Source organism: Coptis chinensis, chromosome 9, assembly GCF_015680905.1.
Source record: "Coptis chinensis isolate HL-2020 chromosome 9, ASM1568090v1, whole genome shotgun sequence".
NCBI lineage: Eukaryota > Viridiplantae > Streptophyta > Magnoliopsida > Ranunculales > Ranunculaceae > Coptis > Coptis chinensis.
This window is the reverse complement of record NC_141464.1, coordinates 20,861,904-20,933,992: the sequence shown is the minus strand read 5'-3', so window position 1 is coordinate 20,933,992 and position 72,089 is coordinate 20,861,904. Positions and strand designations below refer to the sequence as shown.

The window sequence follows — 72,089 nt, the reverse complement described above, 5'->3', positions numbered from 1 at the left end:
CAGATGTTCAACACTAGAACCCAGTAATTTGTTTCTTCATATTTGAATTTTCAGAAACCGCAACAGTTTCCATGCCATGAATTACCTCTTCCATACCCTCTCCAATTGATTTTTTTCGCAGTTTCCTAGCATTGGATTGATTGCTTGATCGCGTTGATCGATTCCTCTTAGCATTAGTTGATGGGACTTGAACATTGTTCATCACCTTTTGCCTTCGTTCTAAATAAAAGACATATTTACTTAATCGATCAGTTGATAACCTTAATACCTGACAGTAGTACGACATAGAAAATGACGCCAACAATACATGTGTTTACCAAGTTACCAACTAAGTCTGTATAGTTCATTTATCCTATTCATAATCCATAAACCAAAATGACAACTGAAAAGGGGACTTGACCATTTTGATCCTTACCATGGCCCAAAGCAGCCTAATTCTTCATCTACTAAGTTGATCATGATGATTTGCATTTGGGGAGGAGTCAAGGTGCCTCTGCTTTCATTTCGGGCCGCTCTTCTTGCCTCTATCGATATATTGATTCAAGAAGAACCGCGCCCTGCATCTAGACTGCCTAGAACGACGATGATACGCACGATCACGTTGATTTCTTTCTTGAAAGTTCGGACCATTTCCGCCGATTTGTCTGAGCCATATGAAACCTGAAATAAAAAGTTTTTATAACTCTCTGAGGTACCAATCAACCACCCTACCTCTGCTAAAGCCTGTACAGTTAAATCGCTACTCGCTTGAAGAGCGAGTAGTGAGTAGGTGTAATCGGTCGGGGATTAATTGGATGATTTTTCATAACACTACATTTCTTTACAAATAATTATTAAATATATTTAACTTTGAAATACCAACATAATGAAGCCAATTAAGAACCCAATCAATCAATAAACAATTAAAACACTCAATCAACTAAAATAAATATGATTAAAGTGTAGAACTTTACAGAATCGAGGGTTGGTCGAATCAGCAAAATGTTGAGTTCAATGTTTAACATTGAAATAGTGAACACAATTACTCGGCTAATCGAGCCATTAGCCTAATCGGCCGAGTACTTGGGGAGTTTTTGAGCCCGATTGTGATCGGGGATTAAATTGTTAGTCGGGTCGGCTAAGCAGCGAGTAGCGAAGTACTCATTGATTACTCGGGGAGTACTCAACGATTTAATAGCCCAGACTAAAGCTCTATAAAGATGTACAAATGCTCCAAAATAAAATGATTTCCAAAATGATATATTACTTAAGTTTGGTGATGTGGTGGAGACTGGTGAGAGAGGAGTGAAATTTCAGTGATTTCAGGGGAATGAAATTTTTTGAAATTCATTTTGTCGGAGGGTCAGTGGGGAAATCTGCGTTGGTTAATGGAAGACCATTTACCTGGAATTTTTTGATTCTTGATTTAATCCCAGGAGTTCGGAAGATCTAAAATTATTCTGAATATACCTGCTGGTTCCTCCTCGTAGGATGAGGACTTGCCTGATTAGTACCAATGGCAAAGGCGATGAAGCCTCACCTCCACTACTTAACCCTAACATCTTCATCACTCAAAGTTCTCTCAATCCACTGATCAACATAAACTTCCCCACTCAAACTATCACTGGTCATTGACATTGCAAAATAAAAAGAAGAAGAAAGATCAATTTTTTATTAAAAGCACGCACCTGATAGCAAAGGATGGAAAAAATTTCTTTCTTTCTAGCGCTCTGCCTTTCCTTTGATTGAAGAATGAAGGGACGAAAACCTTTCACAAACCGAAAAGGCAAAAACCCTTACCTGCACAAACCTCGAAAACTGACAAAACCTTTCGCATTCCCATGACAGCAAATGATAACTCGCCCACAAACCTGTCCAACACGTGTTCCAAAACTTTATTTTGGCTTTCTAAGTCCAAATCCCAAACAACATGGCCACATCGTTTTGGACTCAGTCCAGATGGTATGGCCATGTCGTTTGGGATTTGAACTTTGAAAAAAATTTAAAGTTCTGTTTTTTGGGTTCTTGACCGGTGTGGCCGGGTCGTTTGGGCTAAGTCCCAAACGGTGTGGCCAAGTCGTTTGTACTAAGTCCCAAACGACCTATCCGGGTCGTTTAAGTTTGGGGTTTTCGAATTCAACTTTTTTGGGACCAATGGCATACTTGTAATAATTGTTTTTTTTAAGATTTTTTGAGACCAATGGCACACTTGTAATAATAGTTTTTTTGTGGGAGTCTGCCCAACACAAATTGGGGTCCGTAAGTAACAAATACTTTAGATTTTAGAATGTGGGGACAAGAGTGATGATCCATTTTGTCCATGTTGCTGAAAATGTCAATTTTGTTAAGGATAATTTCATGAGGATTTGATTACTCATTAGGTGCTTTGGTTTTTATGACTATGTAATTATTGGGTCATGACTTAATGAAGTTAGAATTTATTTTGGATTTGGTACTTCTTGTTGTTATGTTCTCTCTCAAAAAACCTCAAAGAAACCATCTAAAAGTTTTCTCTAACTCTCTCACAAAGGAAAGAAAATGTCATATCTAACTCTCTCACAACGAAAAAGTCATTTTTTCACTCTCTCTCTCTCTTAAATTAGATGCCATTACATGAGATTTCATTGCTTCTCTTTTTCGGATTCCACTCTTTTCTTCGAATTTCCTAAGAATCATATGAAACGAAAATTTGAACCAACTAACAAAATCCATATTCAACCAAATACTATATTTTGGAATTATTTATAGTTATTTATAAGTTCCGAAGTTACACACTTATCCTAAAAAGCTAGGTGCCTAAGTATCATCCAAAATAGATCATCATATTTATCCATCACTATCCAAAATGCTATTGTGTTAGCTATTGTATTGGACTCCACCCTACTAGAAAATTTTCCTAACTCGTACCATTCATTGACGCGTGCAACATTCATTCCTCCAAGGCTCCAAGGGAGCATAAAATCTCAAAACTCACAAAGCATTATCGTAGTAAAGTATGTGATTAAAATTCACTAAAAATTAGTATAGACAAATGTATATATATCATTCTTGTTTGACATACATGATAGTATGTCATCCGAATAGTCATCCAAGAAAGTATGTCATAAGTAACACCTTTCGAAGGTACTATGTTTCAAAACGTTATATGTGATTATAAAGAACATACATAGTATCTACATACCCAACGCTGCATTTAATGTATTATGTAAAAATAATTAATGGGCGATAATTAAGAGGATAATTAATTGTTAGATCTTAATTGTCTGTAGTTTATATGGGCCTATAAATAAGAGTAATACTTTCGTCACACTCGAACTATGATCAATCAGCGTTGATAGTCCAATTGTGATATGAACAAAGAATGTTCATAGCTCATAATATGATTAACTCTTAATATCACTGTTCATAGTCCAATTGTGGTAACTCTTAATATGATTAACTCAAAACCAAAACTGAAAACTCTAATACGGACTACCAGCCTTTATATAGGCGAAATACCGATTACCACAAAACTTGAAAAATTTTCAAAATGGAAAGTTTTGGGATAACCACATATTAAGAAACTACTAATCAAAATATAACTAAACACGGTGGCCAAATAAAAACGGACTCTCCTATCAAAAGATATAGCAAAAACAAAACTTTCCTAAAAGCGGCAAAAGCGTGATTTATGAGAATTTCTAAACGATGGATTTAAGGCCGAGAGGGTGGTGCCCACGGCAAGCAAAGCAATGGGTTATGCTTATTTTGACGTTTCGATCAAATATGGCGGCGTCCATGTCTTTCCGACTTTGTTGCCCGCTTTTTCCAGTTCATTGACATATGCCAAGTTCATTGACATATGCATTGGCAACCTTTACTGCATCACATATGCCAAGTTCAATGACATATGCATTGGCTAATGCATCATCAATGGTTGTTCACATGAACAATGAGTGTTCATAGGTCATGTTAAGATATGAACAATGAGTGTTCATAGCTCATATTGGGGTTTGAACAGTGATTGTTCATACCCCAAATAGGTATGAACAACCCAAAGATAATCACTTTCATATATCAAGTAGAGGGTGAGGAAAAATACCAAAATGCACAAAGCATGTGCACCCTTCTAACACATATCATAGATTATGTATTAACCTACAAACCAAGCAACCTAGCAACCAAAAATACTTACATTTCACAAATTACGTCTTATTTTTCTCTTGGACAATTTCTCGAGTCTTATTTTCCACAGTTTCTACACATTCTTCCCGGATTGTTTAGGGCTATTTCTCGGGGATTTTCCATCTCTCGCTTTCTTCTTCCTCCCTTTTGTTTGAGAAATGTTGGGATTCAAAATCAATATCTGAAATAAAGATTTGGAAGTCAAAATATATATTATATATATATTTTTATCAAATTAAACATTATAATAAATCAAATAACATTAAACACTAAACTTATATCAAATTAAACATTAATATCACAATCATAACTGTCATAAGCTGAGGTATCAAAGAAAGACTCTTCAACTTCATTATCTTCGCCCGTCTCCTTCGTTCGAAGCTATATTCAACGTTGAGACACGCTTAGCCATTTCATCCATCTTTTCTATAAAATATGAATAAGCCTCAACACTACTCCCCGCGATCGTAAGCCACTTGAGAAGCAACCTTGATACAATGAGCCCTCTCAAAAGTTCATGGTTTTCATGGCGACGGGCCACTAATCCAAATTATGAAACTCCGCTCTTATACGTGTGTGCCTTTTGCATCCACCGCGGCTCAAAAGAAAATGCCTTGGAATCTCTTCGATTTCGTAACGCTGAAAAATCTTTAACATGTGACCACAAAGTAACCCCATAAACTGAAAATACTTACATTCACAGTCTCCCTCTAAGGTTCCTCTATTGAAACTCACTTTCCAAACGGACTTCTTCTGCGGGTTTCTGAATTTCACCATGTAGCTTCCGGTTCCATTGTTGACAATCTCGTCCCCATCAATTTTGTACTCCATCTTTGCCTTCTCTAATTGCTCCTTAAATATATTGAATGCATTAATCGTATAGACCTTCGCAGCATGCATAAGGAGGAAAGCATCTTTAGCCACAATTTGTGAACTATGCTCAGTGCGGTAATCAGCATCTCTTTCATTCCTAGCAATCAAAGCCAAAGATCTCTCATTACCATGTACAAACTCCATCAGCATAGTGCTTTCGAATTCTGAATTGGTAAAACGAGAATTCATCGATTCACTCCTCCCGGTCATTATGCATACCAAAAAAAATGTGTCACCGAGATAACAAGGAACCCATTTCTCCCAAGATATTATACATTTCGTCAACCAAGGATTTGCAGACAACTCATTCTTCTCTATTATTGTACACCGTCTTCTTTCAAAACCAGCAATCTTATACGAGGAGAGACCCTAGCAAAAGGCTAGAAGCAATGGTGGGAGAATAGACCCAATTTTGTTTATAGGTTAGAGAATCAACACTCTACTTATTTCAGATTTATTTCTTAAAAATTTAGGAAATGTATGTTGGAGTGGTCTACCAGGGCCCCTCACAAAATGTATCTTTGTTTTTTCTTTGCTATCTAATACATACAATTACCCTTTAGAAAAAAAAAAATACGAGGAGAGAAATAGTGTTATTCAGGTCAGTTACCAGTGTCTCAATTTTAGTAAAGGATAGCTTCTCTTGAAATTTCTGCATAATATGCCAAAAGCGATGCGATGACAGTATCGGGGGGAACACTTTTGCAATGGCTGCAGTCATCGCTCTATCCCGGTAAGTGATGATTGCGGTTGACGACCTGACCACCCATGGCTGCAAGCCGGGCCTTAAACAACCATATGAATGTATCTTACGTCTCATCAAGTAACGGTAGCGCAACCAAATAACTGAATCGACCGCGCATCTTTGATTGACTCGGGGAAAAGGGGCAAAAGGCATAGAGTATGCATTAAATGCGTTATGTGGTATCAAAAGAGACAACATCCCCCGAAATACTCATATCGCACTTTCGAGACCTCCCATCAACCCAGAAAAAGTTTACTGCAGTTCCATTTTGATCTAGATCAATAGCGTAGTAAAACTGGGGATTCTCGGCACTCTTTTGCATAAAATATTTAAGCACGGCAGTTGCATCACCTTCTTTAGGCATCTTTCTAGTCAAACCATAATGATGGTTCCAGCAATCCTTATTTGTAATGCTAACCCAACTTCTTCCCCACTAAAAACAGCTGCAACTTTACCGACAGGTAAACCGTGTTCACCAAAAATCCTAGCTCATACGTAGTAAAGTATGTCATTAAAAACGCTTCACTAAAAATTAGTATAAACAAATAATTGTCTATATCATTATGTTGATGATAGTATGTCATCCGAATAGTCCATAGCCAAGAAAGTATGTCATAAGTAACACCTTACGAAGGTACTATGTAAAAATAACGATGTATGTTATTATAAATAACATACATAGTATAGTATGTCATGGAAAATATCATAGCATACCGTCATACATAACAAAGTACATACCCAACGCGGTACGAATGTATTATGTAAAAATAATTGTAAATATGCTTTTAATTAACATACATAGTATAGTATGTTATGCAAAATTTCATAGAGTACAGAGTCACGTGGTCTACTACCCGGTACATAAGAATTAAGGATAGTTTTATAAACAGAAAGTATATCATACTTTATGCCAAATATATGCAACTAGAAATGGCATTGTGGAAGCATGCGACATATGCAGTGAGATGTCAATGATTGGAGTTTTTACCTTGCGAAAGTATGTCACTTAAAGTAAGTGACATACCGACCCGTCAGTTTTGTAAGAAGTGACATAACATATAAGTATGACAGTTATAGTGTCATATCTACTCGCAGAGCTTATATACGACATTATATGGACGACACTGAATAAGCTATGCACAACACTATATAACAAAGAAAGTTTATATACGACAATGTATAAGCTGTCCAACAAGAGTATGAACATTCGTTGTTCATAGTCCGACAAGAGTATGAACATTCATTGTTCATAGTCCAACAAGAGTATGAACATTCACTGTTCATAATTCAATGGTATGAACACTGAATGTTCATGGGTCAATTTGAGATACCCCCCTGTTTGAGCCACTAGGAGTATGAACACTTAAAGTCCACTATGTAGTATGGAGGACAATAGAGTAGCATTGAAGATAAGATAAGAGAGTGAAGATAAGATAAGGGTATAAAATATATTTCGACCAGTTATAAAATTTTGGCAGAGAACAACAAATTCTAAGAACATTCAACTAGTATACTGCATGGCGGTGGGGGGAGTGAACTGGGAGAGAGAGAGTTGGGTGAAGGAGAAAGGGTATTGGGGGCGAAGAAAAAATGAGAGAGAAGTTGAGGACAGAGACAGAAACCAACCAACTTTGTTTTTGTCCATACCCCCCCTTCTGCCAAGATCGTTCGCTCCGCTCACTCGACAAGCATGAAAAATGTCATAACTAAATCAAAATGAAAGAGAGATGAACCTACTCTAAGCCTACGATGGTTGGCAATGAAATTTCTAGTGGAGGAGTTGTCAACAATGGGAATTTGTGGCACTTCGTTACATTTTCTTTTTCGGGTTTGGGTGCTTGATCCTCCTCGTGTTCGTGGAGGCATGTTTAAAATGACGGTTTAGAACATTGATAGTTAGGGTTTAATGATAATTGTAATCTCCATGAAGTCATTGCTACATATGATATCCCAAACTTTATAAAAAATGTTTGAAAAACAAAAGTTTGTGCAAAACGTGATTAAGAAACATTTGTCAGAGATTAAGATGTGTATTGGACTCTGGGTTGCTCGTTCCATTGCCAATTCACTAAATTAATGCAAGTTCAAACAAGTGCCAAAATTAGTTATAAAAACAGGATTCAGAGTACACTGCAGAGCATCATAAACATACTCTGACTTGTGTTTACAAGAGAAAAAAAAATCTCTTTGCATTTACTGTATGACAGGAATATCCTTGCTAGTTCGCCAGTCCTGAATTCTTATTACGAATTAAGATAGCTTGTTCTAGAACCCATCGGGTCCCTCGTTCACTTTGTCTTTGTAAAGGCAGCTGGTGTTCTTTTGTGACAACACAAGTGATAAAGCTCACCGGCCTGAAGCTCGATACGCCTTTGGTTCCTACCTTAAACCGACAAAGCACTTACCATATTCTTGCATTTTAATGCTATTTACAGAGCACTTAACAAAAACTAGTTAATACCATTTCTGACATATTCTAATACATTCTGCAATTTATGACAGTATATATACTATATACACATACACAAAATAGATATTAATGCCAAAAAACCCTGTCAGTACAAGGATAGTTACGAAAGGTCTAAATCCATAACATTTTTTGGAACCCTTTTATACCACTTCACGATCCTTGGTTCCATTATAGTTGCCCAATCCCAAGCTTCTGTCCATGCAAATGACTCCCACCCTGGAGCAAGTGGCGGAATAGGACTATCATCTTCAAGCACGAGTTTCACAAAATGTGTGCCTCCTCCAATGTGGCCTATTGCGCTTATCCGGACACGAAGTTGGATCGGGGAGCGATCCACAAAGGAAAGTATGACATACATTCTTTCTCTCCCAATGGCGACAAGGACTTTGAAAAGTATTAGCGGCTAAAAATCCCATTGAAGGAAGTTCAAACCATTCTTTGGGGTTCATCGTATATGGAACTGTACATCGTAGATTTTCTTGATCGCTTCTTTTCGTTCTTCTCCACCCATCATTGAAGTATAATCTGCCTCATGGGAAATCAACTCTGTCAACATAAGAGCCCTCACAGTAATCCATGCATCACCTCCATTAGACCCTAAGCATCGTGCAATCGCGCTAAATCCACAATGTCCATTCGGTTCAACATCTTGCCAATCCACAATGAAGTCTCGTATCAATGGATTTAAGTCACGTAGCCCATCATCCCATTTAGACCCAATTTTAGGTAAATCTACAAACACTTGAAGATGAGTTCTTCTTGGTTTTCTTTTGCATGGTACCAACTTCTTGGCTTTACTATTCTTGCTTTCTTGAGTTACAATTTGTTCCTCAACTGTTTGTGTATACTCGAAAGCTGAAGGCTCTCTCTTTGTGTCCCTTTTATCTTTACAAGTCTTCACACCAATTTTTATTCCAAGTGGCCTACCCCTCACATTGGTGTTGACCCGAGGCTCTCGCCTGAAAGTTGCCTTTGGATCACCTAGTTCTACAGACTTTTTCAGCATCAAAACCTTTTGTTCATCTGAGAGCGACTGAAACTTCTTCTGAATCTGAGCAATCTCGGGCTGAATATCAAAGTTAGGAAGATCAATCGGAGTGCTACTAAGCTGTCTCCACCTAGGGTGTATCAAAGATAAGGGGATGCTTCCCCTACCAATTAGAACAATTTCACATAACTCATGCGCACAAGGAAGCCCATACATACTCTTGTAAACTGGCGACAACGAATTTCATCTGTCCCAACTCTAATGGACCTTATTAGCTCTTTTGCTATCAAATCCAATGCATCTCTAGAAATGTACCCTCTAAGTTGCACATATGTGTTTTGTTTGTAACGATGATCAAAGAGATTCAAGCTCCTATTAAAAGAACTTTCAATTTCTGTCACTTGGTTTGTCGAGATTATTAATCAAATTAAAGTTTCGCGAAGTTACCATTATTGCTAGAACGCCAAATGCCTCTTCAAAGAGGAATGCATACTTTCAATTCGGTTGCTTTCGAAGTACCAAAATGCATATGGAGATCTATCAAGCCGAGACAAACCTTTCTTTGTACTTGAAAGCCATCGGGTCTTCTATGTATTCCACAACACCATAATGATCTCCGTTACTCAAGTTTAAAACAACGTAGGTGTTCCAAGTACTTAACTTCAGTACGAGCTATTATCACTGTTTCGAACATAAACATAAATTGTTCATACTCAACAAATTTCTCAAATGTTTTTTTGGCCTTTGTCTCGATGTTCCTCGATGTGAACTTCGACACAAGAAGTGTGCAGCTTTAGGAAACACTATAGCTATCGCATCCATAAGTGCCAACTCACAATCAGTCGTAATTATCTTTACAGAAGTAGCTTTGTAGTCCAGAATATCACGCAACCTCTTCAAAACCCATAGGTAAGAACCTTCTTTCTCACTCTCCAAATACCCAAAAAAGCAATACGAATGTCTTCATCGTGGATGTGAACCCAACAACTTCAAACAATGGCATCTTGAAGACATTCGTCTTGTATGCGTGCAATCCATGACAATGACCTCGGGGAAAACACTTTGCCAAATGAATTGATTGGGGATGTGCAAACAACAAATCTCTACATTCACATTCTTTGGATTATCCCCTATGAAACTCGTGGTACCCAAATTCTTCTAAATTTCTTAGAAATTCTTGCATTTGGTTTCTTCCACTCAACCGAACCAACTGATTCTTGTGACGATAATTGTATAAAGTGCTTTTGTTTGACAAATTATTGTCATCTCTGTTTCAAGAGGGGTAAAATTTCACGCGGTTTAACACCACTCAAAGACAAATCTGAACAATCAATTTTTCTTGACTTTTAACCTTCCGGCCGAATGCACGACCAATAAGATGCTCCCCAATAGTATGATTATGAGTTCCACACATAACACTTTCAAGATCCATCCACCTTCGTTTAAGTAATTCCCCTTTCAACACAAATGGATGACCACATTTCTTGAATTGGATTGCCTATATTCTTTGGTTTTTTGTTCAATATTTTCGGCTTTATGGATGGTCTAAATTTTCCCTCCTTTCGCAACTCAAGAAAACTCTAGGTCTTTAGCCCAAGTCCCGAATTATCGGACCTTTGATATCACAACCACAACTCCAACAGTCATACCATTTGTCGAACACCATCGGATCAACGAGTGGCGATCTTGAAGACCTGCGTAAACCCTTGATCTTAGATACTATTGACGAAAATTGTTTTTGCTAAGTTATTGATAAAATAAATAAAAATACAAGCTTTCAAATTACATTATTACCTCAATTGTTGTAAATGATTGGTCATATCGGGATAGCTAATTTCAACATTGTTGTAAAGTTCATCATCGAATAATAATTTGATTGCAGTAGTGTTAAAGCTGACTCCATGTCACTTTTAACACTAATCAAAGTTATCATTTTGATTTTGAAGGGAGAATTTATCTTGAGCGTTGCTTCCAACACATGAGTCCATTCTTAAAGTGAAAATTTGGTGGGAATAACAACAATTTTGTGGGTGACTCAAGACTAACCTAAGAGAACAACGAGGAGGGAGGGGAGAAATTTCAGAGAGCATGAGTGGTAGGAGTGTTAGGTGGAGTAGTAAAAATGCGGTGAAGAGCTCGTTTGAATTACAATGGGGTGTGGAGAGAGTTTTTTAAGGTTATAATGGTCATATTAATAAAAATGGGGTGTGGAGAGAGTTATTTAAGGTTATAATTGTCATATTAACAATGGGGTGTGGAGAGAGCACCAGTTTTTTTTGGAATAAACGTGCCGTGTGTAGAGAGACAATCGGGGGGTGTGACGAGTTTTACAAATGTTAAGAGTAACATAGAGTACGTGACCTACTACCCGGTATTGCATTGTAAAAGCATGGATATATGTTATAAAAAATGTCATATAGGATGTAGTATAGCATACTTTATGGTATATCATACTCATGTTCTATAAACAGAAAGTATATCATACTTTATGGGTGGTCCAATTGTTTAATTCAATATAAGAGTTTTACGTTTGGTAGTATGTCATAAATTTACAATCAATCGATATGACTATACTCATAAATGTCATACTTTCGAATGTTATTTCACTTTTTATTTGATATGTCAATAAGAGTTTTATATGTTGGGTCTAATCACGGATAGATATGACACTATATATATCATACTTTCGAATATTATGTTACTAATATATGATATTATAATATATGCTACTAAGAGTTTTATATGATAGATATGACACTATATATGTATCTGAGAAACATACCGGAAAGTAGAATTGTTCATAGTTAGGTAGCTATGAATAATGAGATGTTCATAGTCCCTTTCTCCCCATGCATTACAATCAAGAATTGGTTTCTTAATCTCATTTTGTAATTAGTACTAATCGGGCAAGTCCTCATCATACGAGGAGGAGTATATTCACAATAATAATTTTAGATCTTCCGACCTCCTAGGAGTTATGTCGGATAATTTTAGATACTCATCGATAGATATGACACTATATATGTCATACTCAATTTTATGTCACTATTTATAATATATGCTAATAAGAGTTTTATACTTTTGGTAGTATTAATAGCTAGAATTGATAGATATGACACTATATATGTCATACTTTCGAATGTTATGTGAGTTTTTATAATATATTAGTTCGGGTAGTATATCATAAGAATCACAGATAGATATAGCACTATATTTGTTGTCATACTAGAATGTTATGTGTTATTAACATATGACATATTCCTCTGCAAAGCGCTCAACCTTACGGTATGTTCATAGTCCAATTGTGGTATGAACAAAGAATGTTCATAGCTCATGACTATGAACAATCATTGTCATAGTCAATTGTGGTATGAACACTCATTGTTCTTAGCTCAACACTCATTGTTCATAGCATTGAGTGTTCATAGCTACCGAACTATGAACAATCATTGTTCATAGTCGAATTGTGGTATGAACAAAGAATATTCATAGCTCATGACTTCCACATTGATTGTTAAGTAGTATGCGCGTCGATTATCTAAAACATACCGGAAAGTAGAATTGTTCATAGTTAGGTAGCTATGAATAATGAGATGTTCATAGTCCCTTTCTCCCCCGCATTACAATCAAGAATTGGTTTCTTAATCTCATTCTTGTAATTAGTACTAATCGGGCAAGTCCTCATCATACGAGGAGGAACCCAGCAGGTATATTCACAATAATAATTTTAGATCTTCCGACCTCCTAGGAGTTATGTCAGATAATTTTAGATACTCACTGATAGATATGACACTATATATGTCATACCAGAATGTTATGTTACTGTTTATGGCATATTCCTCTGTTCGGCGTTGTAAGAACGAACAGATCCATTTATGAACATATCAATGTCACACTAACTGACATATGTCTGCTGATGAGGGACAACCCCAACATCCCAACAATAAGAAACAACAGAATATACAAACAATGCTTGTCAATATAGCGTATAGAATATTGTGCTATTTCATTGATTAAACCAAAGAAAATAAGAAAATAACACCATAGATACCGCTACAAAATAATTTAGAAGCCAATCTTGAAATCTTCACCATTGTGCGATATTACAAAAATGCTTACAAAAATCTTGTTAGAAGATTAGCAACAACTGCTCTTAAAGCTTAGCGCCATTGTACTCCTCTTTCCTAACGTCAACCATCTGTAATACGGAAAAAGACTCTCCCGTCGTCACTATAAAACTTTCCAACATTGAATTTCTCCGAAACCTTCCTCCCAACCTCATCCACGGGAAACGCTATAAGTTCAACAGGAGAAAAATAGTCACTCTAATGGTACACTCTAAGTTTAGTTTACTCCTACTAGAAAAATTACGTCGGTAAAAAATTGTGTCATACCTTCCAAATCGGGACACCTACACTTTGTGTGCTCGTGTAGATCGACACTTGCTACATTGCTTGGTCTTTTCGAGATCCTCCGCTTCATTACCAACTTCCACTCGCCCACCAAACAAGCAACATTACTTTGAACCCCATGAAAATAACAAACAAGAAACATTTTCTTGCGTTTATAAAAAGAAGATAACGCGCGAAAAATTATCACTTACATCCAAGTATCTCTATTTAACTTTGTCATCATCATCCTCACTCACATCGGCAACTCCTGCAAAGCATTTCGACATAGTTGCGCTTTAGCACTTGGACACGTAAAGCGGTGCACCACAAGAAAGATATTGCGAATACAAATCAGAATCAACAAACTTTTGTAACTATTTAATGTTAACGGGACAAGTGAAATATGGCAACGGTATAAGAAACTTACCCCCATCGTTTGGATGCAAAAGTGGACATGTGGGCCTTGTGTGCCCGACGATACCCACGTGGCCACACTTCTTTTTTTCTTGTCTCATTTCGACCTTTCAATCTACTACGTTTATGCGGCCTACCCTTCGATTTTCGTGTGGTGGATCATTAACAAATGGACGATGGGTGGTTTTAGGTGGGGTGAAAGGCATCTCTACCTCGGTGCGGTGCCTTTAGAAGGCGGAATGCCATCCATTGTACCACTTTACGGTGGAATATAAGGCATTTCAAAGGGAACTTGTGGACTGCCTTGAAGCTCTAGAAAAAGATGATAACATGGATTTAAAAGCTTTCTTGTTTTGTGGCTGTTTGAGAGGCCCACAAACATATCTTCTTGCATTTCCCTATAAGCTCACTGTGACGAATAATGGAAGCAGCCTGCGAAGAAAAACTTGGATTGTTATTTGGAATGACAGATTTAGCAACTCGTGTCCATCTCCTTAAAAAACAGCTCTGGGGTATTTCACGAAGGTCCTCGTGTTTGTAAACTGAAATGATATGTCTACATGGAAATCCAAACGACTGAAATAGCCCACATGAACATCTAGCATCCTGCTCTAAAAGGTTGTATTCCACACTCGTCTTTTTTTGCCTGTTCAGATGACGGCTGATGGTGTATACACGAATATTGTCACCCACATCACGTTTATCTTCTGCGGTGTACATCGATTCCTCCCCAGAATCTGCTTCTAAAAGCAAGAAAAAAGCATTTCGAGTATAGATGGATTACGCGCTTTGCATATTCAATCAAGTGGCTACCAATGAAAGGCTTCGTCGTTGCGGTCCTTACCTCTTCGCCGTTTCTCGGTGGCGGATATTTGCAACCGCCAATTCCATTTTCCCAAATAGCTCAAATAGCGCATCCGGGCTTAACATGATGTCTTATAACGAGTTAATAGACTCATGGCGTTGGTTTATACGCAACCGCCAAAGAACTCACCATGAAGATACGATTTCGCCCTTTCGCCCTTTTCTTACGTACCTTCATCACCCATGTGTTATGACTAACTTTGTATTTTTCCACTAGTTGTCTCCACCTTTCTTGAACTCTCCCCGAGAACATTTCATAAACATAATAGAGTGAACTCATTTGCAAAATCAGGGATTTTGACATTGGTGATGCAATTTTTCAATACGTGCCAAGAGCAGCGGCCCGGTGTTCGAACGGAAGAATAGATTTCAAAGCTTTACGAATCATTTGCGTCACCATCGGTAATGGCCCGATTTAGGGTGTTCACCACACATTGCGTCAATAAATGATTTCAATACCCACTTATAAGTGTAAATTCGCACTCACTTATGATCAAAGCAAAACCAAAAACTATAGTCTGTAGGTGGTTGTTGATTCCAGCAAACACAACGATCGGCATCTGGTACCGATTGCTCCTGTACGTTGAATCAAACAACAACACATCACCAAAGCTACAGTAATCCAGGCGGGAGGTGGAATCCGCCTAAAAAACAGCCCAAACCTAACTGCCCACTCGCATTTAACTCATAGTTGTAATGAAATAAAGGATCTAACTTCACCTTGTCCTCTAAGTTGGCAAGCAGTGTGTTGGCGTCGCCATCAATACAACGACTTCTCCTCTCTTTTCCCATTTTGTTATACAAGTCTTTTTTCGTAAAACCAACATTAAGGAAACCTCCAGCTATATGTGCATAGTGACCCATCACTTGGCATTTACGAACACCGACATCATTTAGGCATGTAGCAAATTCCAACGCTTCTCGACTCACATTTCTATGTGACCGAAGAAACATTGAACTCGGATACGGTACAAGTGGATGTGTGTGTTCCCCAATAAACTCTTTCACAGTCCACAACTTTGCTTCAGAATCAAAAACAACAACAATGCAGGCTTTACAATTGAACCTAGTGACCTGTCTGGGTGTTCTTTTGGGTGTCATCGATTGGAGTTTATCTGCATGTCGTTGACCTTCGGATGAACACACAAATCTCCGCTTAATAGCAACTCCATTTGGATGAATTCTATAAACATCCTTACGAACACCGAAGCCAACTGATTTGGCATACTCATTATAAATAGTGTAGGCCTCGTCCGATGTCTTGAACTGCATAGATAAAAATGTTGCTTTGTCTTCTATATAAGCCCTATATGTATCGGACTCTTCAAAGATCGCTATCACTATCATCAATATTTTCATTCTCCATCAGGGGAAACAAGGTTGATTCCACATCCGGAGAATCACTTTCATCATCATGCTAAAACTTTGAAACATAGACTTCTAAGAAACTCTTCGTCATCATCGAGCCTTATTCGATTCGGTCATAGGAGCCTACCTAAATAAAGAAAACTTTTTTTAGTACAAAGCGACCTAAATATGAAAAATTCTAATGTACCTTAAAGAGAAGAGGAAAGATTAAATCGACTTCAGTGATTGGATGATAAACTAACCTCAATGTTCGAACGTATTCAAGCCGTGTAGTGTTGTTGGTTGCTGTCACTCTTTTTTGCTCTACTTCCTTGCTGTAAACTTTAGAGAGTGAAAGAAATAAATGATTGACCATGAATTTAAGAAGAGGTGAAAGGGGTGAGAAGATTTGGGCGCGCAATCTAATTGAGAAGAATAGAAAATACGATTAATTGGGGATGAATGAAAATATGTGAAATGCCAACGCTACCCTTAGGTGGGCACTTCGGCTACCGGTTACGGGTTGGAAAATATGTGGTCAGGAATTGTGCGTAGCCATACATCACGCGCACTGAAGACTAGCTCATATTAAAAAGTCCGCACACACTTAGACAAAAAAAAACGGGTCCCTTTGTCTCTAACTCACGGACTAACTTTTATATATTCACCTTATCTCTTTCTTTTCTGATTTCTTAAAAAAACGACTCCACAACATTATTCATCTCTCTCGCATCTCATGGATTCCAACCACCAACCCCCGTCAAGTAATTCTTCTCTTAAAACTTTTATGCTTATTTTAATCCTTTTTTCCTTAAATATATTATCTTTCTGTTCCATTGTCTTCTTCATACATTTTCCATTTCAGATCATCACGACCTTTGATTTTTTTTTGACTTAATAGTGACCTGATTTAAAGGATAAAGCTACAAAAAAATTTTAAAAAAAAACAGACATTGTAATTTAGAAAATAATAATTTTCATAATAACTATAATAATACTAATTATTATAACAATAACAAATCAGATGACTTATTTGTTCCAGTCGTTTAATGTAATATCTTTTATGACATTCTGAAATCATCGTAATTAATATATTGAAACATTTTAACAACACAATATATATTATTTTTTAATATATATTTAAATAAATTTGATTTTCTATACATTCTTTCCAATACTATTTGGGTTTTTTTTTTAAAAGATAACCATATGTAGTTGAAATATGTACAACTTCTTCTAATATATATCATGACAAAGTTATATATATTTGTACTGGTCAAGAAAAAAAATAGTAAATCTTCGATTAAAAAAGCAATTTTAAAATTTTTTTAAAAAAAAAAATAAAACCTTCAATATATCTACCAATTTATTATGACTCACGGGGCTCAAATTTACGTACCAATGGGAAATATGTTGAATTTGTTCCAACCACTTAATGTAATTCATTTTCTTACAATTCAAACTGCTTATTATACAATATTATTTGCTGATTCTTTTATTTGTTATACTTCATAATTGTTCGTATTGTCATCAGACTGACATATGATTAATTTATTTAAACTTTTGGTATATTTTTTATCTTTAACAACAATTACAACCATGAGCAATACATTTGACATTGATGAAAGCGAGATTAGAGATGCAATAAAAGTTATGATGTTAGCAGTAATTATTTGTGTTTTACTACTACTATGGAAAGCGGCTTTAGGAGTCTAGACCTAACCATATATGTTAATTGTTTAACGTATAAATGTTTTAAATTCAATAAAAACATTTAACCATATCATTATATTTTTTAGTCAATATGTTTTGTTATTGAAATAATTACTTCTTTCATAAGACCCCTTTTTGTAATTTCCATATTAAATGCATTAATGGGACACATGTAAGTAATAATTACTGCTATTAGGGAATCCAAAGCATTTGTTATCATAAAAAAACGGTCTTCTTAAGTTTTAAATAATGAACTATATATGATCACATTTCCTTTAGAAAGTTTTTTTTAACATCCACATGCTCTGCACTAAATGCTAGTTTTAAATAAAGATGCTAGTTTTTTTAACATCCACATCCTACAGTGTTTTTTTTTTTTTTTTTTTTTTTTTTTTTTTTTTTTTCCAATTTTTCCCTCACCAAATACTATTATTACAATTCATGTCATCCAAAATTTTGACAATACCATCCGAAATTTCGACAATTTAATCAGAAATTCCAGACAAATTTTCAAAAATTATTTTTATTTTATTTTTTTTATCCCAACAAATTTAACATATTTAGTCTAAATTAGTGGGTTAGTGGCATAGTTAGCAATTCGTAATACGACAAAAATTCGATACAAAAAATATCTCTCCTTTAAAGAACACGCGCCCCCACCTACAGTTTTTTCATATGTCGTTTTTTGTTTTTCCGATTTTGCTCTCGCCAAATACTATTATTACAATCCATGCCACAACCCATGCCATCTGAAATTTTGACAATACCAACCGAAATTTCGACAATTTTATTGGAAATTCCGAATAAATTTTCACACTATTATTACAACCCATGCCACAACCTATACCATCCGAAATTTCGACAATACCACCCAAAATTTCGACAATTTCATCAGAAATTCTGGACAAATTTTTAGAATTTTTTTTTTTATTTTTTTTTATCCCGACAAATTTAACATATTTAGTCTAAATTAGTGAGTTAGTGACATAGTTAGCAATTCGTAATACGACAAAAATTCGATACGGAAAATATTCGAATAAAATTCGAACTTCGATAAGAATTCGTTTTTTCAATTCGGATTAAAAAAAACGGCAAAAGTTCGAATTCGTAAGTAATTTGAGTATAATACGAAGCTAAAAATAAAAAAAATACGGTAAAATTTGACAACATACTCAGCAAACTTATAGTGAAAATACGCATAATTCGCGAATTAATGATTTATTGCCGAATTAACGAATTATTTCGTATCATTGATAAATACAACATTTTTAAAAGTTTTCCGAATTAAACGAATAATTCGCCGAATTGCTAACTATGGTTAGTGAGACCTCTTTACATCTAGATCAACAAATCGGGTCGGAAATTTAAATTTTTAATGATCGATTCAAATTTGAATTTTAGAATCGAGGTTTTTTATTAACCCGATAATAGGTTTCACGCTCATCAATTGTGCCCAGAATACTAGTCGATGTAATACATCAAATACGAGATAGACCGCACAGGCGTTTGTGTATGTGTAAAGGAGAATCCATCGATTTGGATGTTGAAGCTCAACCAAGAAATCCATGCACACTAATTGATACAAAGCTCCAATGGACGCAACAGTGCCGTGGCATTTGGACTATCGAGAAAAAAATAAAAGCTGAGCAGAAGTAACTCTTTAATACCTACTACAGGGGCAAGCAGCCAGGAATAAGTGTTTAACAGGAATTGTCAGAAACTACCACATTGGAAGATCAGTCAGCCAAAATAACCACAAGCAGCTGAGGTATTATAATTTTCTTCCTCTACGCCTAATCTGAACTTCTGCAAGGTGTGCACCCTCACCTCCAGTGATTGTCCAGCTTTTCAAATTGGAAAATCAATTAGCCAAAAGAAGCAAGAGCAGCTACAATGCTATGAGTTTGTTCTCTACAACTAATCTATAAGCTTTATTAGAAGATACATTTTGAGTGCCTTTCGATAACTTATCTCGTGTTAACTTAATCTTTTCCACCTTTAATATAATGTCATAACCTAACTGTACTAACACATTCTAAGTGAAAAATGGGATACTCATCTAAGGTTGGGCAATTCCCTTCCTTGTGAGTATATCATATACTTTATCTACTTTAGTTGAGTCAACTTTGAAAAAGCGGTGGGCATCAGATTTCTTGGTGATAATGCCTTCAAATATCTTTATTGAAATGACTTCCTGTATCTTAAGATACTGCGAAGGGAGCATCCTTGACTCGCTGCATAGCTGTTGTTCCTGCAAAACACCATATTGAATGTGTCAACAGTTTAGGACAGATTTTAACCATAAGTAAACAATCACTATGCTGCATATATAAACCGTTAACTGAATCCTTCCAAAATAAACATTAAAGGGGAGATCTGGGCAGTTCATTACGAGTGTAATTGGTTAATTAACAACTGCACATAAAAACGCCAAGCCTTTATAAACAAAACCAACTTTGACATAAGCATTTGAAAGGTAAACATAATCTATGCATAGCAACTATTGAGTGCCATTTCCAAGCTTGAAGTTGCCTTCTCAAGTTATAACTACCCGTTACAAAAAAAAAGTAACATGGGGTTTATACTTTATACATAATAAAAAATTAAAAACAAAAAAATAAAATACAGAATTCTCACCATTGTTGAAAGTAGATCCGATCCTGGAAGTCCAGTCATATCCCAATCATCCAGGGGATTTGCAATGGTATGACCAGCAGTTGTTGAAAAAGTATCTCTAACACTTAACTCCATGCCCGTGGATCCTTTCACGCTTCCACGAGGACTGTTATCAGGTTCTCCTTTGGTGCGATTCATCTTTTGTTGTAATTTACCACCTGGACCAGGTAGAACATTTTCCTTTGCTTTACGTGCATTTTCTTCAGCTTCCTTTTTCCTCTTCTGATCAAGATATCTCTCTGACTCGGTAGTCGTCTGACAGCCAGCATCTCGGGCTTCCTGCACAATGAACCAAGTTAGAAAGCTTGAACAAGATTCATAGAGTTAATATAAACCCGAAGAAAGTTGAAGTGATAATAACTTCCAAGAATTTGCTTCCCTACGTTGTTAACTAAAACTCAACCCGATTTATAGATGAATGTCTACTGTTTTACAATATGCCCAGATGTATTCTAAACTCTCAAGCATGGGTGTGGCAAAAAACAATAAAACATGTAAACGAACTCAAACCCCTTCCTCTTATTTGGTGTGGTTTAACAATCATGTAAATGGGTCAGGCATTTATAGGAAACAGCCCAAATGTATTTTGAAATCTCAAGCATGGGCCATGGGTCTAGGAAAAAACAAAATAACATGTAAACAAACTCAGACCCCTTCCTCTTATTTAGTTTGGTTTAAAATCCATGTAAATGGGTAAAACACTTACATAAAACAGCGCCAACGGCCAAATTTTAGTTAGAACTAAGTTCTTTGATCATTCTGAGGGTATTTTTGTCATTTTACTGAAGCTATACATAGAGACGCATTCAGGGAAGTTGGATAAGTATCTAGGCCAGACTAAGTGATTTTATGCAACTTTAGATCAGGTGCTTCCACATGGCAAAGTCAAAATGAGGAGCGCCTCAACAAGAAACTACACTGAAGTGTAGACTCTGGAGCGGAAGTTTTTGACTTTGAACCGAAAAATTCTACCTTTTAATGAAGCTACTAACAGTTTGATGTAACTAACAGTTTAATAAAGTTGCATAACTAACAGTTTGATGTAAAATGACAGAAAATCAGACTGCAAAGTCATCTTTTCAATAAAATTTTACAGTAAAGTCACGGGAGAACGAAGGTTGTAGTAGCAGGTGATGGTGGCTTTTTCTCTCCAACTCTTCTTGGTGGTTGCTCTAATACCAAGAAGTTGTTGACAAAAAAAATTGGGTAACCTTTCAAGTCATAGAGAAACCCTATTGACATGAAGATTAAAAAACTAATAATCATAAAGACTAATTGAACATTAAGAATTGAGATTTTGTGACGAAGTGCTTAATATTACATAAAGAGTTAATAACTTATTACTACCCTAAACTTAGTGAAAGTTTCCTAATTAGTACATAACCTTTTGTTTTCGGCCTGATTGTATCTGAAACAATTGACTGTGTCAAGAGTTAGCTTTTTATATAATCTGACAATGACGGCCATCTGTTTTATTCTAAATTGCCATTATGTTATGGTCCATTACACAAAAGTTAGGGACATATTTCGTTAGTTCCCATGTCCCAATAGAGTGAATCCAACGGCTGTTGCTTATCTTCTTCCTCAATCCCATCCCATCACCTCCATCCACGAAGTAGAGTTAACATAACAATCCCAATTCATGTCAGTGTTTATTCACTATTAGCCTTTTCAATATTAGCTTTTTCACCCAAACGTTTTTAAATTTTTTTGTAACTCATCAACAATGGGATGTTCTTTAAAACAAGGAGCAATGGGTATGTATTGTTCAAGTTCAGTTACTATTGGGACGGGTTTGATGACAACACGTGTCCACTAACTTAAGTGTGATGGACCAGAACTCAGTGGAACAGAAATGAAATTGACATGGGCATTTTGGTCAGATCATGTAAAAAGTAACTCTTTACTCGGTCAGCCGTTAATTAACAAGACGGAGATGTCCAAATGTATTAAATTGGAAGTTCATGATACACCTAGGCCAAAAAAGAAATTCATGTACCAATTAGGAAACGTTCACTATGTTCGGGGTACCAAAAAGTTACTAACTCTTACGTAAGGCAAAGTATGCAAGTATTTGCCTTCATTTTAAAAGGAAAAGTTTCTTAAAACTTTGATACATTAGGAAAAAATTTACATGGAGTGGTCCACTCCACAAGTATGCAAGTACGCATAAAACAACTGACTCTTAAAAGTTTCGCAAAAAGACATTTTCCTTTCATTTCCGAGCAAAAAAACTAGCCATTAAGCCAGCCTACACACAACCACTGTTGCCATTGGGAATTTGGGATTATAATATAACCAGTGTAGTAAAGGCGTTAAAGCGCACCTAAGGCGCAACACCCTCTTGTGCCTTAGGCGCAAGGCGCGAGGCGTGGCGCACGCCTGATCGAAGTGAGGCGTGTAGTAATAAAAAAATAGATATATCAAATAAAAAATAAAATAAATATTAAATATGACATGAATTATCACTGATTTGCTTAGCCAAATTTTAAAATTAATTATATGTGATTGTAAACATAAAACCATTGTAGTCATTTAAAAGAAAAATCTTAAGCAATAAGTAAAGAGCAAAATAAAACTCGTATATATCAATACAATCTAGCTCAACTTCAATAAACTAAAATAATAAACCGATAGAATTGAATCAAATGAGTTCTTCATAAAATAGAACACGTGATTCAATTTTAGAATCCCGTAAAACTTCATTTAAAATTTAATCCATCTTTGTGTCTTCTCTCAATCCATACAACTTAACAAAAACTAGTCAAAATTAAGTTTAAAGTGTACTCTACAATGAAACTTACTAAATTTGTACAATTTCTTATATCATATAACAATTGGATCGAGTGTAAATGTGTCACGAATAGCAAAAATTGTAAAAAAAACGAAAAAACTGTAAAAGTTGATAAGGCGCGCGCCTTGTGCGCCTCGCGCCTTGACAAAAAGCGCAAAAAACGCACGCCTTATATTACCTATCGCGCCTTGGTCAAGGCAAGGCACTAAAAGTGCGCCTTGCGCTTTAGGCGCGCGCCTTGACTACACTGAATTTGTAACTAGATTTCATCACTCACTTAAGTAGGCCTTGCAAGGGACCATTAAGGTGGGATGGAAAATCATGACTGGGCTAAGGGGATCCAAACATATGGATGCCTATTCACCCCCTCTACGTTGACCGCATTGTACTAATGACCATTTCCTATATCAAGTTTATTGACAAAAAAGAGAACCTCATATCACAAAGATTGGCCTGATTTTTTTATTGTTCTCTTTACTGGTAAAAGTCACCATGACAAAGCGACTGCATATATTCCACAATTGATTATCAGGGAGAGCATGAAATAAGATAGCACCATACAGAGATCAGTGTGTTAATCTTCAGTTACCATTCAAAATAGCAATTGTACAAGTTTTCTCCAAACAGCACAACAAACAAAGCAAAATAAATATGAAGAACAAAAACAAATTACAGACGATAAGCATACCTGAAGATCCCGAATTCTTTTTCGTATTCTGTGCTCCTCAACAACAGTCCTGATCAACTCCTCGTGCTCTTCTTTCGAATGGTAACGCATGAAGACATTATAACGTTGGTATATGTCCCGTTCTTCTGGAGAGAGGTCCTTTACCAGTGGATCAAGATAAAGCAAATTTCTTTCCAAAATAAAATCCTTCCTGCATTTCCTCTCGTCAAGCCTGCTAGTCAATATTAAAAAGAAATGATTAATCAAAGGAGAAAACCCAACCCCATCTGGTATTGTCAAATATAAAAGCTGCTTAGTGCTTTAAAAACATATCTTAAACCAAGCTGAATAATCTCAATTACATGAGTTTAGACATGCAGATTGCGGTATAAGATAGTTATTATAAGAAGCGTGTGACAGAACTTGTTACAATCACCTTCTTAGACATCAATTTACACATAGAGTTGCTTTTTACACGGATTTGGAAGAACTCTTATCTCACGTAGAGTTGCTTTCTTTTGTTGGGGTGCTTCTTTGGTGGGAATGTAGGATTCAAAGCATTGAGAATGTGTGTATTGCAACTTGCAAGTTGGAGGACGATGTGGACCAACTTTTCCTCAATAGGTACTGTTCTTTGCATCTTCAAGTATTGCTTGGGTGCAGCCTTCTAATATTAAGGAGGCCTTGGGGGGTCAACTCTCTAATAAAGCCAAAATGGTTAGCGGAATATCTACCAAATGCTATTGTGTGGACACTATGGAAAAGAAGGATCAATATTTTTGAACAAAAGGAAATGGAGGTGCATAAGTTCGTAGGGAAAGTCAAGGAGCTTCTAATTAATTGGGCATGTGCTACTCCACTGTTTATGTGCAATTGGAATGAGATGAGGGACCTGTTGTAATTGGGAAATTTGGGGAAGTTGAGTGTGGTCAAAGTAGCTCCTTGCTACTTGGACCCTTGAACATTCTAATCCTTCTTATCGTTGTCTTTTTAAAAAGTGAACTTTACTGACAACACTAATATTAAAAAAAAAGCATCAATTTTCTTGTAGCATACTGTGTCATCATAAGTTAGCCTATGTAATATGATACTTGTAAAGTACATTTTATACCACAGCCAAATAAACTGAATAAATATTTATTGCCACTTTGCCAGTTACTATGGAAATGAAAAATATTGACATTTTCCAATGTAAATCAACTGTTTCCACAACCACTTGGCAGCAAGTCATGTTTTGTCCATATCAGATACTTCGTATGTTGTCATTTGTAATTTTACTTGCCGCTGGATAATACAATTGGTTCACTGCTACATAAACATGTATGTATGGATGTATGGATTACATACATAGTTATGTATGTATGGATGTATGGATTACATACATAGTTGTGTATGTATGTGTGTGTGTGTGAAAAACAAAGATGGTGACCATTTTACCTTCTTGAATAAATATGCAACATTCGCAGCTTGAGCTCATGCTCCGCATCAGTGTCAGTATCTTTGAATTCCATATCAGCGAGTGATTGCTCAGCGTCATTGTCATACTCGGGATCAAACTCATGCCTCTTAGAATTATAACCACTTAGCTCAGTCATTGATGGCCCCTCATCACCCAAAGGTTTGGGTTTCTTTATTCCAATGCTCCTGTCGACATGAGACTCTGCTAACAGTTTACAGAAGAAAAAGAAAAGATAAGCAAATTCTGAAAGCAAGTCAACCGATTAAATGATCGATTAAAAATCAATAAGATTTCAAAACAGGAGAGTTCGGGGCAAAAGGAAGCATAAATTACGTCTATATGCATAATTACAATCAGGTATATTAAATTACAACTATTCATGCAATTTACATACATGACAAAATCAAACCAGACAAGCTCAGGACAATTGTTGACACCAGTTCGCATAACTGTAGAAGTCAAACGTAATGTGGGAATATTGTTCTTGTTATTTACCCACGGCTGGATGATTAATACCCAGGTGGGAGTAGGTCTTTCGATGGTCATATTACCTTCGTATGAGGAGGCCGTGAGGGGACCCAATACCTTCATACGAGGAGTTTGACTCTCTCGAGGACAAATGTATTATTCCGATAACCGGGGAGAACTGGCTGGATTGTTTGTTTATTATGGGCGCACTCACATGCTTCTGGCCATTTAGTGTACATTGGAACGGCTGTCATGTTTATGACCTCTGGTCATCAGTGTAAATTGAACTGATTGAAGTGGTTGCCATGTATATGAGAGGATGCCCAATGTTATTTGGGTAGGCTCGCAATGTGAGGAGTGAGCGGCCATTGTGGACAAAAGTTGAGGATTCTTTCCATGACTCATTTAATTGTTTGCATTTTATCATATCTTATATTTTTCAATTTATAGGTATATTGGTACTATGATTATGATGAATGTTAGGAAATTCCTTGGTTGAATTTCCCAGAAGTGATTATTGTGGAATGCAGCTAAGGAAACTATCTAATAATTGTGTGCAAGATTAAAAGGAATCTTGTATGTTCTTTGGATAACCTGTGGTGTTGTATTATTCACATGGTTCATATGAATCACTTAATATGTTAACCTTTGTTGATATCAAAGTCCTCTAACGTTTCATTGCAGGATGGTAAGCCTAGCAACTAACTTTTCTGAAGGACTCGCTTACCATTGATAGAACTTTGAGCAGCATAAGTGTATATATATATATATATTTGTTTAGAGTAAACTTATTAAAATGGGCGCATCTCGCTGTAGAGAGAAACTAACCGTCTTTGTGTATTTGTATTAAAGCCTTTAGTGGACTTTAGACGCGCTAGGAACACTAATGCCTTCCAAGGGAAGGAACTAAATTGTCCCAAGCCGTAAGAGTTACTCATACCAACTTCGTGCTGACCCATTCGTGTTTTTGAGCACGCATGGGTATTTCTTGCTTGGAACGTAGAGTAGAGATGGAGCTCCAATTGCAGGAGGAGAACTAGGATTGGGTGCTATTTAATGCTCAATGTTTCTTTTCTTATTTTTCTGGTGGTTTAAAGATGAGATGAATATATAAAACTTGTGTGATGCAAAGATGTATATGTTTGAATTTTTGTTTAGTAATATGGAGAAGGATGGTAATTTGTTTTGTATAAAGTGATGTATATATATTATCTTTTGTATATGTAATAAGAAATACAGAATTAAGTTGGGATATTTTGTTGTTAGTAAATATTTTGTTAACCCTCAAGACTTCACAAGGAATCATATCATACAAAAGTGAAAGTAAATGTATACTACACGATTTACAGAATAACAATCAGCCCTCAAGGCTACATCTTTGCTTCTAAACCAAAAACATAATTACCAGGCAGAGCCACGCTCAAAATAATCATTATTTCCATTTTTTTTTTGCATGTCATATTAGGAACCTCATATGTACCCTAGAGCATATCCGCCACAAGCACAACACAGTTAAAACATTCCCAACAAGTCCAATGAACAATCATTATCAATCATTTATCTCATTTCAAAAAGAAAAGTTATCTGGAGCTCACCTCCGACCCATAGGATACAAAACATCATCCATGACATAAATGTCCATATCCAAGTATAAAACTCATCGGGTAATAAAGTGATCCAAAACTAATAAATACTAAAATCATTGTATTTACAATTAAAGAAACCAACGGCTTACATCATTTTAAAACAATTACAATAAGTTCCACTACAAAATACATTAAGTTTCAGCCCTAGTAAGTCAAATTTGCTCAAAAATAGATTTTTTGATACTTTCAGGTCTCCAAAAACTATCTGAGGAATAATGTAGGTTCCATACAACATTACCATCTAAAAGAATGCAACAAATAGTATACAAAACATCCAAGAAAGGTTCAAGAAACTCTTAAATCAACAATAAAAATATTTCCCAAAATAGGTCCGCACAACTAAAAAGAGAACATGGTAGGTTATCTAGCCAGCTTGTCATCCAAACCACACGCGATTTGATTATTTAGAAACTAGGATATGTACTCTTACTTTTTCATATAGAATACAAAGTCCTAATAACAATCTACCTACGAGTAAATATAGCTCAAACTTAGTAAAAATCCAAATTTCAGAAAATTAGATATCTAACGGGTTATCTTTTGGATAGCATAACTCTTTCCACCGGTATCCAAAAGCAACGAGGCCCTCGTTGCTTTTGGGAGGAAAAAAAGACTCTGAGACCTTAGTTTTTTATGTTTTGCCAAAAATCTAACTCTTTTTCTAACTATATGAAAACTGAACTCAAACACAGTGCGCAAAAGCTGATTTCTGACGTACTGTATTTCTGCCAACTAACTTTTAGACGCCATAACTATCTCCACAGGCCTCGGATTGCAATGAGGCCAATTGGGTTAGAAAGAAGACTCACGGGTTTTACTTTTTGGTGTTTTACCGAAAGCATAACTCCCGTCCTAACTATATATATGAAAACTGGGCTCTAACACTGCAGAAACAGTTTTCTGACGAGTAGAATTTTCTGACGCGCAAAATTATCAAGTGCATATATTTCTCCACACACATCTAAATGGAGTGGGGCATGCTGGCGTTGGATAGAAGACTCACTAAAGTGTCATTTAGAGTTGGATTAAGTCAAAAATATAAAACTTTCAATATTATACGTAATATCAACGGCAGAAACATAAAATTTACAGTTTTTACACTATTCATCCTTAACACCAAGACATCAACTCAGATTGAATTTGAGTTTTATAGCATGAGGTTTCAGACAAATAGTGTAAAAAGTGCAAATTTTCTGGTTCTGCGGTGATATTTGAAATTTCGTATAAAGTTGAGCTCTTAGTCTTTTTATCAAATGCAACTCTAAATGAAAGTTCGTTTATTCTTCTATCCAACGCAGCAAGCCACACTCTATTTGGATGTGTGAGGAGAGAGGTATGGATTTGGAAACTTCGGCTGCTGTCAGAATTTTCTGGCTGTCAAAATCAGGTGATGTGCACTGGATTGGGTCCACAATTTCACATGGATAAACTGAGATTTAAGTTTTTGGTGAAACATGAAAAAGTAAGTTTTGCATGCCTGCTTTCAAACCCAATTGGCCTCGTCGCATTCTGAGGCTTGTAGAAATAGTTATTATCGCTTCTAGAAGTTGGCTGACAGAAAAACAGTGCGTTAAAATCAGTTTCTGCGCACTATGTTCGATCCTAGTTTTCATATAGTTTGGATGACAGTTAGATTTTCGGGAAAACACAAAAAAGTAAGGTTTGTGTGTTAGCTTTTCTACGAAAAGCCTCATAACTTTTGGATAAATGTGGGAAGAGTTATGCTATCCGAAAGGTATCCCGTTAAATACTAGCCTTCATAAATTTTCTACAGGATTTTTACCCAGTTCGTGCTAGCTGAGATTGACTTTGAGTTTACATGAAAAAAGTAAATGTGCACATCCCAGTTTCGAAATAATCAAGTCGCGAGTCGTTTGGATGTAGGGAAAGTTGCAACATCAACTTGTTGGCTAGATAACCTACCATGTTCTCTTTTTAGGTGCACAAACCTATTTTGGAAAATATTTCTTGTAATGAACTAAGAGGTTTTGAACTTGGGTATTTTGTATACTATTTGTAACCTACTTTTAGTTGGTCATTTTGTTTGGAACAAACATGGTTCCTATGATAGTTTTTGGAGTTTTTGGAGACCCAAAATTATCGAAAAATCCAATTTTAAACAAATTTGACTTTTATGTTATAGTGTATCTCTGGAGCTGAATCTTTACATACTTTATAATGAGTGTATTTGGAACTTATTGTACCTGTTTTTAGATGAACTAACTCGTTGGTTTCTTTAATTGTAAATACTATGACATTAATACATATTAGATTTCGTTCATTGTACTTCTTGATGAATTTTATGCTCGGATATGGATATTTAGGACGTGGAGGTTGTTTTGTATCCTATGGTTCTGTTGTGACCTCTAGATAACTATTCTTATTGAAATAAGATAAATGATTCATAATGATTGTTTATTGGACTTGTTAGGAGTGTTTAGATTACGTATTATTGGTGATGATACCTAGAGGGTACCAAAGAGGACAAGTGAAATGAAATGAATGAAAGTTATATTCAAATTGAATAATGGTTACTGTGAGCATGACTCTATTTATTGTGTTCTTGGTTGAAACACGTGACAGTTGCCCGGGCTGATTTTATTTCTGGTTGTCTTAACATGTCTTTACTATCATATGTTTATGGAGAACTGAATTATATTGATGGCACAATGTCTTTTGTATGGGAACGTACTATTTTATAAAGCGAAAAATAAATAAAAGACTTAAGTACCTAGCCTGTCACAACTTCCCTTAATATTGATATGATTTCTTGTGAGGGGGCCCCTAAGGCTGGAATGGGCATATGAATGCATGTTTTCATATTTGTTTCAGATATGTTGATTGTTATTGTTTGTGTAGAAAACCTAGCCTTCTTCCACAACTCCCGAGGATTATTGATATTGTTTTGTCACCCACGACTGGATGATTTATACCCAGGTGGAGAAAGGTCTTTCGATGGTTATATTACCCGTGTATGAAGAGGCCGTGAGAGGACCCAATTCCTTCTCCTCTCTCGAGGACGAATGCATTATTCTGATAACCGGGGTGAACCGGCTGGATTGTTTGTTTATTATGCAGCACTTATATGCCTCTAGCCATTTAGTGTACATTGGAGTGACTGTCTTCATGACCTCTAGCCATCAGTGTACACTGGAATGGTTGCCCTACATGAGAGGAGACCCAATGTTATTTGGGTAGGCTGGCAATGTGAATAATGAGCGGCCATTGTGGACAAAGGCTGAGTATTCTTTCCATGACTCACTTTCCATAACTCATTTAATTGTTTGCACTTTATCATATCTTATATTGTTCGATATATAAATATATTGGTACTATGATTATGAATGAATGTTAGGAAATTCCTTGGTTGAATTTCCCATAAGTGATCATCGTGGAGTGCAGGGATAATCGGTGGTGATGGTGGTGGTGTATTGAAGAAGCACTCCAAGTAACCTAAGTTACATTGACAGGAATATGTGTGCTCGTATCCGACACGAATACGAAGTGTCTAACACAGCGAATAATAAAAAATTGAGGTATATCACATACAATGTGTCCATGTGTTTCTAACACACAGACACGTGGATACGTATCCAACACGGATTATTTTTGAAATATAGTTTCCATGTAACATAGCAAATAACCATAGGTACTTTGTTGTAGATCCAAAGAGAATTACTCAAGGCATGCACCCGAGCACACCTCCCACAACACACGTGTGCACCAACCCAACACAGGCACACAAGAGGAAACGAGAGCAAGGGGAGGGGCAAAAGAATTAAAAGAGCAGAGAACTAGACCTAATCGTTTATCGCCAATTGAACAAATCTTGTTCCTACATCTAGTTACTAGTCACTGCAATGCCCTTTAAGCGGATTGCCACATGTATGTCGTATATTAAGACGTGCCAGTTGCCACATATACAGAAGTGGCACCATGTGGGCATCCATGTGGAGAAATATACAAAAGCAGTGGAGCAGTCTGAGAAAAGGGACGAAAACACTAGAATAGCAAACAAGTAAAAAGGATAAGCAGTACACCATGTCCGAATGGGAAACCCATAAACCCGGAATACGATTAAATATATGCAAGGAATCTTTGGATCAAGCAGTATTAAAAATATGGAAGAAAACCAGTTTTAATCCATTCCAACCTAAGCCGAGTAAGAAGATTAGATAGATAATAGACCAATGTCTGAAAGGGAACACCGTTGGTCAGGAATTAAATCGGTTGGATCCAACGAACCTTTGTACCAAGCAGAACAAAAAATACTCAAAACAAGGGATTTGTTCCTATGCAATCTACACTGAACCGACTTATCAACTCAAGAGTTTCTTTTAGGGTTTCCTTGGAACCGACTTACGGTCTGGGGCTTGGCCCTGGATTAAAAAGCTTTTGCTATCAATCCCTACTTTTGATATAAAAGTTTGATCATCAATACCTTATCTTTTAAAAATTGGAAAAAATAAAATAAATTAATAATAAAATTAAAGAAAAATAAAATAAAATAATAATAATAATAATAATAACATAACAAAAAAAAACCAAACAAACACGAATCCTATGCCAATAAGGAAATACTAAATAAAAAATACTTCTACAAACAAAATAGACTAAAATAATTACAAAATAAAAAATATATATATATATATAATACTTGCCGGTTTCTAAAAGGTGTGGTACGGCCTACATAAGGCTGTCATCAGGCTTTTTTCGTCAATAGGATGCGCCTAGCATCATTACCATACGAAGTTCTTAATATTTCTTTAGACACTCCTGGCTACACGTCAGGACATAGGGAGGACAAAGTTGACTGAAAGTCTCAATCATAATACTTCTAGCTATAATAACTCACGCTCCTTTTGAGAGAAAATATCCTTGCAACTAATATTTCACAAAACTCTCAATGGCTGGATCCACCTGCAAGATTATCAAGATTACATGTGTCACCCACACCAAAGACTTGACCTTTTGCAGGGTTCACAGTAAACCCAATACCACCACAAAACAAAAGAGATTCCCGTGAAAAAAACTGACCTGAGTTAGATCTCTATCCAATGGTGTCACTAATGCTCGCTCTGAGCCTATCATAAAACCCTCAAATAAAATAACAAGAGTATAAGCAGTGCTAATCAAACTAAGTAACACCTCCACAGCCAATTGGAAATTGTGTGTGTGTGTGTGGTTGGTGGGAGGAGGGACATGCATTGTTGGAAAGGCCAAAAACACATCTCCTAATCCATCTCAAGTCCCAACAAAACCCAATGTGTATCATCACATACTCTAGAAAGTACTAGCTAACATGGTCATAGGTTCAAGTCAAATCTTTACTGTAAACCAACCCCAATATGCCACTGACCCGTTTATCAACAACCATTTCATTGGCTATAAGCATTCCATACAAGATCTTTTAGTCACTAATAAGAACTTTGTTCCTCTGCTACAGCTTGGCAATCTCACCTAACAGGGGCATAGGACCAGTAATATTTTCCGCTCCTCTATCCGTTGGGATAAGATTTATGAATGCCATATTCAAACTACTATCCATAAGTTGTCACCTAGAACTCATTAAACATTCCTGTGAAGTCAACTAGCCACAATGTCGAAAAATGTATGAAAGAATTTCATATGGAAACCAGGAGATCCATCATTACCAAAATTAAGAATACCCGTCCAAACCTCCTCCTCCACAATCAGACTCTCTAGAGGTATTATGAATAGGTAACTTATATACATTTGGAAGGAGACCACGCGGCTCAATATACAACCTAAACAATTTTTAGTTTTTTTAATATGTTAAAGAAAATATACTAATGTAACAAAAAAAGATTACATTAACACATATATAGTGTATTAATATGACCTAATCGGAGGCAAGCTTCTCCTTCAACCTATCCTCACCGCCAGACAACCTCTCCATCAACCTTGAGACTCTCCAAATGATTTTCCATGTTCTTTGTTCTGGCTCTCTAACACTAAATTTGGTATTATATGCTCTCCTTGACGCATCTGGTTTTAGACGTGTTTCCACATAACCTCGACCAACGCCACTTGCTTGACAGAGAATATTCTATTGAGAAATTGGTATTGATCGGAGAGAAAATGGAGTGCATAACCCAAAAACAAACAGTATGTAGAACTTTAATTTGGTCAAGTTTTCAAAAGACGAAATGACCGTCTATGATAATTTATTACTTCAATCACAGAGTTATAAATGGATTAATAAGAAGACAAAAAGGAGGTCAAGCTGAAAGGTCTTTTCAATAGGAAAAAGCCCTATGGAAAAAATTGAAAAAATGATGGACCGATTTTCAGTGAGTAAATTTCTCTGAGCAATTATCAGAAATAAATAAAGCTGAGTTTGATGGCAAACCTTCCAGTTTGACTGGGTCTGATCCATCCTTAATATGAGCCATATCTGATGCCTTTTTAACAGCACCTGTAGCTGCTGTAACTGTGCTGCTAGAACCAACTCCAGAATCTGCATCTCATACAGATAAGGAAATTATCACGTTGCAGTTTTCCTATCTTTTCCCTTACCCAACAACATATGCATAGCAAACCCCCATAAAAAAACAAATCTGGTCAACAATATCTTTACTCAGTCAAGTAAACCTTGCCACACCTGAAGTTAAGGAAGATGGTGATCGACCTACCCCAGAGTCTTCAATCCTGATCAATTACGTCCAAGAGAATCAGCAAAAGAGTAACAATATGAAAACCATTTTTAATCTAGGGAACCTTAAATGAGAAATCAAAAGAAGCAGTAACTGACATACTTGACTCTTAAAGGAGAAAATGCAGATTCTTCCTTCAGAGGGAGCTCACCCTGTGTAGGAAATCCTGCCAAAGTAACATATATATCAATAGCCAACATTTTACCGCGTACAAAGGCTTCTCAAAACCAACTCCCGACACTGTGTCTTCCCAATATACCAGGCAGATGCAGACAACAAAAAAATTATCAAGTTCGCTGAGATATATACTCTCGCAACGTGCATCTAAATCCATAATTAAATTTCAACTATCAGAAGATTTCTAGCTTGCACCACCCTCAAGGTCTTACTACTATAATGCAGGGTCGCGGTATTTACACCCCATTTTATGGGATTGGCACCTTTTTGGCAAAGGGGTACAAGAATAATGGTTATTCCATATATGTCCTTTTACACCCCACATGTCCGATAGTTCCACGGCAGTGAGTTGCCGCAAAGCCCGCAATATCTCACATTCTATGGCATCGAGTTGCTGTGAGATCCCACAATCCACGGTATCGGGTTCCCACGAAATCCCACATTCCACGGCAGTCAGTTGCTGCGAATGATTTTTATTTATTTATTTTTTTTTAACTTCAAATTTTGAAACACCCACGGCATACGGATACCTCATTTTCTTTTTCAGAGCTTCTTCATACGTTCCAAGAAAAACACGAAAACCATGACAAAAATCTACAAGTGAGGAATAGTCTTGCTATCTCGCGGCAACTTTTTCATACGCTCTAAGAAAAACTTGTGATCAAGTTGATGAAGAAGAGTTTTGGTAACTACTCGCCTTACCGAAAACAAATTCTACCAAAATTTACTTCCTTCAAATATGAGTGATGAAATGCAATACTCACGGCCTCCCAATGCCGTAGCTCCTTTTTTCTTATTACCCGTAATGAAATGCCACGGCACACATTCCGCCAACAGCGAAAACCCACGACACAAGGGTGCCGCGAAAAGACAACACCCACGGCATATCACTGCCGTAGCTCATTTTTTTTTCTTAATTTTTTTTTTACGCTGCTGGAATGCTACGGCAAACACATCCCACAACAGAGAAAACCCACGGCACAAGGATGCCGCCAAAAGGCAACACCCACAGCATCACACTGTCATAGCTCCCTTTTTTCTTGTGTAGTTTTTAATCAAAATAGCAAGCTACTAATCCAAAAGACTTGAGGCTCTTTGATGAGTTTTCCCCAAGCAGAATAAGACCCCAACTTTTTTTGAGAGTTTGGATTAGAATTTATCATGTTTGGTATTTACGTTTCAAACACTTTAAAAGTAACTAGACAATAGAACTATAGAAGCTTCATTAACCAACTTCTACTTGTTCTTTGTGATAGTGTTATCGAAGGTATCAAGGTGCCGAGAGATTGATTATGGAGGGGAGAGTTGTCACGAGTTTGACGTGAAGACTTTTTCTTTCAAGGCCTCTTTCTCTGTTTTTTTTTTTTTTTTCTTTTGGTTTGGCCGATTGGGGTGCTTTGTTTTTTATTAAATGGAGGGATGTACAACTAAGGTATCAATTAAAGGAGAGGTGCCAATACCAGTGATTTTAGTCCAGGGGTTCTAATCCCATTTTATGGGGTGTAAATACCGCCACCCATAATGCAAGGCTTTAAACATATATATCTCGTATCAAGATGGGTTAGAGACGGATGCTTCAAAAAAAGGCCACGCACTCCACGTCACCCAACAGAATCAATTTACAGCACACGTGAAGAGCCATGTTGAGAATATATAGTCCCAAATCGGTGGTTTAAAAACCTTCCATATATATGATCTGAATGGTGTAACCATGTAACTTGAGGCAGTCACGGGGAATAATTTCATTGGGTAAGGTGCAGTACTTGGCCTGCCGGGCCAGACACAATCAGGCTGAATACAATCTTTTTATTCTTTATGCCGATTGTTTAATACTAATATAATATTTTCATACGATTTCTCCTTTTTCTCAAACACATCAACATCCCTATTATTATGGCTGTCAAATGTTGGAAAATCGTTTGAGATGATGATATTGAAGGCTAAAGGTTATACAAAATGTATTAGTTAAAATCATCAACAACTCAGCTTCTACTTTCCAACTTTTTAGGTTGACAACAAAGGCTTTTTTAATAGTTCACTCTTTAATATGAGTATAATAGTCAGTAATAATTTCCATTGGAGAGTTCATACACAAGTTAAGCTATATCTCTCAATATTTAAGGTTCAAGAGTAAACCTAGAGCACATGAAGAATCCTGGCCAATTCCATGTTTGTACCCTAATAAGATACTAACCTTTTCTGCCCTGACCGTGTCCTTTAGCCATAGCAAGAAGTTCCTTTCTATTTTTTCCAATAACATGAGACATATCCTAGAAAATAAACAACAAAAAGAATTAAACATTATAATGCTTTGGTAGAAAGAAGTGCAATATTAGAGCATTGGCAGAAAGAAGTTTGAGACATCAAAATGAAAGTCATACTGGCAGAGGAAAGCAAGGAGAGTTCATGTAGGCATTTGTATAGTGGTCAATGCATAGAGCCTTGCTCTTCGTACCAACGTGCTCTGCAACTTCTGTCCAGTTCCCCATTCCGTACATTTCGATTCCCTAGTACAAGGATATTACAAATTGCATAGACATAAGCTTTCAGTAATAAGAAAATCTGATACGAGTTAATTCTACAACACGGGCATAAATAAGGACCCAATTCCAGACACATTCCTACTGTTAAGGTATAGGTAAACTATACTCTTCTGTAAACTGGTAGCAGAAAGAAGACTAGTATAATACATTTTCCACACTTATTTATTAAAGCACTAGCCATTGACGATCTGTGGTGTATTACTGTATTAGGTTGTTTCCAGGTCACTGCAAGACTTGTTGGTTTATTCTCCCGAGGGGCGTTGACTGTGAAGCATTTTACCTTCTGCTATGTGGACTAGGTGGCTGGAGAGAAATAGGAGACACTTTGATGGTTGCATCACATCTTTGGAAAAGGTAACTGTATACTTTTCTTTGGTAGGAGATTTGGGATTTGAGAACCTGAGAGGCACCTCTTGGGGACGTCATGTTCAGATGGGATTCCTTCATTCCTTCCTAGGCCAACCATGATTGCAGTTAGTCTTTTTTGTTTTTCTTCTCAATGGAAGATCTGTCCTTGTATTTCTCTTGTTTTCGAATTTGCCTTTGTTGTACGCAGTGTGATATCTCATTCTACATTGTTGATATCATGATTATAAACACTCACACTTGTAGCAATAAAAAAAAAACACGAGCATTTGAAACCAGAGGAAATTTTTTTAGAAAAAAACAAGTCATAAATAGCACTAAGAAATTGTGTTAACATAACTATGAAACATAGTGTCATGGAATTTATAGCATAGACAGGTCGGAAGACATTGGGCTTTATAGTGAAAATTAGGAATAAAAAGTAACATGGAATTAGCTCAACCTTTTCAAAGAGATAAACATGGGGAATCAAAAAAGCAATATACATTTGTTGCTATGGTTTATCAACCCATTAAGAGAAAGAAGCAATTTATATAGAAATAAGCATAATAAAAAGCATTATTTATCAAAAAGGAAATAAGCAAAGATAGGTTGTTGGTTGTTACAGATCTCTAGTTGCTTTTCTGAAGAAATAAAAAATAAAGTTAATTAGTTCTACATAAATATAATTTACATACAATTACTTATATAAACTGGCAAAACATAAACCATTTTTATCCCTAGTAAGAATATCATAACCTTCTAGTAGTTAGTAAAATCTAAATATAGGGGTGCAAAACAGACAAAAGTACAGCAGCAACAAAGGTGGGAAGCACAAAGGAGCATTTACGACAAGCCAACTTCGTCTTATCCCATTTGCCTTTGACACCTTTGGCTGTTTGCCACCACTGTCTATAAAACTCCACGTGCAATTGCAGAGAGTTAATAAATTGCAATGTGTTGTCTGCCGGTACTAACGACTATGAATTTAGAAGGATTCAATTTGCTAACTAGAAATGACTCGAGCACAATCTCTAGCACTTGTCCTTGTGGATTGACACACTTGAAGTAATTAAAAGAAGATTTTTTTCTTTTTTTCTTTTTTTTCTTCTTGTGACTTGGAATGTTACTCTTCATATTGGAGGTAATATTGAACTTGATTTTGATTAAAGAATTTCCAATCTATGACTTCTTTGCTTACATTTCTTTTTTTTGTAACCACTCCCCTCCCTCCCCAGGTTTCCCTTTTTAGGCTTTTTTACTACCTCAAGTAAAATTATTTTACTAACGATAAATTATACAAAGGGAAACATATTCTGTCGAGGGCAAGGATCTTCACATATTCCTATATACAAAATGCAAACGATAAACAAATGTAATTGCTTGAATTGCAACCACCTCTCTTTCAAAATCATTCAAAGGGAAATACATGCATCAAACCACATAGGACAATCAGTATCCAAGACCTACCAGTACAAAATTTTAAAAGCAGATGCATACCCATCTAAAAGTAGATGCATACTGGTTTACAAGAGCTCTGTTAACAAAACATAATACCTCTAAAAGTAGTATCTCCTCATCTGCATTCCAATCTGGACATATAAGAGGGAACGACAGATTGTCCTGTTAAACGCAAAAAAAAAAGGAGAATATCCTCCAAGTATCAGTTTTCATAATTTAATTTCTAAAAGTTAGAACAGACAAACAAAATTAACTTCCTACACTAATCATGTATGACACTAATTGATAGAGGATATGATGGTTTAGTAACTCTTCCAGCACTAACTTTTCTTGCTCATGTAACTGAAGCTTTGAAAGCTGATCCGATCCAGGGAAAAGTTAATGCACGAAAACTTGGAGAGAAAATCACAAAAAGTATTTGAAATCAAGAAACTTCAATCTTCTAATAAAGAGAAACGGTATCCAGAAAATTCTGTTGCTCAGAATGTATCACACAAAGCATTTAATATGCATATTTAGCTGGAAATCTAATGGTGAAAGAATTTTTTTGATATGAAGCAATCCATATAGGAAAGTAGTATGTCATGAGCTGTGTGCGCACCATAACCCTGTAAGGATGATTGCTTTTGTGCGGTGTAACCTCTGCTCCAACTGAGAAGCACTCAACACATAGATCAAAATCAGGACATTTTACACACTTCACCCTAATTTTTCCAGAAATATCTTTATTGCAATAATTGCAGTGGTATAGAGCCTTTTTCCCCTCAGTTGTTTCTTGTCCTGTCAATACGAAAAACAAAGATGCTTAACAGCAAATGGCTAACAAGGACAATACTCATTTCACTATGTCTACACTTTAACAACTTGAAAACTAAACTTACACCATCTGGACAGTATAATAAGTTGTATGATTAACTTTCATTGTTTGAGACGTACTTTCCATATGTGCCCACTTATATATACACATAAAAACAGAAGAATATTGTGATAACCTACTGCAATACAAGAGAATAGTGGGGAAACAGAAAAGAGACAGATTCATCCTCCTACATGATTCCCCTCATATCAAATGGGAATAGAACAAAATAAATAAAATCTACAGGGAGGCTCTCTGTCCTCCCAAATCTCACCTCAATGACATAAGAACCGACCAAAGATGTGGATGAGGAATAATGCTCTACAGCAGCAGCCTAAGATGAGACACCATTTTTAACTTAAAAAATAAAATTTCAAATCGAGTTATTGGGTCTTTGTACAATTATGAGAGCCCATTCAGGCTCTCATTGAACACTTTACCATTTATTAGATTTTGTTGCAACTTGCGGAGGTCACAAGAAAAAGAAGATTAAGAACAAAACAGGAGATTAGGGTTGAATCAAGTTAATGGCTACCTATGGCGAAGTGAAAACTAAAAACTAAGAAGAAAGAAACCTAAATTTGAGAGAAAATTTTATAATTTATAATAATGACTGATTGGTCAAATTACAAAACTTGTCTCCAGTACAAATATAGATGTAACAGAAGTACGACAAGAAATAGGAAATCTGAGAGACGATATACATGGGCAAATGTCAATCCATTACCGTCTACTTATTTCATAGTTTACTTTGCTTTAGTAGTTATGTCTATGGGTATTGAGAGTTTTAGTTTTGGAATTTCTTTAATAGATATGTTACGGTTGATTTCCCAGGCAGGGATAGAAGATGCGGGATAAGGCCTGGGAGGGGAAGGCCTGCCCTACTATTAATATGGTGAGGGTGGGATAGCTAGCGATAGAAGCATTAGTTAGCGTGAAGTAATGGATGATTACCAGCTTAACGCTTAGGTTGTTTACCAGCCCACCAATGCCCACACTATCGCTGTCTAGAGTGACCAGTCTTACACTTAGCTTTCAGAGTTCAATGTCAGCTTTCGGATAGACTCAACGACGGAGTATGTCTATCAAATAGCATAAGTAATAACTAGGAAAGGATGTTATTTAGAAAGAAACGAGCTAGAATAAAATTTATCCAACGAGAAAGATGTAGTTTGAAGACTCTAACGATAGATTCACAGGGGTGAAACATGCGATTATGCCTATACTAAATGAGGTTCTGATCCCTTATTTCCTCATATTCGACTAGGACTAGTGTTGCGGGTTTCGTTGTCTGCTGCTATGGCAGCTAAAGCTGGTTCCTCTCGATTCTAAACAAGCTCCAGCCCCACCTAGCGGGCATTTGAGATGCATTAAAAGCCTGTTTAGTCCTGCTCATGGGTAAAGACAGCACACAGGGGTGAAACATGCGATTATGCCTATCTAAATGAAGTTCCGGGTTCTGATCCCGGGCTTTCCCCTATAGTGCAGCGGAAGCAACCAAAGCACAGGTTACTCGCTATGAGAAAGGCCTTACTATCACTGCGCTACTTTGCTTTGGACCCTCTGACGCTGTTAACGGCAATTCCTCGCTAAAGGAATGATTCTCCGGCAGGTTATGGTTAGCTACCCGTTTCGGTGACCTTATTCGCAAGGTAACCTTCACTCGCTTAGCTGTCATAGAGATGATTACCTGAAACTTAGGCTTTTTCCTGAGTTGCATAGACAACTATCTTTGGCATCAATGCCGTTATTTCCTTCAGACTGGCCTTCGGTCCCTGTTACTGTGCCTAGAAAGTCTTCCTAAGGCAAAGGTCTATCTACGAATGCTATGGGTCACTCGCTATTGTCTTTTCTTTTCCTATTACCGAATCGACTGCGAACAAAGTCTTAGCTTAAGCTTAGTCAATTCACTCTTTTGTTTTATCTGCTATGATGGCTCTTGTTCCCAGACCAGGAGTCTCCAGCAGGAGAGGGGAAAGTCTTAAGACCCAATAACACTATGGGGCAAACGCTCATTGGACAAAGGCTTCTTATCTATGTAATTTCTTATCTCGACTTTAACAGACTTGAGCAAAGAGGGTGATTCTTAAGGGAAGTCTGACAGGACAGGTGAAAGAGTCTATCTACTAGATTATAAAACTGGAAAGCTCAGCTTAGCTATGAATTTGACATGACACGGTCCCTCCGAGAGTACGATGTTTGACTTGCAGCTCTCAGCTAAGCAAGCGAGTCTTTCTGTTTTCGCATAAGCTGTTTAAGCTGGTTCGGATGAGGAAGTAAGGTCTGTTACGCAAGGAAGGTCAGTTAGAGGTCTTCATCAGTTACGGATGAAGGTAGGAAAGCCAGTCTGGGCAGAGTTGGAAGATTCTCCGCTACAAGATAGTCCACGAACCAAGAGTTCTACCCGCGCCGTCTTATTCTCCTCGCCTGAGGTTAGCCCAAATCCACGTATCCCAGTTGACAGCAAAGTCCCAAGCCTTTGTTGTGGCCCCTTTGATGACTTCTTTGGCTAAACAATTGTTTGGTAAAGGGAAAAGCAAGCGATAAAGTGCCTCGCCCGAATCTAATCTACTGTGCTGCGCCAAGATCGACAGTTCTGGCCTTCGTAACTCCTATCTATGGAATGCCAATTCATCTCCTAAGGAGAGTAAAGGTCTACCTTTCTATCAACAAAACCAGCGAAATCGAGGGACTTCCATTGACAAAGGTCACCAGAAGAGTTGATAGGACCTGATTTCATCTGTCCAATTAGTGGTATCTCCAATCAAAAGCCCGATAACGCCCGAGAAGCCTTATGGGCCTATCACCTAGGATCGGCTAGGCTAGAAAGTCCAGTCATAGCGAATCGTCGAAGAGGAGCAAATGACATGCCCATGCGTCTTTTTTACTTTTAAAAAGTAAATAACTGCCAAACTAATATTAATGCTTTTCCACTTTATTTTCAAACAATTTTTAAAAAGTAATAAAAATGAAAAATCTGTTTTATCTAGAGTTACATGTTAGTTTTACTTTCAAATTTTCAATCCAAATGAGCATATAGCCGCATGCAAAGAGTAATGGTGCCGTGTAGCTAATTCATTTTGTATACTCCACTTTAACAAATTTATAAACCGAGCTAATAAGGATTTCTCCACATCTAATTGAAAACAAGATAAACTCATAGAAATACGTACATGCATCTTTGGCCATAACAAAAGAAAATTCGTAATAATTGTAAAATCATCTTAATCTATTCCACACAAAAACGCAAGATTATAAACGTGTACTACTCTTATACTACATTTACAACAATCCCGTCTATGCATGATTCTCCGAACGGTGTAAAGACACGTGGCATCATTGTTATTCGTTAGAGAATATGGCACCGTGCTATTGAGGAGCACTAGATCAAGATGTTTTGCCACATTCGAATGACACTGCTTCCGTATGACCGAAGCCGAGCAAGAGATCAGAGTGCTGAACATCCTGAACCTACTCAAGCGATATGTCTACCAGAGAGTTGGTCCGGGGTGTAGGACAGCTTCCAATTTATACTTGGAATCTCACAACTGGATCATTGTAGAATTTTCTTAATATTTTGTACTTTTATCAGTTTATGATATGTGGAACTTCCAGTCTGGGAGTAATTGAATCTAGTGATATTAGAAAGTCTAATTACTTTATGAAAACTTATTAAGATGCTTTGAACAATTTAATAAGAGTTGTCCTAGTGGGAAGCTAATTGCTTAGACTCCAAGCAATATAGGTAAACAAACTCTAAAGTATAAGATAAAAGGCCATGATCTAGCACTGAACTACGTATAAGGGCTTGATGGATAACAAGAAGCCTAGTTTCTAGATAAGTTTGCTTCTATTATTTGCTTTTAAAATTATTTTTGTTTAGTAGTTATTCTAATAGGGGCATCACTTAGTCTATACAAGGGAGATAAGTTTTGTAATCAGACCCATCAATCAACATTAACAATCAAAGACTTTTCTCACAAATTTGAGTTTCTTCTTCTTAGTTTATAGTTTCCGCTTTGTCATTTGGTTGCCAGAGCTAAGGTTTGATGGCCCCCAAAACAGTTGATACGTGTTCCCAAGACGAAAATACAGGTATGCGTTTCACCATAACAGATTTGGATCAATCTTTTGCAAAGTTTGCAGTAGATTTTCAAACATCCATACTCGAGTCTATGCGTGGATTAATCATGGAAGAGCAAGAAGGTGTTACATTAAAGTCCACAGATAAAGATAGAGATGATGCCGTCAACCCAAAACGCACCAACCGAAATGCACCAGCTTCTTTACCCCAAGTTCAACATTCTTCCACAACTTGAAACCCAACCGGTCACGAATTTTCTGCCATCCATCATACACATGCTTCCAATACCCACCCTGTTTACATGGCATCAACCCCACACCCACTTCCTTCAAACAATCAGAACCCACATCAATTTACCATCACCCAGTATACCCATCTTCTCAACAACTTAAATTTCCCTCCCACCAATAATACCGACACCCAAATTCCATCAACCCAAATCAACCTTTACCCACATCCTTCTGCACATTCTTATGCCTTTCCCACAAAGCCAACAACAGTTTAATACTCCAATCAACCCAAATCAGTTCTAAACTCAACAATTTGCTTCTCATAAAAATTTAACTCCAGCACATCAACGTCCTGTCCAAACACACCATCGCAAGTTTTTGCATCTTCACGACCATCACAAACCTTATGACGGTATGATGATGATGATGATTTTGCATAAGAAGTTCTATTTCACCAAGTCCCAAACCAACCTCAACAAGGTTTTCAAGGTAACTTTCGACAACAATGGACTGAAAATCGAGGTTACCATGGTGGAATTTCAATGTTCTAAAAAACGCTAGGCGGTTGTCGGGCAGTGGGTGAGCGCCTTGGCCTTCTAGGTGCTAGGCGGGTTTTTTTTCTAATAAATATATATTATAATATATAATCGTGCACACACCATACTACAAGAAGTGAAGAAATCAAGGATTTACCATAATTGAAAAAATAAACACAAACAAAAGTAATTATTACAGAAAGGCGTAACAGTTGAAGAAGGTGGCAAGTGGTCTGCTCGAGTTGAATAGGGAGACCCTTCATATAAAAATACATTTTCTCAAGTGATTATAGCTGGCAGACTTTATATTTCAGTATCTTTTTTTTCTAATAAATTCAGAACATACCAGTAGCAGAAGACTCTAGATTCTCTCCACTTGATGCTGCTCTTTTTCTCTTTGATCTGAAAAAATGTTACAAAAAATGTTGGACCACGACACAAAATTCGACACAAAAAATATAATTCGAATTGATGTACCTTTGGTTTAGTTCTTCGTCTACGGAAGTTGGACCACGAGAACGGCCCATTGAAAGCCCTAGGAATGTATTTTTTTTTTTCCTTTTTATGGTTGAGACAGGTGGCACAAATTTCCTAGTTTATGTATTTGTGACTTTGATTTTGAGGACGGAGGAATGTCTTATTTATTTAGAGGAAGAACACGGGCACGGTGTTTGTCAGCTGTCCCTGCAAGAATTACATTAGACGACCTGGATAGCAGAGATATCGCCCATGGGCTGCTGCTGCCTCGAAGCCCAGCGTCGTACCTCATGGGCCTCCCGATTCTTTTTTTTCCCAAAGTAAACATGACGTGGCTAAGAGCATCTTTAGCAGTGATATCAACCTAGCATCAAGAATTTTGTGTTTTTTCAACTTCAGGAGAACTACATGTTGATGAAAACACAAAAAAAACACCAAACCAAACACCAAATCGACCAATATTTGATTTCAGGTTTGGTCTTTCGTATCAAAAATCACTCGCGGGTTTGGCTTTGATGGGGCGGTTTTGCCAAAAAAAGCGCTTTTTTTTCGAAAATTAGAAGCGTGGTGCATAAAACTTGAAAAATTATGAGTTGTGCATAGAAGTTAAGAAATTAACATTTGTGCAATTGAAGAAATTAAGAATTGTAATTCAAAATCGAAAAAAATTAAAGAAATTAAAACATATGATTATGATTATGCGGTCAAAATCTATGATTATAATATAATCATATAATATCCAAAATAATTCAAAACCTATTATATTACATCAAATTTATTTTAGCTCTCTTCTTCGCCCTTACCACTCGATCCCTCTCCTCTTTCTATTTGGACGTTAAGCCGCTTCCTCTAAGTTCCTCGAGGATCGATGATCTTCTCTCAATCACGCGGAGGTTAACTACGCCGACTGAAGTTCCTCATATCCACGATGTTCTTTGCGTGTACACTTGTCGCATATCCTCATCGCTTTCGAAGTCTCGTCATCATACATTTGGGATTGTTGATATGTCCGAAAATATGCCTCCTCTCTTTCTTGGCTATAATGATACAGGCGAGCCCTCATCCCATCAAATATAAGAACACGAAAATCCAAGAAAATACGATTGTGAGTACATATTATATATATAATGAAGAAGATAAATAAAACAATTAAACTCACCATGGTATCTTGATCAAATATCGCTCTAACTTCGGAAAAAGCGAACATGAGGCACCTCGGGAATGGAAATATAAGTAGGCTCCCCCCATCAGTCCACACCGGCAAACATCCGAGGATTCTTGGCGGAACCACGTGAGTCGGCCGATATGCATTCGAGGTTGTGGGGTTGTAAAGCGAGCCGTGGGCGGATGAGGAATCACGTAGCTCGCGTCTCATCCCTTCCAGCCCACAAACTTCGAAGTTGCTAGCCCGAACAACGGGAGGCAACAACGGACCCATGGAGACACGGTTCCACCATCTATAATATTGATCGATCGCTTTCAACAACAAAAGAAGACGCATCTGGCCAAGGACCACCACTGGCATGAACTTGAATTCTACCCCACGACTTTGCATCACTAACATCTGGCATAGGAGCCCATGGAACTTCATAACGTCCAGTCATCTGCCTCCAACATCTGTCGCCACATCACCAAACGGCGGTCCGTGCACCAAAACAAAACAACGTGGCGTGATAACACACAAAACATCTTTGTAGATTTGGATCGTCAAAAGCGATGACAAACGCCAAGGTCTCCACTCAATAGATGACAATGATCTAATATCAATCTGAGCACGAGCCATACAGATATTATTCCTAATTTGCCCTCTGTTACGAGTCAAGTGAGGCCCTGACCAACTAGCAAATTTAGGGCGAGTATCAGCAATCATGTCTATGTTAGGACAAAGACAACGAAAGTACTCATAAAACCAAATCTCTAAAAGTCCAGTGAATCCTTAAATCGGGGACTTCTACTTCGAATGTCTTTGAAGCTTTATCTAACGCCGATATCAATGTGGCATATACTGAGCTACCGAGGTCATAATCTCTCATAGTATGCAAATCAGATACATAAGCATAATATCGCAGTCGTACCGTAGAATAACCATTGGGAAACAAAACATGCCCAATAAAAAACATCAAAAAAGCCCTAACATACTGATCAGCACCCTCACTACCCAGTAGAACAGTCAAAGCTAACTCCGCTCGTGTATCAGGATGCAAGAGGGGTTCTATATATGCAATCTTAATATGAGATAGCTTAATCCCAAAAGAATCATAAGCATCCGCACCCAAACGAGGAAAACTCACAAGCATACTATCCATATTCTCATAATTTGTATGAAAAGGTATCGGTTGGCCTATACCGATACTCAACCCAGAAATCATAGTGAAGTCTAGTGGTGTGAACCCTAACTCCGCACAAGGAAAATGAAATGTATGAGTTATACTCCACCATCTTTTTACTAAAGCTATGACCACTGCCCAATCAGCCTTCTCATAATCCGTATCAATTAAAATACCCAAAAGTGTATACAAAATATTATCTCTAATATGTACAAACTCATCCAAACTCCTAATAACCTTCCACCACTCTCTAACACCAAGTAAAGCCGATCTAACTCGGTAGTCAACAACATGCTGATATTATAAAAAAAAATAATGCGTATAAGATAAATAATTAATTGGTCCAACTCAACTAATTAATATTCAAAATATTTAATCAAAACTAATTAATTACCCGTATTAGCCACTACACTTTCGACCGTGTTTTTGTATCACGTGTAGAAGACACAACTTCCATATCAAGTGCTTCTCCAGGTGCAAATTGCCAATCAAAGTCGTTCATCTAATACTCCAGTACATAGGGATGTCTATCAGCCGGCGCGACATCCTCGGGTTCTTCTTCCCCACTGTCTTCTCCCCCACCGTATTCTACTTCCTCATTGCCAATGTCGTCGTGCATGTAATCGCCAATCATCACCGTCGAAAGGTTCAAAAGGATCCATATCAAATTTTAAGAGTTTAGGTAGGTTTTTTTTTTTTTAAACTAAAGAGAGGATTTTATAATTGTGAGAAGAGGTGAAAGTGACTGAACCGCCGTAGCGGCTTTGGGAGCTGTATATATATAGAAGTAGCAGCACGGCTTTGAGAACACCAGCGGTTTTGCCAAAACCGCGTGGGCTTCTGGGCTTTGTCGGTTGGGCTTTAGTGGGCGGTTTTGGCAAAACAGTAGTTGCTTGGTGTTTTTGGTGTTGCTCCTAAAGTTGCTTGGTGTTTTTTTGGTTTGGTGTTTGGTTTGGTTCAAAATTTTAGTGTTTTTTTGGTTGCTCTGCTAAAGATGCTCTAACTCTCTCACTGGAAGTATTCCCATAGGAATTGGACAGCTTCAAAACTGACAAAAGTTGTATCTAACTTGCAAAAAACCATGGTGTTGCCCATTGGCCAAGCCACCAAGGGTACGTCATTCAACACTCTCCTCAGCCTTGTGTTGCGTGATGGGGATTTTTAATACGCCATGCCTAGTTTGACAAAAGTGCTTTCTCCGTATAAATGTCTTCATTAACATAATTCAACTTCATTGTTCAGAATATACAACAAACTTGGTAAGAAAGAACAAGCAGAATACACTGCCTCCAACCAGGATGGAGGTTGGAATCTTGGCAAGCAACAATTTATACTACTGATAAAATTAACTAACAGCCTCAGGTGTCAGGGTATTACTGTGGTGATCAAGCGTGATAGATTGATGATCTAACAAGTTTTTGAAGATTGAATGATGATTTAACAAGTATCTACTGAAGATTGAAATGGAATTCTATATAAAATGAACTGTGCTTTATTGAATTATAAAGATGTTCTTTACAATCTCTTTGTTTTGCTCTCGTTTACAGTTTTTTGTGGGGGAAAAGATAATGATCATCTTCTCCAGTTCCAGTCTTTATATAAGCTTCCACATTAGTTTTGCTCCAATCAGCTGCTGATACGTGTCCATTCTCTTCTTCTCCATTTCCCGCTTCATCCCTGCAACATTCAACTTATAGAGAGATATCAACTCTTATGTGGATATCTCAATATTTAACTACATATATAGGCTAAAATATCAGCTAACGATATTTGCCCACGACATCGCCCCCTCTCGAAACTTTCAATATTCACTCTTGAAATTGGAATGTTTCGAGAATGAAACGCAAAATCAGTTTTGAATTTCATAAAATTTGAAAAACCCCGACAGTTGCTTTTGGAAACGAAAGGTCGTGCCCAAAATTGTGAGTGTAAAAGTTGTTGTCCCTTTCTCTCTCTTAATTTATTCACAAATCTGAAAACACTAAACCCCACCGCCATTAAAGGAAAAAAAAACAAAAACCTCAAAAGCTTCTTTTTGGATTTCTTTTTCGGACCCAAATTTTCAACTATCTTTGCAATCTTAATCAGGTTAGTAAAACAAAACTCTTTTATATTTTATTTGTATAAACTGTTATTATATAAACTATTCTTTATGTTATCAATACTTAGGATTAGGGTTTATACTTGAAACGCTATATTCTTCATATTAGGGATTTTGAACATCATATTTTTACTTGTTTCAGTATGGCTATGAGAAAAAGCTTTGGTAATTTTAGACAAATTACCTCCATGTACTTCAGGCTTTGAAACCGAGGTCTTATGACAAAACGTCGGATTCCACCTCTTAGAACTCCGTCACCACCACCTCGACATTTCGATACATGTATTATAAATAATATATTATATAACTGTAATGAATATCGTGATAGTAGTACCGATATGGATATAATTTTAATTCAAAATTCGTTTTTTCTAGTGATAACGAAATGTCTAGTGAAGATACCAAATCTGAAGTCAGAGTTAGTACCTCTGTCTCGGCATCGACATCTGATAGATGCATACCTAACAACCAACCTTGGGAAATTTCCTACCTTGCTGATGGTCTGCCTTGTCATCCTTTCGAGACGGTGACCTCTGAATCTGAACGTGACATCACAGAAGACACCAATATATGGAGTCATGGGTTAAACCCTTATTTCCCAAAAAGACCCAATTTAGAATTGGTTCGAGCTGCGTATTTGATACCTAACAATGTCCATTTTCGACACTATGCTGGAGTGAGGAAAGGGACCCAATGCCAAAGTGGTAACCCTCAAGCCATCATCATAACCGTTGGTTGATCAACTAGCAGCAGGTTTACGACTTCCTTTTACTGCTCTTGACCGCGAAGTGCTGAGTCATCTGAACATCTCTCCTGGCCAAGGCATGGGTAATTTTTGGAGACTGATGTATATATGTAATTATTACAATGCCTATTTGTCCCCCTAAATGCATGAGTCAAGATGAATTAGATTAACCAACATCCTAAACCATTGTACCTTTATTGAAGGCACTTTAAAAGGAATAACTGGTCCAGAAAAGTATACTGGCTACTACTATTCCAGAAAACGAAATAAAACTGAAATTAAAGGAATCATAAAGGTAAACCGAGACAGTGATAGACAATGGCCTCTCTATCCGATCATCATCTCTGCCCAATGGGAATCAGTCGAAACCGAAGTTATTCTTCCCTTGGTGCATAATGTTTTCAATCTTGGAGGTATGTTACCTTTTATTACCTTTTTATAAAATCCCGCTTCGTCGATATGCCATACCGACTCCCCTTTTTATCAATCAACTTGTTCTAAAATTCTCAGTGTTAAGGCCTGCCACTTCAAGGAGTAAGGGAAATTCGGCTAGAATCATGGAGCTTTTGAAAGGCTCCAAAGAAGAAGTCGGTGCCAAAACTAGAGCTGATATCTATGGGAACCCAACTTCAATCGTCACGATGCACAAAACTATCTTGCACCTTTATACGTTCTCAAGGGTAATGTACTGAAGTTGATGATTGTAGAAGTAAGTTTCAAAGAGTATTGAAGTTGAGGTCCACCATAAATTGTTTAGAATATAGATTGATGGGAGTTGTGAAACAACTTTGATTGAAGATTGAAACATAAACTTGAAAAGAAAATAATTGAATTGAAGAACAAAAAGTAAAAAAAAAAAAAAACAAGACTTGAATGTAAATGACTTGAAAATAAATCCTACTCTACTCGTATATGACACTAGAATAAGTCTAGGTGCATTCTCTCCTCCTACTTTTAGGTTCTTATACCCCTATGTTTACGAAAGACTGATTTGCCCTCTCCTTCTACAATCAAGACACCTTACTTAGTTACTTAATGTTTTTCCTTTATGCTTTTGCTTTTTCATATCTTCTTGAGCAAGCTAGGTTTTCAGCAAGTCTTCTTTTGTGACAAGATCATCCATCTCTAGTCTTTTGGGTTAAGGACATGGCTTTCAGTACTTTGGTTTTAAGTCCTTGACCTTTAACTTTGTCGTTGACTTTGACTTTGAATTTTTCAGTACTTTTCCAGAACAGCTTAAGTCTTCATAATAAGCATTAATAAGGTTCCTTTTGGCACTAAGATGCAGCTTTTATAATAAGTGGTCTGGAATGGCCTATAACCTAAAAAAAGCAGTAAAAGCTATGAGTTGTCTTTTCATTAAGCGTAAGAAGAGTTGTAATACAGTGATGTAAGGGTAATAAAATGCACATTTGGGAGCTGATGAACTACCCCCAAATAGCATTTTGCTTGTCCTCAAGCAAGAATGAGAGAAAAAAAAACTAAGATTACAAATGAGTGATTTATTATTTATTATACTAATCTCATTTCACAAAGTGCGATTGCATTGACCATATACAACAAGGCCTTAAACCATTAGGAATTCCCTAGTGAACGAGCTTATAAGCCTCGTGAGAGTTTTCCAGTGAAGGTACTCACAAACTTCTTATATCTATTACAAAAAGTCTTGTCTCTTTATTTATTCTTAGAAGCCTATACATCTCATTAGCAGGGAATAAGGACAAGCTAGTTCCTTTAAACTTAGAATAACATATATACAGTAATTAAATCATTTAAAGATAAATGTGCAAACAGGAGCAATGAAATGCAAAAGCAGAGTCATTTCATGTATGTGAGGAATATAAATGCCCGCTGCATTTGAGAGAACGAAACTTGAGTGAATCTATTAGAGAGTTTGTGTTTTAACACTCCCATGTGAATGACGCCCAAAAGAAACCGAGGTCGATTGATCACACTTGCCACTTACTATCACACCATCCTATTCCTAATCAAGCTAGAGGTCTTTTATAGAAGTTATGGGGTTAGGGTGATGGTTTAGAAAGAAAAAGGAAAGGAAAAACAAAATCTGATAAGTTGAGAAATTGAGTCTTCATAATACTTGTAACTAGAGAAGAACCTCGTTTTGTTCATTGCTTTCGAATTGTGATTCATTCTTTAGCCCCTTGGCTTTGTGACTCCATATGATTTTGAATTTTGGGAGTTCTAATTTTGTTTTTGTTTCTTTTTGCTTTTGTTTCTTTTGATATCGGCTCCTTTTGATTTTGAACTTTTGGAAGATTCGATTTTTGACTCCTTTGATTTTTGGAGCTTTGGTTTTTTATGGGCCTTTCTTTTCTTTTCGAAGAACTAACTGATCTGTTTTTGTACAAGGTCTTCTCTTCTCTTTTTCTGATATCCATCCAATTCTCAACTCGTCAACTGGGTAAGCTTTTATTGTGTATTGTAACGGGTGAGGAATTTATGGCGAAGAATAAAAAAACTTTTATAAAATTGTGAATGCTCAAAAAGGGGTAAGTAGAGGAAAAACTATCTTTTTGGGGTTTTAACGTTTATTTAGCTATATCGATCTAAAAAGGGCCTAAATTCTCTCTTAGGATATGGCGTAGTGATAAAGCAAGTGGACGTGTGGTCTTTCTATCCGGACATCCTTTGTGTCATCACTCAATAATCATTAAGATGAGGCTTTTGGCTAGATTCTCACAGGATATGGAACTTAACTGTTAACCTTGGTCTCGAAAACTCACTGCTATATACAATCAAATGTTTATGCATATCATTCATGAAAAGATGCAGAAACTATTGTACGTATATTAGTCTAAGTTCGAAGAACGAATCCTTACTCTATTGATATATTGAGACTTCTAAACTTTTTATTCATCATAAAAAAAGGAAATAAGACTTTTAATACTAAACAAAAAAAATATTTTTGGTCTTTCTTGAAAAAAAATTTTAAGAAAGGAAGGAATATACTACTATATCTAATATAAGAAATGGCTAGCTTTTGGAAATATTACTATACCACCCCCAAATAGAAATATGCTTTGTCCTCAAAGTATGAAGAATAAGGAAAAAGAAGTTGTTTATAGAGTTGCTCCCAAACGAAGGTGGCGATGCAGAAGCTGTTCTTCTGCTTTTGAAGAATCCACAGGATGTGGAGCATCACCTTACTGATATCAAAAGATTTGACTGAGCCTATCAAGTTGTAGGATGTCCATTGAGATACTGCCAACTGATTCTTTTGCAGCGAACTCTAAAACACGCAGTGTGACGTAGGGTTCTTCCTACCCTCGAGAAGCATTTCTGCCATCATCTAATCGATGGTCTTGTTGTCTGGGGACTATTCCGTCTGAGTATAGACCTACAGAGGAATCCCCAGAGCCTCACTCACCACCTCCTTAGTGAGCTAAAACGAGTGGTCATCCCTGACAACCATGACATGGTCATCCTCCCCTCGTTGCATGTTGTTGTAAAATGAAAAAGTGAGAGAGAGAGAATAACTTGTGCTCTCTAACAAAACTAAAGACTCCCATCCTCTTCTTCTAATCTCAGCCTTGAAGTGCACTTCAAATAGATCAAAATTTTGCTCCAACATGATTTTTAGGACTCGAGCCATTTTGAGTAGGAGTTGATGAAATCGAGGTTTTTAGTTGGAATTAGGGTTGAAAATTGAGCTTAATGTAAAAATTTGAGTGGTGGTGTTTTAAGGTGGAGCGGCTACGAGCTGATTTGGTGTGGCTAGGGTTTGGGAAAGTTAGGGATGATGATTAGGTCGGGCGGTTGAGAGGTTTAAATACGAGTTGATGGCACATTCCTTTTAAGTTAAAACAAAAATTTGGCCCAAGCCCAAATGAAATTAGGTAATTCTTATCATGTCCTTAGTGCCTTAACAACTTCAAAAGCCGATCCGTGCTTCGTTACTCGTCCGATCCTAACCCGTGAGGTACCAAAATGATCACAACATCGAAAATGCTACACAGAGGTATAGGGTACACTCACATCCAACGGTGGATGAAAAACAGATAAAAGAAAGAAACAAAAAAGAACTGAAGGGAAATATATACAAACAAAAGAAGGAAAATTTTAATTTTTTTTTTTTTTTTTGGTGTTTTGGATATGTTTGAACTGAAATTTTAAAAAGGTGGGTCGTTTTAAGTCAGATTCTTAAGACTTTTTGAAGTTTTTGAAAACTTGAGTCAATCCCAACCAGATGGTTGGATTACTCTCTTCAGCTGTGCTCGGTGAGCAGGTGGCTAGCACATGAAAATCTTGAAAACTAAATTTTCACTATGAGGTTGAAGACTGAGACAAGTTGGTGTTTGACAGTTCGAGCACCAGCCTTCTCTCATAGCTCATCTCTTACGTGTCCGTATGAATTCTTACCCAAACTAGGAATGGTTTTTAGTATATGTGTCAATATCTTCAGTTGCAGTTCTTTAGGAAATGCTTGCACATGATCATTGAAACTGATCCATCTAGTCTTGCTAGGTGGAGGGTTTTTGTCCTTAACAGAAAACATTTTGGAATTTTTTTTTGAAAGTTTTGGGAAAGAGAGATTGAGAAGGGGAAATTTTTTGGATCACCATAGTTTTACCCTCAAAGATGCGTTCGGGAAACTAATTTGATATAGTTGTACATACAAGAAAAAAAACTTGTTACCAGAAGGCCTTATCTTAAAAAAAAGATAGAGTAGTACCTGCTCTAAAGCAAATCAAGTTGAGGTAGGACGATCAGAACCTCCTCAGATCCAATTTGTTATACCAAGGAATGAATAGCTGAAGCAAGATTTGCAAATCAATTTATAAAGTTTAGCCACTAACTTATTTATAGGGATTTCTTCTATTACTACTTTAATAGCTGGAAGAACAATGAGAAGCTCCAGTTACCAACTTTATTTCTCATAGCTTTTTACAGGGGCCTTACATGGTGTATAAAATGGGTGACCGTCTTTCATTCATTCAACAAGAGGGTTTACTTATGCACAAATGTTATGACACGGGAAAGGATTTATCAGCTATATTGTGTAACATGAACAAGTGAACATCCATTTTAATAGAAGGCATCGAGTCTAATTATAGGGAGATTGGAATGAAACATGTATTCAAAGTGTCATCTAACTTTTTTGCTACTTCAATCCATATCTGTTTTGACATTCCAAAGAAAAACAAATGTCTCAAGGCTTTAATTGTTATGACTTTATAGTGATCAATGTCTTCTTTTTCTGACATCTATGACTTTTACGACATCTTTTTCTACTTTCTTTTCAATTTAGTGATCAATGTCTTTTGGTTCAAAAGCACACTAAGGCATCTCGAACTGCCGTATCTTAAAACCTTAAGTGATAGGTTTCTCTCAAGCTCAGCTCATAGAAAACAAAATAGAAGAGAAGTGAAACTCAGTTTCAAAAGGATCAAGGACTATTTCATATTACATAGCCTTAATTTCAGGGAATGAACTCTCATCTCTGAGTTGTTTTCATCTTATACCAAAGGTAAGATTAGTTTTATTGAATTCTATGTTAGTTACATAGATAGTTCTTATACATAAGATAAGACCAGTTTCCTTGAATTCTCTGTGTAGTTTCAGATAGTTCCAATACTGGATGTAAAAACAGAGGGATTTATTTATAAATTCAAGTTTGAATTCTCTTTAAATTCTATAATTGTTAGATTTTTAACTTGAATTGCTATCAGCAGCAATTTCTGACTAGGATTTTGTTCATTCATTTTGTAAGGATCCTCAACAAACCTAGATAGATAACATCCAATTTATGCAATTTTTTAATAGAATTGTAGCAAAGATAAAGTTTTTTGATGCAATCTTACGTATAGCATCTCCAAAAATTAGAGAAGTCTGTTTCTCAAATTCATAGTAATCCTGGTATTCAAATCAGGAGAAGAGGATCTATTGACGTTCGTAAGGCAGCTCTAAGTAGCACTTAACATTCTGCAATCTCACCCGTACTATATAACCAATTACCCTACATCCTCGAGCTTGTACATAGGTACACCAACAGTGTAAATCAAAGGGAACATGACTCACATGCACAAACCGCACATACAAACAAACACAGGGTGTCGGGGTGGGTATAAACATCTAACAATCCCCCTAAACACTGGGTGGGTAAACATCTAACAATCCCCCTAAACAATGGGTGGGTAGACAAACTTGGTAGGATCATGCAGGTCATGCAAACAGCATACACACACACACACACACCTAATCATGCAAGCATGCACACACCTAATTACAAAAATTGCTGCAAACTTAGGTTTGAAACTGCACTCAAAAGAAGGAAACATCTAATTCCACTACATAAAACTACCTCTGGGCAAATGAAGGCAAGATGTATAGCAATAGCTGCAATACTTTCACTATTTTTTTTTAAGGTTAAACAAATTTATTAATGGTAATGAAAAGTACATAGTGAAAACCTGACTTAGTGGGGATGGAAGTCAGTTCCCTCCCACAACTTACATCAAATCCTAATTAACTTTCCCGACCAAACATTAACTGATCAAAACATACCACTCACTTTTATATGTAATATCTAAGTGAACCCATTCCCACAGACAATACTTAATATTGCAAATAATAAAATGACTCGATCCAGAAGAGATTTTGTCATCAAATATTCTGGAATTCCTTTCAAGACAAATGCACCAAAATATAGCATGCAACAATCTATGCCAAAACAGTCTATTCGACAACTGATCACACTTACTTTGAGGAGTAACTGAACTAACTATGGTATGTGCAGTATTGAATTATATATTATGTTTCCCACAAGTAGGCGCAACGCGTGTGCCCATTTACTAGTATATGCAATGAAAAAGAAGACAAAATGCATAGGCTAACAAAGTTGACACATCTAAGTTAAAGCTCTAAATTCTCAATGACAATAAGAATAGAGTTCTCCATCGAAGCACTATAGAACAGAAACCAACAAACTGAAATAATTGAACCATAAGAATAAAAGTATAATATTGAAACTTCAATTCAACAAAAAAAAAAGGTTCAATCTTGATACGAGACATTCAATTTACAGTTAATTTCAACACAAATTAAATAACTTTGGTTTAATTTGTGAAATTTGTTGATGGAAAATTTTATTTTTAACAAATTGGAATTTACAAAGCATTTCAACAAACATAAATCTTGAATCAGATAGGTGTCAGAACGTTTTATTTCTAAAAGGCCGATGGTTTTTCTAACAACATATATTCACCAAACTTAATAAGAAAGCCATTGGTTTCTAAAAAATCCCCAATACAAGTGAAGTAAAAAAAAATAGATTCTCGTACCTGAAAACCCAGTGGGAGTTGCTTTTGAGTTGGTGCAAGGTGAAGGGAGATCAATATAGATGACAAGAGAGACCAGATAGTTGGGAGCACAACAGCGGTTACCATCGTGAGTTCATGCTAGTCATGTAAAGAATAGTCCTTATTTGATTGCGTCCATTTTTTTTTGTGATTTGTGATTTCTTTTGCCATATCTATTCCGAGATATTTGGTATAATAGCAATTATATCAGTTGAGTGTCGAGATATTTGGTATAATATCAATTATAACAGTTAAGTGTGAGATAAATGAAATTTCCTATTATATCAGTTCAACAATGCGAGATAAATGAAATTTCCTATTATATCAGCTCCACACCACCGGTGGTAAAATCTACATGTATTATCTCGGTTAAGTATGATGTGAGATAACAAATTAATACTCAGAGCTAGTAACTAAGTTATGGGACATATTATCTCGTTTATAGGACATATTATCTCGCTTATCACTTGAACTGAGATAAAGCTAATTTTAGAACCGAGATAAAAACCCTTCTTTTTAGTAGTGTCAACTTATATTAAATGAACAACTTGAAAAGAAACAACTTCATTGATGAAAGAAAACTTGTTTGATTAATGATGGAAACATAAACTTGAAAGAAATAACTTGATTGAATGATTGAAACATGAACTTGAAAGAAAAAAGATTAAATTGAAGAACAAAAAGTAAAACAAACTTGAATGTAAATGAGTTGAAAAATAAATTCTACACTACTCCTACATGACACTAGAATAAGTCTAGGTACATTCTCTCCTCCTACTTTTCGGTTCTTATACCTGTACTTTTACAAAAGTCTAATTTGCCCTCTCCCTCTACAATCAAGACACCTCACCGTGATTGCTTTATGCTTTTCTTTTTGCTTTTGCATATCTTCTTGATCAAACTAGGTTTTGAGCAAATCTTCTTTTGTATCAAGGCCATCCATCTCTAGTCTTCTGAGCTTGTTAAGGACGTGACTTCAGTTTTCTGGTTTTGAGTTCTTGACCTTTGACTTTGACTTTTTCATAGCAGCTTCATATCTTCATAATACGTGTAAATAAGGCTCCATTTGGTGCTAAGATTCAGCTTTTATGATAAGTGGTCTGAATTGCTCTGTAACATGAAAAAGGCAATAAAAGTTATGAGTTGTCTTTCCATTATGCATAAGAAGGGTTGTAATGTAGTAATGCAAGGGTAATAAAACACACATGCATTTGGGAGTTGATCACCACCCACCCCCAAATATCATTTTGCATATCCTCAACAAAAATGAGAGAAAAAACTAAGATCACAAATGAGTGATTTATTAATATTATACTAATCTCGTTCTGCGGAGTGCGATTGCATTGACAATATGCAACAAGGCCTTAAACAACTAGGAATTTCCTAGTGGACGAGCTTTAAGCCTTGTGAGAGTTTTCCAGAGAATGTACTCACAAACTTCTTCTATCTAATACAAAGGGTCTTGTTTCCTTATTTATTCTCAGAAGTATATACATCTCATTAGCGGGGAATAAGGACAAACTCCTTTGTACTTAGAATAACATATGTACAGTAATTCAATCATCTAAAGATAAATGCGCAAACATGAGCAATGAAATGCAAAAGTAGAGTCATTTCCGAAACTTTTAGAGAGCGTCCTTAAGGTGGGTCCTCACAGGGATATGTTAAAACACAAACTCTTTGATAGATTCACTCAAGTTTTGTTCTCTCAAATGCATCGGGCATTTTTATTCCTCACATACACGAATGATGTTCAAAGGAAACCGGGGTCGATTGATCACACTTGCCACTAACTATCACACCATCATATTCCTAATTGAGCTAAATGTCTTTTATTAGGAGTTACGGGGATAGGGTGATGGTTTAGAAAGAAAAATAAAGGGAAAAACAAAAATATGATAAGTAGAGAAATTGGGTTTTCAAGTTACTTGTAACTAGAGAAGAACCTAGTTTTGTTATTTGCTTCCGAATTGTGATTTATTCTTTAGACCTTTGGCTTTGTGACTCCATATGATTTTTAAATTTTGGGAGTTCTATCTTTGCTTTTGTTTCTGATATCGTCTCCTTTTGATTTTGAACTTTTGGGAGATTCGATTTTTGACTCCTTTGATTTTATTTTTTATTTTTTATTTTTTATTTTTTTTGAGTTTTGGTTTTTGATGGGTCTTTCTTTTATTTTCGAAGCAATTAGCTGATATGTTTTTGTACAAGGTCTTCTCTTCTCTTTTTCTGATATCCATCCAATTCTCAACTCGTCAGCTGGGTAAGCTTTTTATTATGTATTATAACGGGTCAGGGATTGATGGTGAAAAATAAAAAGGTTTTTAGAAATGGGAGAAGGCCCAAAAGATGTAACTAGAGGAAAACTATCTTTTTGAGTTCTTATCGTTTATTTGGCTATATCGATCCAAAAATGGCTTAAATTCTCTTATAGGATATGGCGTGATGATCAATTATCACACCCAAAATTTCCAAAATATTTAAAATAGGGAATTATCCAAGATATAATTATTTCAATCGTCACCCTATTCAATCATCTGAAAACCCAGGATGAAACGAAATCCTAATAACATATTATCAATCACGATATTAAAATCTGAGATCAAATTTAAAACCAAAAGGAACAATCCTTCAATCACATTATTAAACTGCAAGGAAACTAACTAACTCTATTATATCTGTCTCAAAAACAAAACCGTACACTTCAGAAAAACTTAAACCAGAAGGCTCCACGAGCAAATCCAAATCACGTGTCCTCATCCACTGCACTCCACCATCTATGTTTCCAAGAACATACCCACGTTGCAAAATAAAGTAAACATGGGTCAGCAAATTGAATTTGCTGGTATGAATAAGACTAAAATAAAAACAACATGTTCAATATTTCAAATAAAGGAATATAGTATTACAATCATTTCAACTTGGAAGACAAGTTAGTTCCGTTTTCTTAAAACGGCATGTAGTTTCTTCTTAAGTAAGATTTCATCCCCAATATATAATTTCCAAGAATCTCATATAGCAGTACTTATCATTCTCACTTTTCAAAAAAACTCACAACATAAATACCACTTACATTCCACTTGTTAAATGCACATATAATAACCTAATTAAATATGAGTTCTATACACCTTACCTTTAAGCCAACACGTTGTCTTACGTCCCTGCATAAAAGATTAATAGATCCTACCCTCCTGCAAAACAGAGTTAGATATCACAATAAAATGATTTATCTAAGCCAGTCAAATTTCCATTCATAATCAAACCTCATTTCAGACATTTAAGTCTAATTAATACAACCAGCTGGTTCATCCCACATATTCGGGGAATACCACTTATCATAATACCTATATCAAGGGCAGTCATTCACATAACATCATTACGTCATAAAGTTTTTGCGTGCATAACCATAGATCTCAGACTATCACAAGTTATTAATATTTTCGTAGTAACATATCAAGTTATAGTCATTTCGCAATCACATAAAAGATCACAAGCATTCACTAATATTATTCACAGTCACACTTCACATCCATAACATCACACAAATTCACATACTTTTAGTTCATTCAATTCCACAATGTATCTTGTTTATTAATCACTTATTTACTGACATCACCTTTAGTTCCTACTCCATGATTTACACTTCATATATTTGCCAAATCACACATACCTGTGTGCCTCTTTCACACTGAGTACCACTACAAGACATATGTCCTAAATGGGGATATCACCTCCAGGAACAAATTTACATATTGCAAACTCGTAACTTGTGAGTCACAGCCATCTCTGGGCTTTCCATTCACATAATCATAACCTCTTATAGGCATTCAATATCTCAGGTCATTCATGGCATATTCAATGAATACCTTGGGTCATCCCCACCACATTCAAGGAATACCCATCATACAATAATAGGTCATTCATGGTACATTCAATGAATACCTTGGGTCATTCCCGCCACATTCAAGGAATATCCATCATAACACTAACATGTCATTCATAACACATTCAATGAATACCTTGGGTCATTCCCGCCACATTCAAGGAATACCCATCGTAACACTAATATGTCATTCATGACACATTAAATGAATACCTTCCTATCACATGACAGCTCAAGTCAATGAATATCAACATCCTTGTATGTACCTTTAAGGAAAACAACAATTTATACTATATAGAATCACATACAATAAGTTTCAAATACTCCTACAATCATATACGTAAAGTTTCATACCCAGAGATACACTATGAACTTTTAAATCCAAAAACTCACAAATGGATATTTCTCTACTTTTGATTCTAAAAAAAAATGATCTTATGAACCATGTCGATTCCAAATAAAACCATAGTCTAAAAGTAGGCAACAAACACTATATAAAATACCCAAGAAGAGTTTAAGAGAATCTTAGTTCATTACTAGACATATTTCCCAAAACAGGTCCATACACATAAAGGATAACACGGTAGGTTTTTTAGCCAACTTGTCAAAGCAATAACTTTTTCTACAGTCATCTAAATAATACACCACTTGATTATTTGAAAACTAGGATAGGTATACTTACTTCTTCACGTAGAACTCGAAGTCCCAACCTCAGCCCATTTAGAAGAAAACTTAGGTAAAAAACAGTAAAAATCCTAATTTTTAGCAAACTAGATTTCTGATGGACTATATTCTGAATGGCACAACTCTTTTCACAAGTATCCAATTGCATCGAGGATTTTTTTTTTGAAAATCTGACACACAGAACTTACTTTCTTATGTTTTACAAAAATACTGAATCTCATTCTAAATATGCCAAAACTAGGCTCGAACACAATACACAGAAACTGATTTCTGACACACTATTTTCTGTCAGTCAAACTTCCAGACGTCATAATTAATTACACGGGCCTTCAAATGCGATAAGGACATTTTTAATAGAAAGAAGACTTCCAGATCTTACTATTTTAAGTTTTATAAAAATTCTAACTCTCACTTTAACTATTTTAAAACTGGACTTTAACACAATGCGCAGAAACTGATTTCTGTCGCACTGTTTTCTGTCAGCCAAACTTCCAGACATTATATATATCTCCACAGACCTCAGAATGCAACGAGGCCAATTGGGTTGGAAAGAAGACTCAGAAAAGTCATTTTTTCATGTTTTAGCGAGAGTTTGAATCTGGCCCTAACTATGTGAAAACTCGATTCCAAACCAGGTACAGACCGGATTTCTGCAGTCAGAAAATTCTGACGTGCTAACTTCCAAAAGGTGTAACTCCTTCTACATAAACCGAAATGCTATGGGAATTTTTGAGTTTGAAAGAGGGCGGATAACACTTACTTAACTTGTTTTAAAGAAAACCAAAATCAATCTCTAAACACACTAAAATTTGTCTCCAAATCAGACAAAATTCATGACTTGAACATGACCAAACAATACGCACCAATATTGGAACCAAATGTATGCCCATTTGAGTACTTATCAAATTTAATAGAAGGGTCTCTGTTCATGTAGTATCCTTATACACCAAGAATATGGTTCAAAACTAATAGATAAGCTATGCTCACTCGGCACATTAAAGTCAGACTTATCATCTTGAAAAATTATTAGGTGGGGAGAAATACAAAGGGTGTTGTACCTCTTGGTATTCAAAACCCATTTCTCCAAAGCATGGAAATCATATACCATGACTTATTTTAATGTAATAACCAAATTGGCATATTCTTGTTTAATTGAAGTTAACAATTCTTAGCCACAAATTAGACAATATATATATATATATATAACAAAAAGAAAGTTAGAGAACCCACCACTAGAAACTAGCATGTGAAATTTGCTAACAGGATACTAACATGGAAAATACCCATCAAAACACGTATATCAACAAGGGAATCTTGGCGTCTGTACTTATCTCATGCATCAAAATCAAACAACACCCTTTAGTTAAAGAAAAAATTATTGATTTGGGTACTGAACTATAGTAGATTTTACAAAATGGATACTGTATTAGTTTTTTTGCAAAATAGGGTATCGTAGATTTCAAATATTGCTAAAATGGGTACTGTGTATGTATACTGTAAAGTATGTATACATATTTGATGATTTGGCATACATAATGCGTACACATGGCAATGCAGACTCTACATAAGTAGCGCATGTGCATGGCACGTGAGTCTCCATCTTGGTTTTTTTACAAGAAATGAAAGACGCACGCTCTCACTCACGTGAGTGGTCAAGAACTTCGCTTTCTCAAAGTCCTGATGTTGATCTCCCTCCAAAATCCCTAACTTCACAAACCCTTGTCTGAAGACCTTCAGGTGTTCTTGTGGAAATTCTTGTTGAAAGAAAACCTAGTTTAACTATCTAAACAAGTAAGTTATATTATTATTACTTTTCTTTGTGTTTCATTTCAATATTTGTATAGAATATGGTTTATAATGATATAATATTATTGGTGGTTCTTTATTTGTATAGGTTTGATATAATAATATTTGTTCTTTATTTTATTTGAAATCATTTTTATTTCATTTTTAGTGGAAACTAATCATGAGAGTATGATGATAGAATTCCACCATTCTGGGAGATTTAAAACCTCACCAATGCTAAATTACATTGGTATAATAGAGTATGTCACAGAGTTAGACTTTGATAGGATTTATTATTTTAAACTTTTGGGGATAGTGAAGGATGATTTTAATATACATAATTTATCTAACATGTATTGGGCACCTCAAGGTAGAGTTTTGCAGAATAATATCCACCAAATTCTTAGTGACAAAGAGACAATTGAGATGGTTGAGTATGCCAAGAGAACAAGTGTAGTTGAGGTGTATATTGAACACAATGAAGTTGTGTCCAAATGCCCAGTTATAGAAGAGGATTTGAGTAGTGATGAATCTAAGACTGTAGTAGAAATGGAGGATGAATCTGATCAATTTGATGCTGCTAGTTTAGATCATATAAGTGATGTGGATGAAGAATTGCTTGAAGTAAGATCACAACAGTTGGTTAGTATGAAGAAGAAGAAGAAGTCAAAAGTTATTGAGGATGTGAATGACAATTTGAATGGCAATGTGAATGTTGAGGATGTTCCAACTGATGGAGGTGGTCCAAGTATTGAGGGATTCACACCAATGGTGGATGGAAATGAAACTGATTATGTTAGTAGTGATGATCATGATAATCCTGAGGGTAGTAGTGAAGAGGATGAGATGAGGCCTAGGTTGGCAACTAGAAATAGGAACAAGTTCCCAATATTTAATACCAAGACTGAGATAAAGAAGATTTAGTTTGATGTTGGGATGAGGTTTGGTCATAGAAATGAACTGAAAGGTGTTTTAAAAGATTTTGTTGTTGCTAGTGGGTGCCCAGTTAAGTGGTCTATCAACAAAGCAAGTAGGATGCAAGCAAGATGCTACCCAGAAGGTGGTGAATGTCCTTGGAGACTGTGGGCTAGTCCTATGCAGAATGAAGAAAGTTTCCAAATCAAGACACTTGTTAATGTGCATAAATGTTGAAGGAACTTGAACAGTAGGCTTGCTAACTCTCAGTGGTTGGCTAAAGCTTATCATGATAGAATCATTAGTAATCCATGTTGAAAGTTAAGTGATTTCAAGTTTGAAGTGTTGCAAACTTATAAGTTTAATGTATCAGAAATAATATGCTTCAGGGCTAAGAGAAAGTGTATGGGAGACATTGAAAAAGAATTTGGTTGAGATATATTCTAAAATTAGGAACAATGGTTTTGAAATATTATAGAGGAATCCAGGGAGTACAGTGAGAATAGATGTAGATGAAGTTGTAGGATTAGCTCAACCTATTTTTAAGAGAATGTACATTTATTTTGATGCATGTAAGAAGGGATGGGTGGAAGGTTGCAGACCTGTCATAGGTCTAGATGGTTGCTTTTTATAGGGGTATTGCAAAGGGCAACATCTTACTACAGTTGGGAGAGATGTCAATGATAAAATGTTTCCCATTGCTTGGGCTGTTGTTGAAGCTGAGAATGCAAGCAGTTGGAGATGGTTTCTTGATTTGTTGATTGATGACCTTGGAATTGCCCATGGTGTGGGTTTGACTCTAATCACTGACCAACAAAAAAGTTTTCTGCAAGTCATTAATGAGATGTTACCATTTGCAGACCATAGATGTTGTGCAAGACATATCTATGCAAACATGAGGAATAGACAACCAGGTAAATGTGTTTTTGTTTTTACAATTGTTGTTTTAATATACAATTTTAAATTACAAGAATTTAAAATTTTAAATATTTCTAATTACAAGGTGCAATTTATAAGAGTTTGTTTTGGCAAGCTGCCAAGACAAGCATTTCTGAAGAGTTTGATCTTACCATGGAAGAGATAGCAAAGCTGTCTGATGAAGCAAACAAATATTTGACTGAGCAGCAAGATCCAAGATGGTGGTCTAGAGCTTTCTTTTCTTTTGTGCCCCGTTGTGATGCAGTTGAGAATAACATGTGTGAGACATATAATGGTGTAATCAGAGAAGCAAGAGGGAAGACTATAATTGCAATGCTAGAGGATATAAGATTGCAATGTATGGAAAGGATGCATAGAAAGAGAATTATATACAACAAATGACATGATGTGTTGTGTCCAAGGGCTAGGGCAAAACTTGAAAAGAACAAGGATGATGCCATAAATTGGGTAACCATTTACAGTGGGGCCACAACTTTTGAGATTAGAAAACCTCAAAGCTATTCCCAATCACAATGTGTTGATATAGAAGCTTGAACTTGCACTTGTAGGATGTGGGGGCTAAATGGCATTCCTTGTCAGCATGCCATTTCAACCATATATTACATGAAGTTAAATCTAGAAGATTATATGGCTCATTGGTATAGAGTGGAGTATTATATCAAGGCATACCAACACTATATGCAACCCTTGACTGGTGAAATGCAATGGCCAAAGAGCACTTGTTCTATTTGCTTGCCGCCTGCTGATAGAAGGATGCTAAGAAGGCCTAAAAAGAATAGGAAAAAGGAAGTAGGTGAACTAGGTACAAATCAAACCCAGGTTAGCAGAAAGGGGAGGTAGATTGTATGCCAAAGGTGTTTTCAAGTTGGCCATAATATGGGAAATTGTTGCAACTTACTGCCACCAGCTAGTGTTGTAAGTAAATGTTTTGTCAATTACCCTTAAGTTTTCCCTTATGGTTAACTTGTGTCTCTAACTTACATCTCAGACAACTATGCCACCAACTGTGCAACTAGAAGTTGAAGAACCATCTCAGACAACCATCAGACTAGCTGTGCAATCAGAAGCTGAAGAACCATCTCAGACAACCATGCCACCAACTGTGCAACCATCTTAGGTTAGTAGTTTAGTTTATTGGTTTATAATGGTATCAGGTTAGCTTATTAGTTTGACTTTTTTATTATTATTTTTGCATTGTAGGAAACTGTTAGTGCAAGAGTTAGTACAAGGGGGAAGAGAAAGAGTAAGAACATACCAGAGTCCACTCCTCAGCCAACCATGCCACCACCCAGTGTGCAACCATCTCAGTTTTGTAGTTTCTAAATTTCTTTAGTTTATTAGGTTATTGGTTTATAATGGTATCATGTTAGTTTATTAGTTTGAATTTTTTTTCTTTTAATTTTTGCATTATAGGAAACTGTTAGTGCAAGTGTTAGTACAAGGGGAAAGAGTGATAAACGTGGATTTCCGGTTTAAGGTTTTATACTTAAGTCCGAGGTCCACAGTCCAAAGTCTGAAGTCTGAAGACCAAAGTCCAAAGTCTGTATAGTCGTCCGTTTAGTCAAGTTACCTTACTCACGTGGGTTTGGTAGGATAGGTCGAGTAAGGGATCGTCCAAAGCTTAGGGCTCGGCAAGGGTTACAACTGGATTTACAACTTTTGGTGAGTAGAATTTTAGGTTATTTAGTTAGTTTAAGTAAATTAAATGTAATGCAAATAATGTAAATTAATAACGGTGATTTTAACATAAATAAACAAAGATAGAGAAACAGGGAGAGGGTTAATTCATACTTATGCAAATATCATTTTCAACAGTTTATACTACCACATTACTATAGCTCTAATCCGTCTCGAGTTCATAGACAAACTCGAGACGACGTCGAGTATCGATCCCTAGCGAAATGCGCACATCTCTGAGTCGCATCGCACTAGCATAAGGAGTTGAATTAATATTTCATCTCTGGAATATCATTTCAGCTCCTGCTCCGATTCTACATTAATTTGGACAAAGTGGAGAGTCATGCGACACTGCAGAGAGTCGTCGCGAGACATTTTGGGTCTCTCGCGAGGCTATTTGGAGCATCAGCACTCCAAATTTGTACAGTCTCAATCATTTTGGCACCGGATGTATAATCTACACCTAATTCCTAAGCAGTGATTCCAGAACACTAAAGTGTCAATCCGGATTCTCACACGAGCAACATAACCCTCCCCCGGGGGATTAGCTCATGGTCATTGGAGGAATAATTAAACTTGTTGTATACAATAATTAAGTAAATGCAGGATAGGAATTAAACTTGAAAAGAAATGACTTTTATTAAGAAGAAATAACTTACAATATTGAAGCTGCTGGAAGAGAAAATGACGGAATGTAAAGTACCTACTAGAATGAAGCTACAGACGATAAACTAACTAACTAACTAATGAGCATAAGCTAAATCATAAAAATTTGAAGGAGAAAATTATTATATATATATATATATATATATATATATATATATATATATATATATATATATATATATATATATATATATATATATATATATATATATCGGTCTCTCGTGAAGCCTTTAATTTGGTTTCGTCATTTTGTCAATTTGAATCCTTCAAAACTTTGAAATACAAAGTTTTGTCTTTACCTGGTTTACTTTGCTTTTTGTCTTTTCCTCATTTGTATTCCTTTGCAATTAATGTTTTGTCTTCAGCCAATTCAATTCAAACCTTGAATTGATATGTGTCTTTTCCTTTTGCAAGGTGGCACAAAATTGTGACCATCACTTGCCACCTGCCTATGTTGATTCGTCATGCCTTTTGGGCCTGCAGAGTGGGTCCACGTGGTGTGTCTAGTGGTGGCACCAATTTTGGCATTTTTACAACTTTTTGTCTTTGCATAGAGTTTGTCGCTCTGGTTGCTCTGGCAGTTCACTAGCCGACGTCGGCGTCTAGGTTTGAAAGATGTACGCTTCGAAAGTTTGCTGCTTCTTTACATGTGGACCCATTCCGCACTGGTTTTGTTCCTTTGGAAACTTCAGCTCTAGTCAGGCTTTGTTGGGCTTCACTGGGGCTGAATGGGAAGACTTCAAATATTCAAGTATTCCCGTACTTGGATGCATGTTTTATCATTATATTCACGTTAACTTGCAAAACCTGCAAAAGTATGAAAATATAATTATTACATGATTATTAAACACATAATTGATCAAAATGCTATGTCTCTCGGGGTTTAATATTACAGTTTTGGGTGCTTATCACACCACCCCCAAACATCACTTTGTTTGTCCTCAAGCAAAGAAGAGACATTAAAATGATAAGTGGCCAAAAATGTGTTGTCCTGAGCTAAGTCTCATTTCTAGAGTGCGATTGCATTGACTGTATGCAATAAGGCCTTGAACCACTAGGAATTCCCTAGTGGATGAGTTATAGCCTCGTGAGAGTTTTTCAGAGAAGATACTCACAAACTTCATTTATACTACAACGACTCAGTAACAAAGGCTTGTTTCCTTAATTAATCTCAGATATCTATACATCTCGCTAGCGGGGGAAACAAGGATTTAATTCTTTCAAAATTCAAGTTAATATACATACAATAATCAAAACATCTACATATGAGCATACATGCAGTGATCTTATAATGAAATGTACAAGCAGGGCTGTTTCTAGATCCTTTGGATATCGTCTTTAAGTAGGTTCTCACAGGTATGCGTCAAAACACAATTTCTCTCTTATTTTTCCATTCAAGTTTTGCTAACTCCAGTGTGCAGTGGGCACACATTTTCTCACATACTGAATGACAGTCAGAGGAGCCGAGGTCGAGAATTCACAACTACTACTTATTATCACACTATCCTACTCCTAATTGAGCTAAAGGTCTTTATTAGGTGTTATGGGGCTTAAGAGGTAGTGTAGAAGAAATTGGAATGGAAAATTCAAAAATGATAAGTATGAGATAATAAGGTCTTCGAGATATTTATACTAGAGAAATCCTTATTTTCTTTCCTGCTTCTAACATGGGTTTCCATACTTGGTTTTTTTTTAAGTTTTTGTATTCCCTTTTGATTTGATTTTGGGGAAAATTCTAACTTTGATATTTCTTTTGATTTTTTTTTGGAAACATATTTCTATTTTTCTTTTTCTTTTCTTCTGAAGCAGGCAAATGATTTTGATTTGTGACAAGTTTTTCTCTTCATTTTTCTGCACTTCATCCTATTTCTCATACTCATCACCTAGGTGGGATTATTTATTTGTGGTTAATAGATGGGTAGTGAATTTTTGGTGAAATAGAAAGGGTTAACGAAAGGTTCAGTGGGGCGACTAGCGGTAAATTTTTTTTACTATCGATCCAAAGAAAGCCTAAATTCTCGCCTAGGATTCGGGTAGTGATCAAGTAAGTAGACGTGTGAACTTCTCTATTCGGAAAAACTACTCCTTTGTGTCATTACTCAAATATCACACATTTTGTGGCTTTTTGGTTAGATTCTTACAAGATATGGAAACTAAGCTTACAGGATATGGAAACTAAGTTGTCTAACCGTGGGTCCCAGAAACTTACTGCTGTGTACATTTAATGATAGTCAGTGCATGAATACTCATGAAAAGATGTAAAAAACTATTGCATACGTATTAAATTAAGTTTCTAAGAACAAGTCCTAATTCTGATGCTAAGGTGAGATTTCTAAATATTTTTCATCACAGAAAAGGAAACGAGAATTTGTCACTAAATACGTTTATTTAGATATAACATAAAACTATATACAACTATGAATGCTTAATTTTTGTGAAAGGACCGGCTCTCCCCACCCCCAAACAGTCGGATGCTGTGTCCTCAAAGTGTCAAGAGGAAGAAAGAATATAACTGAGAGGCTTTGAGCAAAAATATAGTTAAGATCTTCCACAGAAATTTATTGTAATACACTATATATTATACATCATAAAAGTGAAAGCACACTGTTAGGTTATTTATTTTTCATATCAAAACATAAAACAAATATGTACATCAACTCACATTGCCCCAATTATGAACTGGGGGATGGTCCATCCTTGCTTCGTCTTTGTAGAAATGCCATTCCTTTGTGTCACGCCAATCTATCATAGCCTTCCAGACTTCGCTCCACTTCCTCTTCCTTGAAGTGTCCAGATGAGCTATCATTTTATCGTCATCAGGGAAGCAACGAACTTTCTTTAGATACCTTGCAGGGCGCCACCATACCCTAAATCGCAAAGAATGAATTATCTTGTTTGTTGGACACATAGAGTCTACCTTAACCCAGTCATGAAACGTGGCCGCAAACTGTGGGAAGTACGTCCTCATTATCCTGCATGCTGTAACTGGCAAAGTGATATAGTGTTGCCGAAAAGACCAAGCCCTCTTAAGGTTCTCAATTACTAGGTTAGTGATGTCGAAGGCGGTATGTTGTTGGGCCAGGGCATGAAACGTCTTACAAGTTGATTTTGAGGCAGTGGAAAAATGCTAATCCCCCATGATATTCAGAAGAATAAATAACATGGCAGTTCCAACATTCATGGTCATACTAGCTAGTGGAATAGTGTTGTCTGGCCATCGCCTAACTTCTGCACGTTCAATGACTTAGGCAAGGCCATCGCCATAACGGGCGGCAAAATTTTCCTAAGAATAGTCATTAAAGTTGTTTTCTATCATGTATTGAATTGGGATGTCTGGCTGAAAAGGAGGAGGGTCGAGAGCCATAACAACTGCTGGCTCATAAAAAGGGTGGTGGGTGTTACCAATACGGATTGCAAATCCGTTCGGCACGATACTATTAGCAGGTAGATCCTCCATATGATTGTAAAAATAAGTTGTCAAACCTGGGGAGTATGTCTGCTCCGGGTGTAGAATAAGGGAGTTCCAACCAACTCGTGTGACGAAATCTCTAAAGAGATATCCATATGCAGGAGAATTCAGCAACAAATGGAAAGATTGTTCTGGAATCATCTTTGGAGATGCCATTATAGAAGACGTGTGAAGAAAGATGCCACCTGTAGACAAAGATAAACAAATATTAGAATACGATGAGAATGATTGAGTAAAAACAAATTACCATAGGAAAATTGCAGTATATTTAAAAACTAAAAAGAAAATGACAAAGAACGTAAAATTGCAAAATTTAAATTGTGTCATGGGCCCGAGTAACGGCGAGGATTCTTTTGTGAGAGAAATCCATTTATAAGATTCTCGATGCCGTCAATCCGTGCAACAACCCGTTGCAACATTTCGCTCTGTGTATGGTAAATCTCGGCATGGTTCTCCATTATGAGAGTGTGATTTGCCAAAAACTGGTTATGGATGTGCAAGAATTGTGCAAGCTCCTCTTCTTGTATTGTCCGCA

At 36.4% G+C, this 72,089-nt stretch overlaps 2 protein-coding genes across 3 annotated transcripts; both read right to left on the bottom strand.

Moving 5' to 3' along the window:
• Window positions 1-13,409: 13,409 nt before the first annotated feature.
• On the bottom strand, window positions 13,410-16,235 carry LOC147475171 (protein FAR1-RELATED SEQUENCE 5-like). Its single transcript, XM_086585298.1, has 4 exons — window positions 15,609-16,235; window positions 15,376-15,532; window positions 14,405-14,767; window positions 13,410-13,513 (listed from the first exon to the last, which is right to left on the bottom strand). The coding sequence occupies exons 1-4, from the start codon at window positions 16,233-16,235 to the stop codon at window positions 13,410-13,412; spliced, it is 1,251 nt and encodes a 416-aa protein (XP_086441424.1).
• A 3,616-nt stretch (window positions 16,236-19,851) lies between these two features.
• On the bottom strand, window positions 19,852-45,324 carry LOC147475170 (transcriptional adapter ADA2-like). 2 transcript variants are annotated; one of them, XM_086581926.1, is made up of 13 exons: window positions 45,045-45,324; window positions 44,914-44,969; window positions 39,463-39,641; window positions 38,958-39,023; window positions 36,894-37,019; window positions 36,707-36,782; window positions 34,438-34,501; window positions 34,284-34,330; window positions 34,032-34,139; window positions 25,523-25,745; window positions 24,107-24,317; window positions 20,586-20,903; window positions 19,852-20,199 (listed from the first exon to the last, which is right to left on the bottom strand). In XM_086581926.1, the coding sequence occupies exons 1-13, from the start codon at window positions 45,092-45,094 to the stop codon at window positions 20,008-20,010; spliced, it is 1,716 nt and encodes a 571-aa protein (XP_086438052.1). In that variant the 5' UTR covers window positions 45,095-45,324; the 3' UTR covers window positions 19,852-20,007. The 2 variants fall into 2 exon arrangements, with proteins under 2 accessions (XP_086438052.1, XP_086438051.1); XM_086581925.1 differs by having other exon boundaries at window positions 25,523-25,748; window positions 45,045-45,262.
• Window positions 45,325-72,089: the final 26,765 nt, after the last annotated feature.

Coding starts and splice junctions, on each gene's coding strand:
- LOC147475171 (XM_086585298.1), bottom strand. CDS start 16,235: ATGATAGTGATAGCGATCTTTGAAGAGTCCGATACATATAGGGCTTAT. Junction 14,768..15,375: donor TGGTTTTGCTTTGATCATAA/GTGAGTGCGAAT, acceptor TCTTGCTTTTAG/AAGCAGATTCTGGGGAGGAA. Junction 13,514..14,404: donor AGGGAAATGCAAGAAGATAT/GTTTGTGGGCCT, acceptor TTGAACTTATAG/CGTTTCCCGTGGATGAGGTT.
- LOC147475170 (XM_086581925.1), bottom strand. CDS start 45,094: ATGGGCCGTTCTCGTGGTCCAACTTCCGTAGACGAAGAACTAAACCAA. Junction 39,642..44,913: donor TCTAGAGTCTTCTGCTACTG/GTATGTTCTGAA, acceptor TCGTATTGACAG/GACAAGAAACAACTGAGGGG. Junction 39,024..39,462: donor ATCATCCTTACAGGGTTATG/GTGCGCACACAG, acceptor TGCGTTTAACAG/GACAATCTGTCGTTCCCTCT.